A 69,397-nucleotide genomic window follows, 5' to 3' on the forward strand; every position below is an offset into this window, starting at 1 on the left:
TGTCAGACAGCTAATGACCCAGAAATGCCACTCAGCCATTACAAAGATGAAGAGTTTTTGGTGAGGGTGGGGGATATTCAGTCTATAACTTATAGCTATGATGCAAAAATGAAATTTAAGCGGCAGATGGCAGTTTTTGGAAATACATCAAGTTTAAAAAAACCAACCCACCATTGTCATGTTTTCCTTGTTATTTTATTCCCTGTAAAGAAGTGTGCATGGGAGTGTGCTATGGTTCAAACCTGTACAACACATGAGATTCCGACTACATTCCCACATCTGTTGCTGAGTAAGATTTGGTTTTGGGAATTGAGAATGTCAAGTCTGTTTGACAAAGTTTGGGCTTTACTTAAGAGGCGAGGCGGGTCCTGACATTCCCAAGAGTGTGCAAGTTTAAGGGAGAGAAACCCTTGTTTTGTTGGTGGTTCTACCTGCAAATTTGTGTTTGGCTTTCAAGCTTCACCAGCTGGTTGAAAGAGCTGTTCAGTAACATAACACCGGATCCATGTGTATTTAGACAAACTATAAATTTTGCATCCTGCTTTTCAAGGATATGGGCACAGAGGTTTGACAGTACAAAAAGATCTAATAAAGGCCTGTGTGTGCCTTGTTATAAGACAGTTACCTCTCCTGGTCAAGCAAATTAAACAGAAAGACAGGCCTTGGCCAACTGTAGCAATTATTTCTTATTAGGATGCCAGGATACGAATTTTAAGAGAAGCATAAACAATGGCAAACGAGTTATTTCACATATTAAATAAATGCTTGCCTTTTAGGGTTTATTCATTTATGTCTGAATACGTTCATGAGTTGCTTTCTTGGCCACTGCTGCCACCTACTGAGCATTTTTTCCACAATCAGAATCCACTTTATTACCATTTTGACAACTCTGTGTTGCAATAATAGACCCTGCAAAAAAATCTACATTCATTTTCTATACTGCCGTTATATATAACATACTCCTTCACATCTACAAACAATTTAGTCTTTAATTAAACTAATAAGCAGGTTTTTGGAATGTGATTGGAAGCTTGTGTACCTGGAGAAAACCCATGGTGCAGTCCATGCATAATCCACGCAGGAAGGCCAGAGCTCAGATTCGCACCCCCAACCGCTGCTCTTTCCATAGCTGGATGCCATGTTCTTAGACCGTCAAGGTTTGTTGCGTTGCTCTCAAGCTTGTCTGGGCTCGCCTTCTGATGGACGCAAACCACAACAAGAACATTGTAAGAACATTACAAATGCCAGCCGACATAGTTGACCTCGTTTTCATTTAGCCAAAATACATTGACAGTTTGTTTACCAGGCTGTCCATGGCCCTCTCGTTCCACTTGTGCCTCTTGATGCTCTCATCCTTCACGGCCTCCTTAAGCTTGTCAAAAATGTCATCCTGGTCTTTGCCTTTGTATTCAGCCATGAAGCGAGCAAATTCCTCCTGCAGCGTCTCCCAAGCAACCTGAAAACAAGACCAGCGTTGTCAATCAAAGCAGTAAACAGGAAGTTACTCGTGATTAGGTAGATTGCTTACAGACATGTGTCCAAGGGATGGTTTTGAACAAAGATGCTCTTAGAAGACGTGTTGGTCGGCTGGGGGGAAACGCTGCATTCCAGCTGGGAGGACGCACACTTCACATTGCTTCTTGTCCGGCGATGGTCATAAGGACTTTGTGCACGCACATAAAACACTGATTCTTGCCTGACCTAGGTAATGCGGACGTCATCAAGCATAACTGAGAAAACAAAAGTGAAACGCTTTTGGAGGACTCACTTTCAAGTGCATCTCCATCACCACAGATGATGGCACCTTTAATTGTCTGGGAGTTAATGTTACATCATACACATAAAACACAAAAGCCCCCCCCCCCCCCCCCCCCCCCCACACACACACACATTTACAGACCATATCCCCTTATGGCATTTTCACAATGGAACAATACCATACCATACCCCCAAGAGACTAAACCAGAGTTGCGACTCATTTATTCTTTTGTTCTGGATAACTCTCTTCCCTGTCAATAATCATAATTTCCATCCACTAGTGCAGGTTGGATAACCAGACCACCCCTGTTGTAAATGTCCTTGGACCATTCATCAAGAGTATTGATTGTAAAGAAATGTTGCCATGCAAACGGGGCACAACAAACCAGTATGCATGTCTATTGCTACAATCCCTCTTGACAATACTAAAAATATTTTCCTCCTCATTTACAAGCAGTTTATATGGAGTCTTTTTGCATTCACTTTGCCTTGATAGACTATTCCTTTACTCAATCCATGAGCCACTAACTATCCACAGCACAATTTGTGCCATGGGATTAACTACGTGTTGGTGACTCAAAATACAAGAACACTATAGACATGACCTGACCTTTTGTGTTTTATGTGTATGATGTAACATTAACTCCCAGACAATTAAAGGTGCCAGTTTGACTAAATTTAGGTGATGACTTACACTTAAACATGTTTAACTGCCCTCTAAGGAGAACAGAGGATGGGGAGTTGGGGACTTTTGCACACTCATGTTCAACATCAGTAATTAAGTTCTCATTTATGTGAATGCTTCTACAAGCGTACATAGCCCCACATGCACCCGATGCCAAGCCACTGTTCCCTATTCACAGCGGCGATTAGGCTAATTGCTGGGTTGAGGGGCCGCAGTGGCGCCAAACAAGGATGGTGGCTGGCTGAGTGTGATTTGATGAGCTGTGAATCGATATAGCACACAATGGACCAATGGGAACCTGCAGGAGCATGGCCATAAATCTCTGGTTTTCTTAGCCTGTGATTGTCTCGGCTAATTGCTGCAGGAGGGCAGAGCTAACATGGGAAAAGTGTCAGGATAGCAAAAGTAGCCAATCAAGTGAGGTGGGGAAAAGGGAGGAGAGGGGGTTTAAAGGAATAATATCACCTGTTTAGTTAAAAGATAGCCTGTAAAGAACAATTGACACATTTTGACTTCCGCTTAAACAGTAACTGTTATGTTAAAAATTAAGTGTAAATTTGAGTAATTTGTGCTTACATCTTGTGTCTGGGTGACAGGGTCTCCTCACTATTCTACATTATTTTCTTTTTTTCTTTCCAGCACTGCCAATTTCCCATGTTACAATAAGTCCTGCAAAATTTCTGGATCTAACATTAAAATTGCAATTTTCCAGTTTGCCATCAATCAAAAATTTCGGTGTTGGCCAAACTTCCCAGAAAGTCTGATAAACTTTCCTTTGAACAAATGCTGATTGAGAAGTCATGGGGAAAAAATGTCATTTGTCAATTTTATTTTTTCCGTTAACACAAATGAAATAAATAAAGAACAAATGACGGATCACACCTTGCAAACATGACTTTTAACAAACTATTATTCAAGCAACCATTTCACTGATTTTGTTTCAGACAAGTGCACTTTGTCCTCGTGAGTGGTGCTGTGCCGTAAAGCGTTGCTAATTCAACATCACTATACCTGTTTGAAAAAGCCCATTATATCTTTGTAGCCATATACACAATACATACGTACGTACATACATACATACATACAATCCACGAGTACTGTGGTACACACACCCTTTAAGTTGAATTCTCAGAGTAGGAAAAATGAATGTTTATATGGACGACAGTCAGGAGTGTTCCAAGTCAAGATGGGGCATGATCTGGTCTCTAAGAGAAAAATAATTTATCATGGTTGATCATCTATCCTCTACTATCATGGTTGCCAAAGTGCAAAATATTAGAAACAGCTCTGAGTACAACTCAGTGCAGTCCGACATCACTGCCGACTACAACTAGATCAAGAGATATGTGAATAGAACAAACATTGACAAAACTGAACAGTTAACTTTGGAAGGGCATATTGTGACTTATGTGTCAATGCAGTGTTCAAAGACGAGAAAGAAATGCAGGACTTTTCTCCTTTATCTATTAGTTTTATTATTTTTAATTTACTATTAGTCCAAATTACACACAGACATGCTAACCTTTTATTTTTTTCCACCAATTGTATTTACACGTTTAAATAAAGTGGATTCTTTTTGTAAAACCTTTTGGAACATGGGAATGTGTACTCATCTGTGTAAAGTGAAAATGAAGTACACACTGATAAACAAAATATGGAACATGAGGGTAAGTTGTATGGACTTTGTGGACAGAATTAACCAATAAGTGCTTTCTTAATTTCCAGTCCAGCACTGACTCTTTAAATAATAATGTGTCCAGGTCCACAGTTGGTTATTTTCAAATGGTGCCTGGGGATCCAACGAGACGCAAAAGCTCAATGAGACAGGGTAAATGTTCAAATAGCCACAAACATGCAGCCTTCTTCTCCATTGTCATGGTTTGTCGTCTTCTTCCAGATTTAACTATGGGAGGTCCTGTCCCACTCTTGGCCAGGACAGCTCCCCCCAAAACAGAAAGATATACTCCAAGAGAGGCTTCTGATAAATCTTCCTTCCTTTAAGGTCCATCTTTCCATGAATGTCAAGGAGGTAAGATCTTAAAGGTGTGAGTATTAAATTCAGATGAGGGGGTTGTGGGTGACGTGTGTGGCATCCAGCAGTCCATCATGATCAAATTCTACCAATCAGTGCATTTTTTTTCTTCTGTGAGCGAAACATTACCTTAATTCTCAACAGTTCTGTGAAGCAGAGTGGCGGATAAACAGACATGAGACATTCTACTTATAATTAAACCTATAGTTTTACATTTCCCAAAGTACTCTACCTGTCTTATTTCTCTTTGTGTAGAGCTTCTATGAAGGCTTCAAGCTTCTCCTGGATCTCACGAACCTTCTCTGTAAAGTATCACAAATGTCAGGTTTCGCTTAGACACACAGTCAATAGTCACAAATGGAAAAAAAATTACATTTTACAGGGTGGGTAATGAATTTATACCATCAGGAATGGGTGCGTAGTAGACGCAAGCAAGAGGGTGTGTTTTGAAAAAATTATGACAAAAATATTTGACAATGGTGTCATAGGAACACAACTCCATCATGAACTGAAAACCTCCTGTACTCATTTTAAAAGCAGGATGAATATAGATGCTCCATACACTACAGTTGTGTTCCTCCATTATAATTTTGGCTGTGATGTTAATGCTCAAACTGAACACCATTACTGAAGACAGTATTTGCAATTGTGAGCAAAACCCATTTGTAAAGTGAAAATATTCTATAGAGCATTCTGGAAAGATTGCATTTGAAGACCCAAGAATAGACACTTAAAAACAAGGTCAAAAAAAAAAAAAAATCCATTCAACCATTGCCTTTGTTGATGTTGGCAAAGGCTAAAGTGTTTTTCACTAAATGGTCTTGCACGCTTGAACGGTTTTAAAATACCCACTTTCTTAAACATTGCTGCCACCTATTGAGCACTCGCGGAACACCTGCAAGTGTTGCAATGTTTCATCCCGCAAAAAATATACAAATGCATTCAGTCTTACTGAGATCCTCGGCAAGTTGGACTCGGCGGCCAGTGATGAGCTGAGATTTCTTCTCCATATCCTCTCCAAAGTCCTCCAGCACCTCTTTGACATTTTTCTCCAGTCGGCGCACTGAGAAGAATAGAATTGAGCAACAAGTACAAGACTGTATATAAATATTATCACCTATAATAGCAATGTATTGCTATGTAAAACTTTGAATATTTGAGAATGGCGCCCAATATCTTAAGTGTCTGCACTGGTCTTTACCTTCAGTGTTGGTGAGCTGCTGTCGTAGTGTGTTGGCAGTGATGACCAGCATCCTCTGAATTCTCCAGAAAAGGACGACATCATTGCACTCCAACTGTGGAAACCGCGCAACAGCCACTTTGAATAACTGAAGGTGAGAGTGACAAACTTAGAGCATTTATTTTCTTTTACCTCAGAGTCAACAAAGTGCCTCTGGTAATAGTAGAAGCCCCTTTTGCAGAGGTTACAGTGGGCCAGAGCTTTTTGCAAAAAGTGACGTCGATAGAGCTGATGCCATGTGTCTTTGATCTGGAGTGAAAAATCAAGGCGTTATTCATCGGACCACATTCTAGAACAATTATTTGAGAACAACAAATATCCTGGGCTCACAAGTACTGGGTCCACTTCCACCCCTCGTCCCTCCAGGTTCTTCCTGACTGTGGTGACCTCATCGTTGGCCAGGTAAGCCGTATGCTCATCGTGCAGCTTCAGCAAGCGCTCAAGCTCTGTTCTTGTTTCATTGCGAATATGCTGTTAAGTGTGGGGGATACGCGTTAAGCACTTAAATCATGTATTCCTAAGAATATTTACTGCAGGCATTGAAATCCATCCATCCATTATCTGGACTGCTTATGAATAAAATTAATAAAATCTCTTAGACTGATTAAATAAAATGTTGTAAAGTGTACAAAATATTAACATTAATATTAACATATCATAAGAGAGTAAGTGTGTGTGTTGAGGGAAAGAAGCAGCGCAACAATGTTGATAACATGTAAACAAACACATGTAAATGACTATCAAGTCTGCAAAAAACTAGCATGCACATTTTATTTATCGAATGAAAAGTCGATACAGTAATCTGGCTGACGCTGCAGTTTAGCGGGAACAGGCTTAGGAAAAGAAGAAAAGTCAATATAGTAATTATTTAGAAAAACTACCTGATCTGGTGTTCGGTTCTTCCAGTTCATCCACCTCTCCTTCCAGTCTGGACCCACCATGTCTTTGATTACAGCTTCAGCTGAAAAAAAAATTTGGTGACATTATTTAAGACATTTGAAAAGCCTTAGAGAATTAATCGATTTGTTCTCAAGCTAGCTCAACACTTTGAAATGGCTAATAAAAATTGCAATTAGTGGTAATGCATTTATGTGATTTTGGCAATTGGGGGAAAAAAAATAATTATGTCCTCAACCCTTCAATTTCTTTTGCTGTGTTGGGAAACCTTTCTCCGATTGACGCCTCAGTAAAAAAAAAAAAAATCGGCAATAAGCTCATAATCGTAGAAATTCTGAAGGGTTATTGATGTTGATGCATCAAACCACAACATTTCAAACGGCGTCACTGCCCTTAAAGCATGGATGAAATATAGGTCATCTACTTCTGTAGTCAGTTGCTTTTTCTGAAGTTTCTTTCTTATGGGGGAGTTTGAAATGCTCATTGCACACTTTTTTGGGGGGGGAGGGAATCCAAAGGTGGTCACTTGTCACGTTGCTAATGGAAGAAACACACAGCACAGCACAGCACATACTGTCTTTGAGGCGTGACTGCAAAGTTTGTTCCATGAATTGAATTGCTGCATCCCACTGAGGCTTGTCCGTAATGGAACGGTCTTCCAGGGCATTGTGCTGGATCACCCTCTGATGACACACACCACAAGAACATTGTAAGAACATTACAAATGACAGCTGACATAGATGACCTTGTATTCAGTCTGCCAGAATTTGTTGACAGTCTATTTACCAGGCTGTCCATGGCCCTCTCGTTCCACTTGTGCCTCTTGATGCTCTCGTCTTTCACAGCCTCCTTCAGCTTGTCAAAAATGTCATCCTGGTCTTTGCCTTTGTACTCAGCCATGAAGCGAGCAAATTCCTCCTGCAGTGTCTCCCAGGCAACCTAAAAACAAGATCAGTGTTTTTTTTTTTCCCAAGGCATTTTTCAACAGATTTCCTCTTATCACATTACAATAAAAATTGCATTATACTGTATACAGGCATACAAGCAATGAATAGACGGACATCTTCAAAGCTTTTACCTCGAGGGCTTTGTGTGGAAGCTGCTTGTCAGTCCACTGCTTCAGCTTAATGTCTACGGTGGTGTTAAAGGTCCCCGAGTCCATTGTTTGTGCAGCAGGTAAGTAAATGTTCTCTATCACATGTGTGGAAACACGCTCCCACAGCTTCTTCTGCAGGATGGCTTCCCTGTTAAGATAACAAAAATGAAAGATGCTAACATCAGCTGTGATTGCACTTGGCTGTAGATTCCAATATGGTTTCACTGTGACCCTGTTAACAATTAAGTCTTGCCACTGGATCCCCTCGTGGCATGCCGACAATGGAGCAATACCGCCCTGGCCTGTGCACCACGTCACCATGAGACCAAACCAGGATTATGACTCATTTATCACAAACGAATGTTCATATTTCAATATGCTTCCTTCCCTTTGTTCCGGATAACCATCTGCACTGTCAATAAGCATGATCTCCAATAGAGCAGGGTGGATAATCGGGCCACCCCGTTCATGTCCATGGACGATTCATCAAGAATATTGATTGCAACGAAGTGACGGCAAGCACACAAATTATCTTACCAGTGCTGTGGAGTCACTTGACTCAAGTTGATGACTTCATCCAAGATTTCATTCTTGGCCTTTTCGTACAGTTCGTTCTGCAAAAAGACACCTGCATAATTAGTCTACTATCAGATTAAAAAAAACGTTATTTACATTTATCTATTCACGTTTATCCAAAGCGTGATTTGTATTATGAGAAAGTTCATACCAGAGCTACTGGATGACGTGTTTTTTTTTTTGTCTTACCCGATCCAGTTCTCTCAAACGAGGATAATTGTTTTTCCACTCTGTCTCCAGGTTGAAGCGGGATGCTAGAAACAAGCAAAAAAAAAAAAAGTATAGTACTTCAAATATCAACATATAACTAACAGAAATAATACTTTTCTGTAGTATGACATGCAAGCAAATTTATCAAGCGGTTATTTCACAGATGCTTGTGATTGGATGATCATCAAGGTTAAAATTTCAAGGTAATAAGTGTATAAATCAACAAGCAAGGCCAGCACAGACAAGACATGACTTTGTGTTTTTTTACACATATGACTTTATGGCAACTCTGAGACTGTCTGCCACTAATGGTGCCAGTTTGACCAATATCAGGTGATGACTTCCACACTTAACTACGCCTTAAGGACAGGAAGAATTGGGACTATCACAGAGGCACACTTTTGTCAAATGTCCACAGTTTGGTTCTAATACACGTGAACACAACATGTACACATCTCTCTACGCACCAAACATTAAAATACTGCTCTCTATTCCAATGGGAGATTTGGCCAATTGCTCGGTTATGGTGCCACAGTGGTTCTGAACAGGGATGGGAGACTGGCTGAGTGTGATTTGATGAGCAGTGGATCAATATGGCACACAATAGGCCTATGGGAACTGCACGAGTAGGGCCATAAATCTCTGGTTCTCTTAGCCTGTGATTCTCTCAACTAATTGCTGTGGGAGGGCAGAGCTAACGTGAGAAAAGTGGCAGCTTAGGAAAAGTATGGCCAATCAAGTGGGCTGGGGAAAAAGGGAGTGTGTGGGATAGAATATGCACAGTATATTTTTGTTCTCAAAAGAATGCTGCTTCTCGGTGAGGTGGAGGTAGATAGCTGGGTCTTGGCCTGAAGCGTTAACTCATTTGTGAAGGAAAGAAGCACAGTGAGAGACGACCTACCTTTAAAGACGTCAGCTTGCTGCTCCACAGACTCTCTGACCATTTTCCAGAAGCAGTCTGAAACGGCCAGACTCAAGTTCTTTGTGGTGACCTGGTGGGCCTTCAACATGCCGTCCCTAGGGACAAAAGACACACGTGACTGTCAGCAAAACACAACGACCACCATAAAACATTGCATTTAACTTTCAAACTAATGTAAAAAATGCAAGGAGGATCTGCACTGTTTGCACTTACCGCAATAATCTGGAGTTCTGGAAGAAGTCCTCCTCATAGTCTTTAATTGAGTCAATGCTCTCGCCACTGCTTCCTGTACATGAGTCGGCGGAATGACAAATCCAGTTGTACGAAGTTAAATTACAAAAAAACATTTACTCCAGACAAATCAAGGCAAAAGAGAACATCTGGTTGACAAAATTAGTTGATTGATGTTGAAGTAATACACACATGCTCTAATGGGAATTACCTTTTCCTGTCACGACAGCAAAGTATCCCAGAGCCTTCATGGGAAACAGTTTGCCCTCAACTATTTGTTGGATCTGAAATAATTAATAGATTTGTTTATTTTCAATGCCTGCAACAGCAATCTGTGAGTATCTGATTAAAAAAGGGATGTGCACCCTTTAGGAGAAGAGCAGTTTATTGCTTCTAATAAATGAGCAAATACATTTCTGTTCCTCAGCCTGCAAATACATTTGAAATGACTTGAAAGCAGTCTTACTCTGCTCGGGCTGGCCAGGTTCTTCTCAGCCAAGTCCACTTTGGTCAACACAAAGATTGTCCTTTTCCCATGGGGGTCCATTTGGCTAACCAGATCAGTTACAATGCTTCGCTCTGCATCCACGCTGCCGTCTAGATGGAGGCAGATTAGCAACTTTCTGTTACCTTGCTGGCTTCAATATAGTCATTTCAAATGGAAATGCAAGATCACAACTCACCTTGAATGCAAAGGATGATTGCATTGGGGTTTTGCATGTAGGCCTTACTAATACTGAAGATGGTCTCCTTAGTGTCTGATGCCATGCCTGACGTCACAGTCTGATAAGGGAAAAAAAATAAAATACTTCAAGGGCTTCTTTTAAACTTCATGAGTTATTTTTTACAATAAATTATGAAAATGAAAGACCCCATTGATCTGTAATTGGACAAAAAAGTCATACTAAAAAAATTATGACTGCATAAGAATGGCTCTCTAAGTGGCTTGTGATTGGCTGCTGACCGGTCCAGGGTTTGCCCTGCATCTCGCCAAAAGTCAGCTGGAAGAGGCTTCGGCTCACCTGTGAGCCTAATGAGGATAACTGGTGCAGAAAATGGACGGATGGAAAATAAAAGACTGCAGCGAGCTTTACTCACACTGATGACACCCGGTAAATCAACAAGAACCATTCTCTGGATTCCTGGGCCTTTGACACTTAAGGATATTGTCTGTTGATTAAAAATACAATCAAATTCACAGTTAGACAACACATTCACAGAACAAAAAAATAAATTCATGCTTTCAATTCACATGAAAAACTAATGTACAAACCTCACAGCTGACAGTTTGTCCTTCTTTCACACTCTTTCTCATCCGCAGCTCAATCTCATGCCTCAGAGCAGCCAGCTGCACAGCACAAAAAAAGAAAGGTTAGTTTCTGTATGTATATTTGTGCTAGATGGACAGAAATAGTCTTACATCTTCCTCCTTGGTCAAGTCAAACTCACGACCACTGTCTTTGAACAAAGCCACATGGTGGGGGCCTTCACTGAGTGTCACCTGCAGAAAGAAAACATACTGTGAAATCAAACAAAATTGTTCTTGCACATCATCCTTACAAAAGAAAAGAAAAAATCACAACGAACTATATTCACTCTGGTCCCATATAGTACCTTAACAGGAGAACGGGTCATCATCTCTCCAGAGCCCCTGGGAAAAATCCTGGCCTGTGCAATCATCTCCAGGACACTTGTCTTGCCAGCACTCTGATCGCCCACCACAACCACCTTTAGGGACAGTAGGAAAGAAAAGAGGGAATGAAAAATTATGCATGAGTGGTTAGGATAATACAAAAGCTTCATTTTGGAAAATGAAATATGTTTATCACAAATTCCAAAATAATTGTGTTAAAATAAATTACAAATGCAAGTGACATAAGTGTGATTTATCTTCCATGTTTTTGGAATTGCACACACATATTTTTTCATGAAGTGTACTCAATGCATGCTTCGTACCCTGGGTAAATGGTCCTGTGTGTTGTAGTTGGCATCATAGTCAGACAGGATGTCCAAAACTTCAGAATACAAATCAATAAGGGATTTCTACAAAAACAAGGAGACAAATATTATGACGTACCTTGTTTACTTTGGTGCAATAAAAACTGTTCATTAAACCAATTGTTGGGTTTCAAACAGAGTGCAACCAACCTTTACTTTTCTTTGGTGGATCCCTTTGTCGTCCTTTTGCAGAACCACTTTCCTCAACTCCTTGTTCTCTTTCTCCAGTCTCTCCAGCATGCGTTGATACTTAAGCTATGAACAGAGGACAGGAAACAATCAGTCCCTTGACATTCACTCAGAGGACATATATCACAGAGTAGATAACGTCTAGATTTAATGCATTGTTTTTTCATAAAGACCAATAGGAATAAACAAACAAAAGCAAATTAGCGATTCAAATCACTATTCAGATAATTCAGGACTGCACAATAATATAAATGTATCAAATTCTATATCAAAACTAAAGAGTAGTCGCTGTGAGTCTACCTGGGTACGAAGAAGGTCTTCTTGGAGCTGATCTATCTTTTCTTTATCTGAGGACTAGTAATCAAAGGAGAGGAAGAAAAAATAACAAGGAACAATAACAAATTGAGTTAATTCTTCTTTTTTGCATGACCTTCGGGTCACCTTTAAGTCACACAACAATCACTTGGTAGTTGCACATTGTAACAAGACAAATTTAAATAAATGTATGACGAAGAATAAAAAGACTGGGGGAAAACAAAGTCAGGCACACAGTCCATATTCTGCCAAGGTTCTGTTCTTTTCACCTGTGGTGATGTAAAAGAAAGGTTCACATGACATGAGCTCTCCGACATTGATACAGAGATCACAAAATCGTTCACAGGCAATTAAATTGTGATTGTATATTCAAACCCCAATCAGGTACATATTTTGTACATGTGCAGCAGATTTGTTTCAATTATGAACAACAATACACGGGAGACACCTCAAAGGAAGAAATGGGATTTGGTAGGAAGACAGTAAAGACATAAAACTGCAGAATGGTCAAAAGTCCGTTAAGTCTTGATGGAATGCACAAACAGTGTTAAGATTGTTTGGAATGTTAATAAGAAAGAAATAATTGTATTTAGAAGTGACAATCCTGCACACGCCTTGAGTACACCACAAACATTTCAAAAAGTACACCTCACACCATGCAGATGTTTTCCAATCTTTACCACATGCTCCATTACAGAAAAAGGAGTCCAATTGTGCACGGTAAGTGGCATCTTGGACTAGACAATGAAGGTCCACGTGTGGCCTGCCAACAAGCTACCTGCACAGCATCTTGTAGCCTGACAATATATACTGTAGGTGAAGGTGATGGGAGAAGGGGCTTTCATCATGGGGGATTAACTCAGTCTAGATTTGAGCATACTTAGAGGACTTTCTAAAATATAAGCAGTATAATATTGTGGTCGGACTATGTATCTGTAGCATAAAATGTTTTTCTAGGGTGTGGCAGTATAATGCAATGTTGGGTGTGGTGGTTACTACAATACTGGTTTACTTAACATCTCGGCTGGATTTGAACTTCTGCTCCAAGTCTCTAATTCAGATTGAGCTTTCGTATTACTTTTTTTATTTGCACATACATTTCAAGTGACACACATCCAATGTTGAATAAAACCCACATTCGCAGATGCCGAAACAAGGATCTATACTTTTTTCAGTGAAGTAGTACACTGGGTTCCAAATTATTATACACATTATATATATATTTTTATTTTCCTATATGGTCAATGCAAATGGTTGATGATGAAGTCATTAGCCGTTGAGTTGAAAAAAGAAATTGTGTCACTTCAACCATGCAGTTTAAAACTCGCCCATGCCAGTTAATTTTAGTGTGTTCCATCGACGAATGCCGCCAGCCTTAGGGTATAAGATTAAACTAGTTGTGAACCTTTTAAGTGTTTTTTTTTTTTTTGTGGATAGGGTGGCTCTAAGCACGGTGGGACCTTCACCTTGCGTGTGTGATGAGGGGGGCTGGGGTTCGGAGGCGGAGTGGGAGCAGGCTCTGGCGGTGGGGGACGCGCATAATTGGCAGCAGCTGCCCGTCGGACCTCTTCCTCGTGCTGTTGGATCTGCTGCTGAATAAGAATGAGTTCGCCGAGCAGACCCTGCTGGGGGTATGTCATAATGAGAGTCAGGCAGGAGCAGCAACACAAACAGCAATCAGCCCACAAGGCCATTGCGATTCCCCAACATGGGGCTGACACATAGCGGACCATTCACTGGTAGTGTTGCTGTTCTAGCTTGGGTCAAAGATTCAACTAGGGGAATCTTGCCACCATCATCAGTGCAATGCAACACAACAAAGGCTGAGGTCAAACTGATGGCAGGAGAGGCGACTAATACCACAATTAGCACCTCTCAGCAAGTGGCATCATTCTTTTTTTTTTTTTTTTTATCCTTTATCACCCTCATCACGATCGAAGACTTTAAGGTTACTTACACTTGGAAATTAAACCCATATTTTCACAGCAAAAAAAAAAATCAATAGTTGACGGCTGTCAACACTGTAGGCTGGTGATGCTGCTGAAGATGACAACGATAAGCAAGTGCAGGTATGTTACTCTATCAAAGGTGAAACACATGGGAGCGTGCAACGCCAGAAATTTAGTTCACTCCATCCCGTCATGACAAAATTTTTGTGCAACACGGAGAATTGTAAATCTATCTGATAACTTATCAATCATCACAGTATAGACAAAAGTCTTGGGGTACGGCGCCTCAATGACGTCATTTGGACAAGGATATGCTTCCAGCTTTGTGAGGCTGTGCCCCTGTGCACAAAGCAAGGACCCTTTGTGTATTCTTGGCTGAGATTGACAAAAGAATCCAACCAACATAATCGAGCCACGCCCTCTCATCGAATATCAGTGACCTCAGAATCTTGTTTAAAGTCTTTCAAAAAAGGAGTAGACCCTATTAAAGCAACATAACTTGAAGCACCCCAACTTTACCCTAGTATTATATGTTGAGTTGTCTTGTATGCTATTTGATGCGTTATGTTGGAGATGATTATAGATGAGGGAGGAAAGGACATCATGGGGGGGGGGGGGGGGGGGGGGGCAACATTTTACAATTGCTCACCAACCAATACATAAAACATACATTGTGGTGGGGGAAAGGAACAAAGAAGAAGGACAAAATAGTATAAGTGGGATGAAGCAAGATGACCAGACACATAAAAGAACACCTCATCAGTGTGTATAAACAAATTCTGCCGCACAGTGAATACATTGTAATAGGGTCCCCAGATGTTTTTTTTTTTTCAGTAGTGATGTGACCCGAATGTACCACCTTAAACACAAAACCTTTGTTGAGATTCTTGGACCACGCATCTTGCAATTTTGGTGAATAAGAAGAGCCAAGCAGCAGGAAGAAGATGTTGGGGTGAAGGGTGAACTTACTTTTTTGTACTGCTTGTCATCTTGAGAGGCTGCGGTAGAAGCATCAGTGGCTTTTAATGGCGGCTCACCTGAAGTTTCTAAAAGAGAAACAGCAGCATTAGATATGTCTTACAGGTATTTTCTGCATAATACATACATTCCACAGCTGACAATGTCCGTTGCTAAATGTCAGATGTGTGGAAAATCTAGCAATGCCTGTAAATTTGCATCAAATGAGCCAATAAAAAGTATTCCGTACAAAGATTCTGCACACTGGCTACGAGGTAATTATTTCACAATGCCGAAATGTGTCATTTTCTTTTATAGTCTTTATTTGAACCACTGTAAGGAAACATATAAACAACTCAGTGAAAGAGATTTAATATTCCACTCTGTGTTTGGGGGGGAAATTGGCTGATGCAATGTTAATAATAAATGAATGCTGTTATTGCCATTTTCCAAGCATCTGAGCAAGATTGTGCCATTTAGAATAAAACGTATGGACCAGAAGACAGAGAGGGTGGAAGTCAAAGGAGGCTTAAATATACTAGTTAGTAATAATAATCATGAGAGGAATTGGCATGAGGAAATTTCTAACTGAAAAAAAAGAGACGCTACATTCTAAGAGATTTTCATTTAAAACGCAATCAAGTAATAACTGGTTCCAAATAAACTCAAGAGTGTTTGAGACAACAGTTACACTATGCCCAGTGAGAAAACTACTGCACACTAATTTCAGAACCAGCAATGACTGTTAATGGCAGCAAATTGAAAGCCAACATCTCAGCATGGCAAGGATTCCCCAAGTGAACAAAACCACATGAAGATGCCGGTTAAAAAAAAAAAAGCAGAAAGATGAGAGGTAGGTGGGTAGCACTAGTGAGTTTTGGTGTACACACCTAACAAGAGAAGCAGACCAGAAGCTCCTTTGACTTCACTACCCAAACTGACACCTGCGAATAATGGAGGAGAAAGGAGGAACGACACAAAAAAAACAAAATAAACATGAAAGACAGAAGCAGTGGGATGATGGTCAATGCAGGGCCACATGAAAATGGCGTGCAAAACAAAACATGCTTCAGCAATTGTTAAGGTGTGTCATTTCATTTAAATAGCCAATGCATTCATTCCGAGAAATGTTATTATGATTACATTTGTTTTACTATATGTGAAAACTGCCTCATGTATATAAGAACTAATTTGCAAATGGGCGAATATGGCAGTAAGCACACAGCAATTATTTTCCCCTCGTCATATGGTGGACTCACATTTTAAAGAGAACTAGGATTGTAAGGACTATGTGCAAAATATTAGTTTTTTAAATTCCTCTACTCTTAAAAAGGCTGTTCGATGGTGACAATTTGGTCCAGGAATAGATTCACTTCATCACTTCCATTGGGGGAAACTGGTTTTGAATTTGGAACAAACAAAAGGTCAATCAGTGTTGTGACTGACACTTACCGGTAAGCTTCTAATGGACATTGTACTATTAGAGTCAAGTCATTCAATAGTGTTTGGCACCGCACCCATCATCAGATAAATCTCGCACAAAGCAAAGGAGCAGACAGCGGGTTACACCCTGACTGTGTTTTTAGTTCATTTTAATGACTGTAAGATTAGTCACACCATATTGCAACATCTAAGGTCGGTTACATGTTGGTCATAAGCATCTGCCCTGTGACACTGGTTCACTTCCAAGTTGTTCTCATTTCAAATTGTTCATTTCAAATGAGGTGCAAAATCTCTTGCATTTTTTTTCACATGATGTCATACTTTATGGCTGTCCAACCCCCAAGCTTTGTTTGACTTTTTAGGAAGATGAGGCACGTTGACTGACTCACCAGAGGACAGGAGACTTTTGATGAAAGTGAAGTTCTCCCCGATTTTGTCAAAGTCAGGCAGGAGCTTAGCTATTTCCTCCATCTCTGGTAGAGCTTTGGCAAATTTATCTGAGGACAACAATACTGACAATGAAAGTAATTCAATGAAATGCAAACATAATCTAGTCATCAATATTTTCAACTGTAATACGGTATGACCAAGTTTGTTTTTTGACTTTTACTTAAGAGCATAACAATGACAACACTTACCAAGATCTATTTGTTCGCTGAGTTCCCACACAAAGTCAGGAATGACCCAGTTGTATTCGCTCAAATCAGGCAGCATATCCTTCCACTCATCATAGGTCTAAAAGTAAATTGATATAAGTGAGCAAGCTGCGCACTAAAACATAATGCTATCTTTTATGATGAATCTCTTTTTTAGTTGGGGGAGGTATAGGATTTCTGTGATCAGCAAGTAGCACTGACTCCTAACTGTGGACTGAGACCTGGGTAAAAAAGTGCCCATGAGAAGTATTGAAGGAGTAAAAATGGGTTAGGTAACTTCAAATATGTAAGTGGAAAACACTTGATGGCTTGATGACATTGTTGATACAGCAGCGGTGCAGGAGGAAGCGTTGTTTGTTAATGCCCTTTTTTTTCCCTGACGGCAAATAGTTGCTGGCCCAAAAAAAACCAAAAAAAAACATGAACTCGTTTGAACCATTCCATGGAACAAAAATGGTTGTACATCACTGCTCAATTACAACCTTGCCCTGGATGATAAGGGGGGGACACAGACACATAGATGGAATGCATACCTTCTTAGCCGTGTATCCTCCTCCCACTGCGCTGCCAAGCAGAATGTATCGTAGCTTCAGCAGCCTCGCAGCCAGTCGGGCCACCCAGAAGTTGCGCTTCTGCTGGTAGCCCCGGCCCCCCGATCCCAGCTTAGGTGGCCGCATGGGCAACCGTGACATGGAAGTGAAATAACGGGCCGCTGTGCGATGAGGTGGACGCTGAGTGTTGGTGTTTCCATAATAACGGTGGTGGATGGCGCGGTACAGAGGGTGCAGCTTCTGAAGTGGTATGCGAAATTTTACCCCTGTCCTGGTGGGGACCACATTCCTGCATGCCCTGCTAACAGAACAAAACAGTTGGAGGTTATCCAAAGACACCACCAATATGCGGTAAAAAAAAAAAAAAAAGAAATTGGTGCTTAAACAGCTACAACCTATACAATGGTATAACTGGAATGAAATGGATAAGATCATGGAATGAATTCAAATCAAATCTGGCATCATGCTCGCTATTGCACTACAATACACCACTTGGCTCTACTGAGTTCATAAACATGAGCAATTATGAACTGTCCATACATTTAGTCAGGGGGAAAAAGAAGATATGCGTGCTGGTTTCTGCACTTTTCACACTGTAAATGTAAATTTTCTGTGACACCCCCTACAACCTAAACTTAGTTTTAAACAACAAAGTTACAAAGAAGATGAACTTTCATGTTCATCATCCATCAAGCTCTTTTTCTATACAGGTATAGTATTGAAGTGACAATTTTGGTATTGTGACAATCCAAGACATCGAGTAGAAATGTATGAGCGTAAACAACCAGAAATCATAAAACTATGTATTTGTGATGAAGGTAATGCATTAAAACATTACTTGTGAAAAATGTACATTGACTTAGAGACATCATCCGTTATCTTCATCATGCTAGTTGGTCGTCTGACGAAGCTAACGACAACATAGATCCAGGTAAGGCCCACTCACGGACTGTATAATGACATTCTACATATTGCTTGGAATGTGTTAGCATATTTGAGCAACTTTATATGCACAGGTATTTACTGAGAAATCAAATGAGAAACAATTAACATGGCTTTCCTAAGAGAGCCAGGTAGGCTAGTGCTGCACGTTCCTCTTCGTAGACGACTAGTAAATGATGAGCCCGTTTTTGTATAAAATGCAAACTTACCATGTAACTTTACCTCCAACGCGCAACATGTTGCCAGCAAGATGACACAGAAAAGTCATACATAAAACATATCCCGATGCATCTTTCCACAGGGTACACACCTAGCCTGTTTGTTAGCTAAAGGACACAGGGCTAGAATGACAGCCCACTTCCGGTATTGTAGTCCTGCAAAGAAATCAGTCCTGACGCAACCCACCAGCGCAAAGGTTCCGAACTTGATTAAAAGTCAGAATAGTTTCTTCACTGGCCCTAATCCTCTTCCGTACCTTCACGTGTCCCAAAATAAAATATTAAATATTTACAAATTCATCAATTTAAAATGACATCAAATAATTATAGTATAAAGTGCAAGTATAAAAAACTCCAATAAACATAATTAAAAAGCGCCTAGATTTTACTATTGTACTCCTAAATTGATGCCCGTCAAAACCGACTGAATGTGGTTTCACATTCTAGTAAAGACAAGGTGATCTGTGGAAAAACTTACCACAATCTTATGTTCTGCATCACAGAGATTGTAAAGTTCTACTCCATGATTTATCTGTAATCAATGTCTCATATTCTATACTGTATTACTGAATGGCAAAAACATACCAGTACCATGTAAATAATTGTTTGAAAACATTTATTGAAACAAAAAAAAATAGTCTAAAATACAATTGCCAGGGGGAGGGAGGAAAAACATAAATATACAATAAATTATTAAGTAGAAATATTTCAACACAATGTACATCTCTGCTGATAGAAAAATATATTCAATATGAGTCAATCACTGATGTGCAGAAGCAGTCAATAAAAGCAGATCCAATTAGCAGTGCTGATAGTTGGTCAGCAATAAAGATGCGTCTTTGCATTTGAGTATCAATTTTGATCATATTCTTTTGTTCGCTATACACATATACCCCTGAGGAAACATCCACCTGAGCCTACACACTCAGTGGCTGACTCAAATGCCATTCAATCGTTTGTCAACAAAACATGAGAATAGGAAGCTAATCCTACTGTCAGCATATTATTGTACCTGTGTTAAAGCAACATCTCAACATAGATTCAGCAATTCAATATAGCAGTCACCTCAAAATAAGGCAAATTTGTAGCCTAGATGAAATGTTAATATTTACACTCAGCAAGGTATTAAAATGACATTCGGTATAAGAATTAAAATGTTCATTATGAAGGTGCACAGTCTTGAAACAAATCGTTGCAAAGCAGTGGCGAGGGAGTCAATTCTTTACATCATCATCATTATCGTTTCCCAGTTTCTTATACTTGTACAGTAGAAATTTGCTTTATCGTGTACTTCACAGAACTAACCCAGATAAATATTGATCCAAGCAATAGCAGCAATCTAGTTCCAATTTTCAAATGACTAAACCCAACACTGATAGAAAATGCCCATGATTCATTCCCAAGTGAGGAAAAGTACAAATGAATCCAACTTGATATGAAAGTGAAGATACAAATAAATATGAAAGAATGTATAAATTAATCACTTGATTGTATAAAAAAAAGTACCACAACACTAGCCCTTAATAGTCCAAAAACCTATATCTTTTTCGATCACCATATATTCCGATTTTTATGCACACAGAAAATGTACATCCCAAATTTTAATAGACATAATCCAACTTTTTGTATAATTGTCAATTCAAATGAAGTTACCATATAGAGAATGTCTATGCATCTTATTCCATTTCTCAAATAACCAATCAAGGTTAAAAAAAAAAAAAAAAGTTTGAAAACAATAACAGTTTTGTATCGGTAGCATGTTGCTGTCTTCATAACAATACATTTGTGCCATAAGTGGCAAATACTAAAAAGATTGGGCACATCAAGTCCCCCCCAGCAAAACGTTTGGCCTGGTTACTAAATCATTTTGCAAGCAGGCAAAATAATCACAACTACTGTGACATTGCATACATAAAAAAAAGAATTAACTTATCAAAACAGAATTGGGCAAAATGGCTTTCATTAGCATCGTCAGCACTTTCCATAACTTTGCCATGCTGCTTGTACTGGACAAAAATTGAGTAGGTACATCCGCTACACGTAATGTATGGTAGCAGCGACATTTTCACAACCCTTTTGCATGAGTATATTGACTTTCTTTGGGTCGGTCACTGAAACAAAATGAATAAAGGTAGACGTCTGTGAACCTCAGAAAGAATTATTTCTTACATTCTACAGCTTTGTGTCCTTGTTTTTGAGCCTGGAAAGTAGAGTCTTAGTATTCCGTAAATAATTAGCGCCTTGAATTTGATGCAGTGCAACCCGGTTTGGTATGCAACAATCTACATATAACCACAAATAGCTATATAGCCAGCTAATTTAACCACACTGATGGCAGATAAAAAAGTACTGCCTCCAAAATGGTACATTTATTCAGAGATAAAGTTCTTGGAAGGAGCATTGATTTAAAAATAAAAGTACATTGAAAATATTACATTAACCTTATAAAAGCCTCTTTTTGTGGTGGACAAATGGATTCAGTGTTGCTTTCAACGCAGCAAAGCAGTGAGCTGATGAAATGCAGAATGCATATGCATTACACACCTTTAATCATTCTTCCATGGGAAGAGTTTTTTGCATGGTTGAGCAAAGCTTTTTCTCTTTGTAAAGTAAAAAAACAAACATTAAAAAAAAAAATGTCTATCTTCGGAGTAACATTCCCAATGCACAATTGAACAGTTTTATTGTTGTTTGTAGTAATGGCGCAAAGGCATTTTAGCATCTCGCAAACATGCAGCGTAACCATCTTCACATGGCCACATTTTGCCATTGAGAGGCCGACATATTTTGAGCTTGAGACTATATTTATGATCACACTTGTCAGCAGCAAAATGCTTTGGCTGGTGAGAAGCAGCACAGCAAAAGTCATGTTAAAAAATTAGGGATAACACTTCAGTCTCAGAGGCTGGTTGTTGGTGGCATGACATTGAATTGTCAATCGTTTGCACAACTACCACCGCTTGCTGGTTTCAATAAAAGATTGTCAGTCTCTTACTGTCTAGAAAGTCATTTATCAGTGTTCACTGTGCTTTATGACAAAATCTGTTGTGAAAGTGCCATATAAATAGATGTATGTATTCAATATTTAATTGGCTTTTAAAGGCCCTCACACTGACTTAATTATTAGCAAGGATGAATAAAGAGCGGGACTGGGAATAACAAATACATAGGGTCACAAATGATTTTTGTATTTAGTTCCAGGTATCATTCAGAGAGATGTGACGCCATCAGTATTTAATGTCTTGGGTTTTGTAGATTTTCTACTAGCATTCCTTTGTCCAGTGATACACGGCAAATTTATTTTTACTCCCCGCCTGCAGTTCTGTGCTTCTCAGAAAAGTTTAATGGCCATTAATACCCCTCCAGCACTTAGTATAACTAAATCCAGAAAATGTTTTTCAAAACAGAATTTGTTCTCGACAAACCACACAGTCTAAGGTCTTCTGCTACGACCATCACTGATGAAAATACCAAACTCCTAGAGCTGGCATTTGCGCAAAGGCAGAGAAAGCATCCGGGCAAGTGTACATTGGAGTGAACTGCAGCCGGTTCCAGGCAAACTTGCCAGGCGGCAATTTCAATGTCAGTGAGCATGACACGGGGAAAATGATACGATCCGTTTACAGAAATTGTGAAGTCTAAGATGACAAAAGCAGATAGCCATCTATCCAAATGATACCCGAGAAAAGCAAAATGGAAGTGTATAGAAACTGTGGATACCCTTTTTAAAATGTAACATTGACTGCACAGGCTTGTTAGTGACTACGACACAGTAGCGAGCAGGACATGCAGCAGACCACCAACAGCCAGTCATGCAACCCACTTAATAAATAAATGCCCCTAAAAGAAAAACGGAGTGACAAATCTATGACAAAAGTGAACTCTACAGTTCAAAGCAGGTGATAGAATGGGTGGAAAAAGGCTCTCCAGTAGTCTACGCTTATTTACTTTTTGTCATTAAATATAATTCCACGATTCCAATATGTCACCGGGCGCTTTCATAGTCTGAAACTTAATACAGCAATTGCCTGCAATCGTTAAAAATACAATTAGGTTTCCAATATATGCATATGAATCTCAAAATATTAACTGGAAATAAAATCTAACCCTTTTACCAAGCTTCACTTCGAATTTGAGGGTAAAATTATTTCATTTCATTTCATTGACTGAAGACCCCAGCCTACAAGTGGCTCAAGCAGACGTCACGTCATAATTTAAATGTGTTTGAGTGGTTGATTTGTTTTTTTAACTAGATTATTATACAATCCTCAAGACCAGTGACAAGCAGAGATCAAGTGAGTGCTTCAATAAGTTAATGTGCAAACATACTTTTTGCTGATAGTTCCTGTATGAAATGTGTTAATCGATGCTAGGAAATGCTCTTCATTTGATAAGAGGAACCATTTTCAGGGCAGGCTTTGGCTTCAGTAGTCGTGGTTGGTTTTGGGGGCCAGTCAGGGTCCACGCTGAGCTCCTGGGCAAGATGCATGTAGCGAGCCTTGCGGGTCACCTTGTTTGGGCAGCACAGACACTTGTCTGCTGCCAACAGCTCAAAGCCTTTCTGAAATGTCCACAAGCCCACACAGACAAAATATTAATTTCAGAAAATGAAATCAAATGGGAGAATTTCATCCTGTTATACATTGTGGAGTTTTTCTAAAATATTTCCAATCATAGGAGACACAGACATACTCATTTGCATGCATCAACTCTCTAAGGAATGCTTTAGTCTTGTGAGAAAATATTGCCCAAAACGATCAAAATGTACCTCTTAAAGTACACCTCTTAAGATCAGGTGTATGGGAAGGAAAAAAAAAAAAAAAAGAACTTAATCTGTTTCAGCATTTCAATTCAAAAGGTGAAACTCAATATACAGATGCGCTACAAAAAATTACTTTTTTTTTTTTATATTTCTGGTGAGAACAGCTTGCAGCTAACATCAGAAAGTTATCCCAATCCATTTAATGGGGCAGTCTCTTAAATGTTTCGAGCTTTATGTGGTTATAATGAAACAGTTGCAAGTATAATTAATTCTTCTGCCTTCTTTCATTGTGTGGACCAACCTGAAATGCATTCCACATAAGTTAGAGAGCGATAATTTCTGTAATTTGTATCTTCAGTCGATAATGGAAGCAATATTGGATATTGTTTCCCTTCTAATACATTTGTAACGCTTTAGGCAATAAGCATCATACTATTTGACTAAAACAGGTTTGCATGCACTTAAAAACAAAATTGAGCATGGCAGTTTAAAGGAGTTTGCTATGAGTTTTTGTTCAACGCAATCCTTAAAACTTAAAAAAACAAAGCGAATGGAATAACAGATAAAATGAGATTTTCACAGCAAATCTTTACATATTCAGCAAAGGAGTCAAATATGAACATATTGGTGAAGACATTGATTAGCCTTCTTCAAACCCATTTCACTGAGGTCGGTAACTTACTAATTAGAATTAGATAAGCACTTGTACTACGGAGTGAAGAGACAAATGCAGCAAGTAGAGCTTTGAGGCTAGCAAGGTGCAACGAGAGGGTAGCAGACTGAGAGAGCAGGCGGGTATGAATTTATAAGTCCAAGGGGAGGAAAAAAAGTCTTGGTAAGTTGACCACTGCCAAGTTATCCCTATTGATCATGATGTGCCAAACCAAAATGGGGGAGGGAACACCACACAGACGGAAAATGAAAGGGGCTAGGAAAGGAGATGCCAGTTTTTTCCAACCTGTGGTGGTGGGGCAGCAGGAGCGATGCCCTGCTTGTCTCTGCTGAACACAAACTTCCATAAGATGATGTCAATGATGAAGGTCTGTGGCGCAGTGGGCAGGGGACAGAATTACAGAGAGGCTAATTTGATTTCATGTAGTGTTGAATATTTTTCTTTTGCAGGGCCTTATCTTTTAATTTTTGCAATTAAGTCATCATTTTGGACAAAAACAACAACAAAAGGAAATTGCGCAGGCGTATTAGCTCACAAACATTGACAATTAGTGCATTTCTTGATTATGTCAAATTATTTTTTTTGATTGTAGTCAGCAAAACAGTACGATCTCGGGTGTATGCTAAGCACGGCGTGTATGCGAAGGCAGCCAAGTGTTAGGAAGCTCAGTAAAAACTGCTCCACTGAGCAAAAGCAACAATTCATAGACTATCCATTAATTGTCATGCACTTCAAGAGCAATGAATAATTCCATTCTACTGAAACGCAATCTTCCTGATAAATACGAGCAGGAGTCTAAAAAAAAGAACAAGTTACATTTTATAACATATTGAACGATCCTGTTGTCAAGGGAATGAGACAACAATGAGGACACTGCATGAAGGGGGAAAAAAAACTCTACATGAGAAAACAACCAGTAGTTACCATATTGGTTCACGCGTCTTACCTCTACCACAACTGACACGACAGCGTTGGCCACGATGACAAGCACGAGTTTTAGTCTCCAATCACGAGGAACACAAACAATCTGTGAAGACCCAAAAAAAAATAAAAATAGTTTAGACAAGCAACTCCTTTTATTTGTGCAGTCTGATAATTCTTACACTATTACCTGTAGAAATTCATCTATGGCTTCAGCAGGGTAGAACATGTTGGTGAGGAGGAAAGTGTACAAAATCAAAGCAGTCACGACAAAAGGCCCTGGAAGAAGCATATCAAGGAAAGATACTGTTAGGCAAATATGCAACTATTTGCAATTTGTGATTGTTTAGAAGTGACAATCGTACAATTCTTGTAGCTTGGTTGCCTAAAAGGTTTCCCCTTTGAGAAGACAATGGCAACCAAAAGGTACTGGAAGCAGGAAACATAGAAAAGGCTGGTGTTCTCATAATTTTGGATGTTGTGGTCATCGACTTCAGTTTCATTGAGGTTGGACATATTTGTGTGTGAAGACACGTTGCAGGCACTGAAAGAACAAAGAGATGGCTACTGAGCCTTAAAATATGAAAATGTGTACATTTGTAATTGTTTTATACATTCAACAATTAACACAATGTCATTTACCAATTCAAATTTCAAGCTCTTTCAACATATTTTTAGTTTTTTTCAGCACATTAAAGCGGTGGTTATTATATTATTTAAAAAATTGCCAAATACACCCTGATCATGAGTGTTATGTTCTCACTCTGAAAGCGGTGTCCAGGTGGTGTACCAAGGCTGGATTTGGACCCAAAAAAAAGCAAGCATCTGGAAGCCAAAGCAGATGAGTATCTGGCTTAGCACAGATAAGAGCAGAGGCGCTGAGATCAGGCCCGATGGAGGAGGATGTGCAACTAGTTCTTTCCATGCCGGGTTCAAACTCACTGAAAAGGAAGAAATCAGCCACCAATAAACACCACTCTTTACTTTCTTAAACCCATTTTCTCCAAAACTTACTGGTGAAGACAACAACAAGGATGATGGCTATATCGATGAAAAGGAACTGGAAATCTCCAAGGTTACTGAGAATCTGAGTGGAAAGGAGAACATTTGTGTTTTAGGAAACAATTCACAGCTTTTCCCAAGACTCCCACAGGCAGGGGTACCCTAAGCGAGAGAAGAGGATTCTACAGGGCTGCATGGTTAACCTAATATACTATTTTTAATTTGCAGTGTTGAAATTGTAGGACCACAGTGTTATGTTCTTAAACATGGCTGTAGTCCCTGGCAGTACCCCTGCCTATGGGCAGGTGATTGTGAGAAGAACAGCGTTACATACGGAGTACAGGAGAGTGACACTAATGTATTGGATGATGCTGTAAAGGGCCATGAACTTGAATACACAAAAGGAGGTGATGAGAGCAGCACGGCCTTCCCTGTAAAAAGCCAGAGAGCACTTGTTAGTTTGCTATCCGAGACATTAAAGAAACGTCAAGCATCTGTAAAAATTAATTTGAAATATGGAAAGCAACCTGATGAGGCTTGGGACACATGAGATATTAGGCGTTCTGGAGGTGAATGGAGAGGCCACAGAAGCTTCGAGCTCTGACAAAGAGATGCCACCATGGGCCCTTTTCAACGCCTGAGGAGGAAAAAAAGCATAATGGCAAATATTTAGGTTTAATAAAATGTATGTTTATTATTGTTAACTCAAAATGCATGCAACTTACTCCACAGTCGTTTGCTCCATCTCCACACATTCCCACAAAGTATCTGAGAAAATGACAGAAGAATGAAAAGTTTATTTTACACTATCATCAGAGTTTAATGCAAATATTTTTATACTCACTCCACATCCTGTAATGCCTCAATGAGTTGGGTTTTCTGATCCGGGGCCATTCTGGCAAACACTGTTCCATGTAGCACCAACTTTAAAATTATTATACAAAGGTTATTAGAAGTTAATCGTCTTCAAATACACAGTAGTCCCTCTGGCAAGAAGTCACACCTTTGGAAGCATGTCTGGGAAATGCTCCGAGATGATTGCAAATGACTTTCCGTTCATGGCAAAATGGTAACGCTCTTGTTGTTTGGGCTCATCCAGGCTGATGCTCACGTCCTAAAACAGTAGTTAAACATGGATGAACATTTCACAGCTTTTTTTTTTTTTTTAGATCAAAACATTTTTTTTTTTTAACATTTTTATGGTCCTTAAGCAATAACATTTGAACAGAAGCTTCAAATCTGACAGCAAAAAAAAAAAAAAAATTGCATTTGACTAAACAGGTCATTTGTGCATGTTTTTACAGTAGTCTCACCTCAAGATGTGCTGCCATACTTGGCTTGTCTGCACACCTCCATGTGATCCTGGCAGTCTGTCCATCATGTGGAGGGATGGCGTCTGAAATGATGACCGTGTCCTGTGGAAGGATCATTCCACAGTCCCGAGCCACAGAGATGGCTGTCAGCATGTTATCGCCTAAAAATGTAAACATTTTAAGATTAATGGAGTGGTCGTAGTGGCATCTGATTTTCATGTCACCTTTCTGATATATACATATATATGTATTACAAAAATGTATGAAACCATATTGTTGCCTTTTTTTTGCTATTGTGATCCGCATAGGTCTTCATTCTTACCCGTAACCATGACAGTACGAATGTTGGCTCTGTGGAGATCTTGTAGAACTGCCGGCGTTTCGGTTTTCAACTTATTCTGCATGATTATTAAACCCAGGAACTCCATGTTTGTCTCGATGTGATCTCTAGTTTATAAAGAGATATACATATTTTGTCTCAGTCGCAAAAATGTTTTCCTTCAATAAATAAAATATCACGCGCTATGTGTCTAAATACAATATATAAAGATTATTGATTACCGTACTTGTTTTTCAGCAGTGCAATACAAATCCGGCTATATTACACGTTTGTATTCGCCACTTGTTAAAATTACCAAGGCACTATACCTGTTTACATTCTGGACCTTGTGCCACGTGAGTTTAGATTCAAGACGACGATGAGCCAAAGCTATTACTCGGAAGCCTTGCTTGGTGTAACCCTCCAAGACCTCTGCAAAATTATCTGGCACTATAAAGATACAGTGAGAAAATGAAGAGGATTGGTGTTTCTATTTATGCGAAAGCAATCAGGTAAAAAAATATTTTTAATTGGAAAAGTAAAATCTAGTGACAACCTATAGTAAAGTAAATAGAGCTCACCTGTTTCGGTCTTGCAGTGGCGAGCCACCACCTCTGGTGCTCCCTTCATGTAGGAATCCATACGTTTCTCCCCTAACAGGCGAGCAACCACACTCATCCTCTGGAGTGCAGAGGAAAATGGAAACTGCCGCACAATACCTATCTCATATTGAGACTACACAAAAAACAAATCTGATTAGCATTCTTTTTTTTTAAGTTGATTAAAACAAATTTTACTCCTGTCATAGAACATTTTTATAGGTTAATAATTCCCAGGAAAACTAGAAATAAGACAAAAAGAAGGAATTTGATATCTCTTAAAAAAAAAAACACTACTTACAGGCAGGTCATAAAGTTCCTAGAATGTGAAAAGGACAGAAGAACAGTCATTAGAATGAAAATAATTTCCTTTTTTTTTTTTTTTTAATGAATGTTCAGGAGAAAAATTTAATCAGATCTACCAAGCCTAAATGTAGTGTTGTATTTCCTACACTTTGTGAGTTCACAACCATCCCTCAAGGAATTGCATTATTTACCATGTCCTGCTCTGTTGATGGTGGCTGTGAGGGCAACAGCTGCTTTGTGGGTCTAACCACAGTCGGCATGATGCGATTGTGGAGAGCCGTTTCTTCCTCAGTGGCTTCCTCCAGGATCTAAAGGGACAGATTGGAATTTATTATCTAGATTAGACAATGTTTCTCTTGATTTCGCAATTATAGACGTTTCAAGCCATGATTGCGGCAGGCTATCCAGTATTAACTAATTGAGAGAAAATGACAAATGGATGTTTGTTTTTTACAGTCTTAATTGTTTCTGCATATCGTATCATACAATAATAAACTATGCTTCTAATTCAAACAACGATCACCACATCATGTTACACTTAGGCATCATCATGTCATTTTGGGGACAATGTGCGAGCCCAAGTGTCCAGTATTAAATGTCTGGACGGCTGGCATTCTGTAGACCATTTTGCAAGTACTGAACTTACCCAACCAGTAGCCTCAAACATTTTGAGGTCCAGTGGATCTCCAGACAACTGGCCCTCTATTTTGGTAAGAGAATGGCACGTGGCCATGCAAGCAACAAACTGGGACTTTACTAGATTTTCCTTGGAGGCTTTTTCATCTGATTGCAGGAAACTGAAAAGGTAAAAAATAAAGGAGGATCAAATTAATAAATGAATATATGCTGTATTGTTATCATGAATCATAAGCAAGAGCAATAATCTCCTCCATCACTAATGTAATATGTATTGCAGATAAACAGAAGGGCACCATACAATATTTAAATAAGTTTATGCAGGATAGTACGACCTTACCTGCCATTCTCTACTCTTTGGACTCCCCATAAGTCTAAACCGTCTTCCGTAAGAGTTCCTGTCTGGCACAAGATTGAGGTACATAATCATTTACCTTTAGCATTTTAATAACCCACAAGAGATAATGGCACATGATTGGGGTAAATAATCATCTACCTTTAGGATTTTAATAACCCGCAGCAAGAGATAAGTAAATCCAATAAAATAATTATTTAGATGAGAATTCCTGGCTGCCAAATGACTGTTATGCAAAATGTCCACGTTTAATATTTTAATAACCCATTACCTAAAGAAAAAAAAACATGAGAAAAAAAATAAGCCTGGTAACTCACCTTGTCAAAGCAGACCAGATTGATCTGCCCACAAATATTAATCCTTTGAGGGCTGATGCAAAAAATGCCAATGTTTTTAAGGCGTCGTTGGGCATACACAATACCAGCTGTCATGGCTGCGGGCAGCGCCGGGGGAACTGTGATGGTAATAATGTCCAGGGATTCGATGATGATGGTCTTGGCTGGCACCTGGGAAGCCAAAATGTGTCATTTTTAACTCCACTAGTACTTGGCACATAACGTATCTGGTCTTTTTTTTAGAGGGGTCATTGAATCTCAAGTGTTAACATATCCACACTAGTCTAGTAAACTAAACCGTTTTGTAGACAAATGAATTTTGTGGCAAGCATTGTTGCCATATTATATAAATCTGTAGTCATATGAATGTTTAGAACTACAGTTGTCTTTGTTTGATAAAAGTTCCAGAGCTCTCCACCTTTATTTTGGCAAAGATTACCTTGTTCACGATACTAAGGGCGATGGAGTAGACAAAGCCAATCCCAGCCACGCCCACCAGACACAACAGAAAAAGGTAGGCATCACGGTACAGCTTGAAGTCTGTGGGTTTGGGGTATAGGATGGAGCGTACCAACTGGCCTTTGGCTGTGCTGAAGCCTAAGTGAGACAAGGTGAAATTTATACTTTCAAATATGTTAATGGACACTATCTTCTGAGTTATCAAATTAGACTTCAAAATACTAAAAACATGTCAAAGGCAGTGTGGGTTCATCAAACTACTATTTAAGGGTGGCACACGCCTACCTGTGCGGACTACTACAGCTTTGACCAGTTCACCAGTGTAAAAACGTGTCTGGATGACATTAGTTCCACAGAAGAGTGTGTGTCGCTTATGCTCCTCTATGCTATAGGCACTCAAAGCCTCATCGCCACTCTCCCCTGGCAACTGGTTTGGAAGGTTGGTCTTTGTCACTGGAACACTTTCACCTGTGGAAGGGTAGACCGGTATCAGCACATGGCATTAGATTTGACCAGTGTTTTTTTTTAAATGCCAAATTCTGTTTCTGACCTGTAAGCATGCTTTCATTGACAATGCAAGTGCCGCTGACCAGCACGGCATCACATGGCATAATGGTCCCATTGCTGGGGATGACTATTACATCCCCAGGCACCAAATCAGTAGACATAATTTCTTCAATATCTGCCATAAAAGAAAAAAATGTCCATTTAATCAAATGTGAAAATAATCCCTAGTCACAGCCATAGGCTGAATAACCTGTAATTGACAGGTAGCTGAACCTGAAGTTCAAACAAGTAGAACTTTGCATTTTAGTATAACATAACTCGCTATAATGTGATATTGCTGAGCTGTTATTTAATTTTGTCTCTACAGCACATATAGTACAACTTTTACCAATAATGCCAAAAGTTATCGGCAGATATTGGGGGGGAAAAAAATAAAATACAAACCATTATTGGCTCGGCATACAGATACACGTACAATACTGTGAGCTGCCACCATATCATGAAGCATGACGTATTGCTAGAGAATGGAGAGAGAAAAACTTTGCTTGAAATTGCCTTTTCATTAAAAAAATCTAAACCACAAAAGTACAGAACCCCTAAATATTCAGCGCAATGGTGAAAAGTATCACGGCAACCACCCCACCAGTAGTGGAACTTATGGCAACATTGAAAAGAGATAAATCCCAAGCTCATTATGAATCAGAGACTCACTTTTTGTACCGGACCAACTAGTTTTAGAATCACTGTGCTAGAGGTTGCACTAAGAGTTCGTCTTATTTCTTTTCTGCCGATTACCTCGCCTTTGATAAGCTAGTTGACAAAGTCCAATATTTCATAACCTGAATCAAGCACACTTTGTTCTTGGATTGAGTTTGATACAATGTTTCTTTGTGTTATAAAATTTCCACAAGCTTACCTTTTTGATGGTATATAGAGAGGTAGCTATGGATATTAAGGACATGAAAACAATGGCAATAGCATAATAGTAATATTCGTCGGCACTCCACAATATCACACTGAAGAGTTGGAAGATATAGAAAGGATTTAGGACCTATAGAAAAAGAGAACGTGACAAGACGTTAGATAGACTTGTGCTGCAATGATAAAAAATATAAGAACTGAAATTCTGAATTTGGACATTTTCACAGCTGAAATAATATTAAAACATCCTCATAGGTCTTACCTCTTTGATAAGCAGCTTGAAAACAGAAGGCACTTTCACTTCAATTTCATTCAGTCCAAAAAACAGTCTCCTACGATATATAAACAAATGAAAAGACATTTTGGCACTTGCTATCAACTGAAAACGACATCAGTTGCTCAGGGGGCTCAAGTAACGACCAATCACAACTCAGCTTGCAAAAGTCCCATGGCCAAACTCAGAAAATACAAGTGCTATTTGGTGTGTTTAGAAAATATACGATTTTGTTAATTTTGTTTTTTTTTCCATTTGGCATCCCACTGTCGGTCTTAAAATAACCAGCAAAGGTATATTTGTGATTCAGATATTACCTGTACTCTTGCTGGTTCCTGGTTAGGCCTTTGCTGTGCTCTGAGTGGAGAATGGCAGCAGTAACATTGAGATCATCCAGGCCTCTGTCGGTCAAAGTCACAGCAGTATACAAAACTGACTACATAAGTCATGTCAAAAAGAAGTCTATTTAACAAAAAATGCAGATGAAAAATACTCACGTTAAAACTTCAAAGTTCTGCACTCTATCGTTCCAATAATATTTTGTGCTGTGTAGGGTAAAATAACGTATCTGAAAGACAGAAATGGGTAGAGAGTATGACATTTACAGCAAATGTAACATATGTGTATGAATGGAATGCAAAGATAAGACAAGGCTTTGTCCTACCTTGGTGGGTGGGTATTCCGCATATCTTCTGATGAGCTCCTGAGCGGGGATCCCATGAGCAGAGTGGTGAGTGTCTCCATTGGCTAAAGATGAAGAGGAAGAGGAGAAGGAAAAAGGAGGGGGGGACGGGGAAGGGGAGGTGGTCTGGGTCTCCAGGTTGTGGAAGGGGTTGCTTCCTGGGGCTAGAATCACTCGAACCTTAGCCAGGAACCAGCGCCGGAATTCATCCTAGTTAAAAGTACAACTTTTATCGATATGCAGCTAATTACAGCGTGTGCAAGTTTGTAAAGTTTTGCTCAATTTTCTATCCAGATAATCAACAATAAATTGTTCATGTTCTCTAGCCCTATCGCTGTCTGATCCAAAGTAAGTTTTCACTTACTTACACAACACTGGACATGAATTAAAGTACAATCGCCCTTTTCTCTGATCATTTTAGGATTTTTTTCCCACCGATGTGACATTAACAATGCTCCTTTGTACGCCTCCATCTTTTGCAAAAAAAATTACAAACCGTAGAACGCAGCAACACCACTTCGGCATCACAGGCTGTGGTAGGGATGCAGGTGGCCTTGACGCACCACTCTGGCATCCAGTAGAGCAGCAGGAGTAGGAAGCCCCCCGTACAGAGTACCCCAAGACCCACCAGTGCCAATCGCCAGCGGCACAATCGGTAGCCTCGCAACTCCTTCAAAGTGGAAGTAGAAAGAAGGGCACGATATAAAAACTTGAAACAATTTGCACGTTTAGGCTTGACATATCAATGAAGGATACTCACCATTTCTTCATCTTCCCCCTTGTTGAGGACCTTTAGGTCTTCCTTCTCCATGATTCAAAGCTGAATGCAAAGCACCCTCCTTTGTCACTGCAGAGACAAAAATATTTGTCTAATCAGTTTAAGTTATTGTGGTTACTCATTATATATATGATATATTATAAGGGCAGTTATTGTTTCTAGACTGAGGTTCCTCATTAACTATAGAAGGAGAAGTAAACGGCACAGTAAGAAATACACCAGTTCCACCAAATAGGCCTGACCTGAAGTACGTAAAGGGCCACTGTTGCCTCACCCACCCATAGCTGATCTTATCAACTCAACTTTACATGGGTGGGCGGTGTGGCAGCCAGCGGAATATTTTGCTTTGGGCCAAACCCTTCCGAGTATTGGACAACAGAAGCCCGCTAGCACTAGGAAAGCACATACTTTAAACCCTTGAATCATCTAATGATATCTATGATTCAGATACAACTTTTTTTATCCGACAAGGGACAACTCTTTTGTAACTTACCCATATGCATTTTTATTTGCATGCATTTCAGATTTTGATTATGTAAAGATCATTGAAAACAACACTAACTGATGAAGAAATTAGGAGCACTGTAAAGGCCAAAATAAATAACTGTAGTGTTAGCAGCCAAGAGATCAGGAGCAAAGATTAGCACAATTTGTTGGTTGCTGTCAAAAACAAAGACAACAAATGCTACACCAGAAGCCGCAACCTCTCATGAGAAAGAAGAATAGCAAGGGTGTGCGTTTTAGGACAAAGAAGTTCATTTGTGTCTTTCTGAATTATTAAAACATTAAGTAAGTGCTACTGTAAACCTTAATGTTTGTGTCAGTTTAAGAGAAGGTCTAGAGACAAATGTACCACCTTCCTGTTTCTACCTTGAGAGCCTAGGACAAACTGCCCCAGGTGGTCTCCTGCAATGAGCTTGCTCTTCCCACACCAACCTGGAACCCTACAGGAACAAATAAAGTCACAAAAATCACCCTGAGGAAAATGACAATTAAGGTATATTGAAATGTTTTTAAATGGGGACCCATTACAAACACAAACAAATAAGAACTGATAAGAAATATGAGTGTGCAGTGCAAAATAATACACGTTGCGCTGTACACAAAGAATATGAATAATAATATGATGATAATAATAATAATATGAAGAATATGCCTGATGCTCACGAGTTGCAATATTTGAACCTACACCGTAAAAGTGTGTGGGGGGAGCAACAAACTAGTTTTCTTCTCAGTGCATCCACATCAGAGATTAAAAATCTTTTTCATGCAAGTACGAAAATATTTCTTTCAGCAGTGCTAAGCATTACTTTGTATATATTTGACACAAAGACCTCTACCTTTCTGTACTGTTTTTAAGCAGAGCCACGAAAAGGAAAGGGGAAACAATGAGCCATGACATAATGACAAAGTCCATAATTCATGGAAGCATTTGGAGGAAAATGCATTTTGTTATCATCATGCTGCTCAGTCCATGTGCTTTCTTTATCACTTCCCCTCCTATTCTTGGGCCATAATAGCAAAGCTTTGCTCCCGTCAAGGGCCAATCATGTCATTTATCATGACAGGCCTTAGCAAAAGAAAAGAAAAAAGAAAAAAATCCATGACCACCTACCTTTCTGCCTGACAGACTAAACCACCTTTGCCATCTAAACATGGACACACTGTTTTGGCTTGCTCAAAGTTGTGGCTCCCCTGCTTTAAGTTTGGATTTGCTTTTTTTTTTCCCATGCCATGCATCAACTAGTCCCTTTGTTTTTGAATGAATAAATGTTATCTTATCCTCAGACGTATTTTAAATGTCTTTCTTCCTCCATGCCTAACTGGATTAATAAAGTAATACATTTAGTGGTGGAATCAAATACAGTTTGACATTTAACTTAGACTGGGGGTAGTGATTCATTAAACATATCAAACTGGGTGTGATTCATGAATGGAAGAAGTCTAAGATGAAGTCAGAGGGAAAGCAACTTTTAAAAAAGAAAAAAAGTTAACTGAAGTTATGGGGGAATTGGTTAGGGTGCGACTATCTGATTAATCGATGTAATAATCAATTCCAAAGCAATTTGTGAGTGACAGCACTCTCCATAAGCCTGTTTGTAATATCAAGAACATCCTCTTCTGCATTCAAGGTTCTCCAACAGGTTGTTCCATAAATGGGGACTGTAAAACTGAAAAGTTGTCTCATTGTATTGTCCTGACTTCTGACTAAAAGGTTTCTCCTGTATTTGTTGAGACAAACGCAGGTGAGGTAGATAATGTTTTACCAATTGACAGGTTCAACAAAAAAAGCGCTAGTGTGACTTACTTAATGATATGGCTAAACCAAATGTGTCTGTTACACAGTTTTATGAGAGTACGTCAAGAATTTTACACATTGTAATGTTCTAGCAGATATATAGGTCAAATAGATAACCGCAAAGGATGATAACAAAACTATTTTTTTAGTAGGCATCTTTCCTTTGCAGAGTCAATGATTAGAGTAACGCACAAATGCTTTTGTTTACACAAGAATTCTAAAATGCCTAAAGATATTGAATTTGTCTTTTTAATTTTGGAAAATACTACAAATTGGATATCTGGGTATCATGACCACCAGATTGCAACGTCAAAGTCGACGAGCAGGTCTTCTAAACATTAGCGAAACACATCAGCAGCTGCAGTTTAAATGAAACATTAACTATGCTACATTCCCTTGGTAATAATACTCAAATGTTGCAACATGCGTAGAGTGCATGTTGCCATAAAGGAGACGTGAGCAATTACTTTTGCAAAAAGGTCACATTAGGAACCTGTCGAGGGCAAAGCCGACATAACCTCTCTGTTCTGTATTATTTTTAATTTAAAATTTAAATTTATAATTTTGCCTTTTCAATAAACTACAGACACAGACGCAACAGATTTCTGCTATCACATCGTAGAGAAAAATAAAAAACAAAAAAAGAAGCCAACCAAATATGCTGCAGTCATTTTGTGCGCGTGAACTCTGATTGGTATTTAATTTGAGCTAGTAATGTTGCTAGTTTTTTTTGCACTAGTAGACTACAGATTTGTGCACAGTCATGTTTCGCACTGCTGATCTGGTGCTCTGGTTGCACTACAAGGAAACAGATAGCAGAGATAGATTGTGTTTGTGAGATTACGTATTAAAAAAGCCAGTCATGTGAACCAAAGGTATGCGTCGTACTAGTTCTGTTACACTTATGGCATGCCTCCACTTTGACCTTGCACAGCCTGCATGATTTGCTCAGCTGTTGCACGACTTTACAACTCAATTGAACGATCTTTTCCCCAGTGCAAAAAAACAACACATGTATATTGTATTGCGCAGTATTTTTCTTGGATTGTTACGCCTCTGCTTTTTTTTTGTTGCTTTGTATAATTTATCTTTTAAACCCTGATGGCATCTATGTGAACATAAACATAAATAGAACTGGGGAAACGCTTCCCTTAATATTATTGGCAATGTGACAAGTAGCTGCTGTCTTTGTGAAATTTTATCTTAAAAAATTGGGATGATGACTTCAAACGCCTATAAAAATCCCATGTCACAAATTTTAAAAAATGTTCAAATTTTGGAGTGTTGTCAGGATGGATTGACCAGTCCTGCCACACTCAGTGATTTAAACGGACTGTTATTATTACTACTTGTACAAAAATAATTGTCTAATTCATATTTAGCATTTCCAAAAGAATCCAGTTGCTACAATTCAAACTTTGCGGCTCAGAAAAACGTAAAAAAGTACATTTATTTTAAAATCAAATATATTTGAATATGTTTTATAGTTATTGTGACATTAAGTTCAAAATGATTTAGGTAATTATGCTTGCAGGTTAATGATATCTTGATTTAGCTTTATTGACAAGTATCTACTTCATTCATCCCGTGACGTAAACTGTAAAGATTAATAAACCACTAAAACTTAAATTATCTTTGGTGATAGTCGAAGCCTTTGAATCTTGCCGTTGCGTTTTCTTAACCATCAAGTGATTTCACGTTGAGGACATTCCAAACAACAAGAAGAAATAAGCCAAATACAAGCATTGACAGAATTTAGCACAAGCCTGAGACGAGCAGAAAGGGCTTTTAAAAGGGGGCAAAAGACTGCGCTATGTTAGCGAGCTAGCTGGCTAACGTTGGCCAAGACAGACTGTTGATCCACCACCCAAAACAGGTTGTATTCTACAACACCGATCATGTCACGATCTTAAATATTACCCATAGGCTTGATCTCGTGGTTTATCATCCTCGTGTCGCTGTCACGATAAGCTCTAACTTGCGGTAGCGAGCTTTTAGCGTTTAGCAGAAGCTAAACGCCGACTGGCACACATGTGTCAAAATGACAGCGGTATCGCTGCCACTTACCCAGAACCACCGGGACTCGCTGAAGATCACCTTCGAGTCATCGTGAGGTAAGAGCAGCTGTTATCTTGGGGGGAACGTAGTTGAACAAGAGATGTAGCTATGTGAGAGGAAATTGTTGCGTGGACACAATGTCCGTGGAGAGGCAGGCGGTGCTGTGTTGACAGCTCGGATCGGCTCGGCCAGACACTCCACTTTTGCGCCGTGTGAACTGGCCTGAACCGGCTGTGCGTCTAACAACCGGACGTGACGTGTATGACGTCACAGTAGAGCGTTTAGAAACACGCAGACAACCTGGCAATGAATTATTATTATTATTATTATTATTATTATTATTATTATTATTATTATTATTATTATTATTGAGTGAATTATGAATTCCATTTACATAATTGCGTCTTGACTGATTAACATCAAAATATTGTCCACGTTTACATGCAATTTCTACATCCTGTTCTTCCTATTCATTATTTTATTTCACATTCTGAAAGCATTTTCCCATTATTATTTGATAACCCATCCATCCATTTTCTATAATGCTTGTTCCCATGAGGGTCGCGGGCATCCACACCTAGGGGCAATTTGGAGTGCTCAATCAGCCTACCAAACATGTTTTTCGGAAGTGGGAGGAAACTGGAGTGCCTGGAGTAAACCCACGCAGGCACAGGGAGAACATGCAAACTCCACACAGGGAGGGCCGGAGGTGGAATTGAACCCGCACCCCCCTTAACTGTGAGGTGGACGTGCTAACCAGTGCGCCACCACGCCACACTTTTATATGATAACCATATATCATTTGATATGGTTTCGGGATGAAAACAATTCGTTTTGATCCTCTTGTTTGAAGATGAAATATCTTGTCTTTGTACTGTATTCAGATGAATATGAATTTGCAAATCATTGTATTCTGTTTTTTATTTTACACACCGCTTTATTGGAATGGGGGCTTGTATAATATTTTTAACTTTTTAACTCAATAAAGTTTCCAAACAATGCAAGATGATTGAATTCAATACACTCTTCACATTTAAACTGTTTACAGCTAGTTAATAAAGTACTTTACCTCTTATTGTCTTCTAATGTTTGGCAACTATGCAGCATTTTTTGCATTTCTTGCTTCTAAAGCGGTTGAAAAATGTGCAGAATAGACAAAATAAGGGCTCAGACAAAATGGCGTTGGCCATGCCTTCGGCAAGTAAGGTGATTGCTGACGTACGGGCCAAGAACAACACAAAGGGCCTTTGCAAACTGCTGCTTGAGGTCCTAATCCATGTCCGCCATCCCCTCTGTAAACTAGATTCCATCTTTTTATTTGGGACACGGTTTGTTTTCTTTTGGCACCTGATCTTGACAGGGGCCAGAGGAGGCCCAGAGATAGATATGCCAACTCAGCTTTATGATGACATCAGTATGCGTCAACTGAATACAAACACATACAAAACTGGATCAAGCACATGAAGCACTGGAATAAATGGAGTAGTTTGCTAACCAGATACTGGTATGGTAGTATCATGTTTAAAATACAAATAAAAAGTATTGATGCAAAACTAAATCTTTACATACAATAAATATTCTTAAAAGAAATTCAAAACAATTCCCTCTTTTGTGTTCATCAGGCAAAAAATGTTAATGAATATAAAGTCAACCATGGAAGCCTTCTTTAGGAGAAATTTATTTTTAACAACATAATTTTAAATGGATTAAATTAAAAATAAATAATTTAACCGAAATAATCTGTTATACTTGCAGGGTTTATTAATTCATTTGGACTTTGCATCCACCCACACATAAATTTGCAAAAACAATGCTTCAGGGCAACATTTGTCTTTGATAGTCATTCAAGGACACATACAAATGTGCACTATAAAGTTTATCTAATCATTGTATTGTTCTATAATCAAATAATCAAAAGTGCACGGTTGATGTACTAAAGGGTGTGGAGGATGCAGATGATGGAAAGGATCGTGGAACACTGCCTGCCTCTTATCAAGTCACACATTCCCATACCTGACAGTCTTGATAGCCCAGACAAGTCACAACACGAAATGAAACTAATAGGCAATATGAAAGGATTATTACATAAAATGCATGCAAATGGTTCCTTTGATAGTTGTTTGTGCAAATTAACTAATTTCCCCTCGAGCGAGCAAAATTTAGATTTGTTGGTACTTCAGTTTCCCAAGAACCTATAGTTGTTTGTCTGGGTGTGACTGTGAACCTGCTTGTCAAACCACCCATTCTTTATTTTAATAGATCAACATTGAAACAAGCAAATTGGATTGCATAGTCAATGACATTTAGAGACTTTATTGTTTAACTCCAGCTAACTAGAGTCAATTGAAATGCTGCAAATCCATTAGAACTCTGTTCTGAACGAAATGTTGACGTCCTTCATTTTGGTCTCGTAGACCTTGTCAAACTCGGCTGACTGCTGAGGGGTAAAATGGTTTTTCCAATCACCAACCTCTCCTGTTGAGGATAAAACAGACACAATAGTTCGTTAAATTATGCTGACAAATGTGAAGTAAATTGAACAGCTTTGAGAAAATAGATGGTTATTGTTTGAATGCAAATATAAAATTTGGTTTAGTTGAGTGGTGAATGACCCTTTCTCATGTAGCAGGAGATAGAAGTATCAAAAATCTCCTTAGGAACGAAGGTGTAGTTTGCCATTGGATTCTCCTTCATGTTGTTGAAGGTGGTCAGCTCCACAATGCGGTTGATTACATCATCAGAGAGGGACAAGTCCAGGTACCTCATGATTCGTGTCACTTCACGGCAGAGATTCTGGGAGGGTGAATAAAGTGGAAAAGGGACAAAATTGAAAACTGAATTTGAGGGAAAAAAAGAAACAAAAGAGTCACAAGGAACTATAATAAAAAAATCCCAAACTATTGTAATCCTGTTTTGCATACAAAATTACTCCATTGTTTATGTCAAGACTTGTAAGACGCTCATGAATCTCCTTCCATCAAGAAAGTGGAAAGTCCAGAAAGGCATAATACCTGACTTAGCTCTTAACGCAGTAGTAGTAATCAATAGAGGCTCGAGATACAAGCCCATGCTTCCTGGAAAATAAAACCCACCAAACAATTGGACCTGCAACCTTACCAACTCATCTAGCGCCCAAAAATCCTACAGGCCATTCCTGTCGGAGTGGACCAACATGACTGACCCCACTATAGCACTCTTGTGTGGAAACACTGTATGATGAGTAACATTAGCTGTTTATTAACAACTCGCACCACAGAAAATATTCATGATAAACGCATTGGGAGACCTTAATAAATCAGTACCTCTTTCATGTCTTCATAGAAGAGGTAAAGGATGTTCCTCTTTTTTCGCTCCTCCCAGTATCCTTTCACATGATCGTACCAGGGGCCATATAGCCCTGCAGCGATAATATTCAGTGACCCATTACAATCATCAAATAGTCCTTATAAAATATTCGTACTTACATCCTCCATGCATAAATCTTTGTAAATAGCCCTCCCACGATCCAGGATCAGGGCTGCTTAAATTCATTCGTTGAAATTGGTAGTAGCTTACCACGGTGTCCTTAGCATTGCGTGTAACGTAGATTGTCTTTAAGAAAGATCACATTAATTTAATTTTCTCCCTGGGGATCAAAAAGTGTCTGTGTCTGTCTGTCTGTCCGTCCGTCTGTCCGTCCGTCTACGGGTCTGCGTTGTCATCTGTGCAGGTGCACCAACTTACTTTGCACTTGTTTTCCCAAAACCCTGATGGAATCAGCTGAAATGGCAGATGTGTCTTAATGATTCTTGGGGGATTCATTTCTTTCAGCATATCAAGACCTGATGGGTTACAGAAAACATCTTCATGTCAGTGTACAGTATAGATTAGTTGTTCTACTTGAAACTGTGTCCTACATTCACTTCAATTTTCTGCAAAATCTAAAGAGATCTAAATGGTCTCTACATACCTGGCTGGCTTCCAAGTCGATCGGACATCTCAAGGAAAGGCGCTCGCATTGACAATGATGCTCGTCTGCAGATTTCAGCATCTCCGTTATGAAGAAGCAGATCAACTATTTCCAGGATCCAACTCGTCCCTTATCAGTCAAATTTATAAAAACACATTACTGAAAATCCCTGTAAAGTGAAACTAAATATCATCTACGTTTGAAGAGAGTTAAACAATCCTACTACATGTCATCATTTACAGTAGCTTTACTTAATTCCATCAGAAATTGAACATAAGCCAAAAATATTTTATCAGTACCACACCAAGAAAGATGAAAGTTATATAACCTGATTTAGGATAGGATGCGATAAGGAGGTCCGAGGGATCAGGACGGAAAGCACAGATGGCGTCAATGTTTGAGGCGATGTTGTCTGAAAGTAGAATTCCTTTTGCCATGACAGCAGTAGCGCGGTGGACGACCTTCCTGTTTTCCGACATGACTGAGGTTGCAACGTTTTATGGAACAACGAACAAAAACTTGATTGACTTCTTAAGGCGTAGTTCTGTATTATGTTCTTTCGTCTCACCAACTGTATGCCTCAGATCATTTTTCTTTGTTTTAATAATGACCATTTTGCCTTGCAGCTCTTGCTGATTTTGAATATAAGGTAACAAGATCTCGTGCTCTGTGCCAACAACACACACCCAAAGCAGGATGTAGTGAAGCCTAAGGTTTGTTTTTTTCCCTGTTGATCCTAACCGTAAATTAACTTACCAACTCCTTCCGAGAAAGGGGTCTTAGTACCCTAAAATTAGACATGCTTCTTTCATCAGAAATGCATTCTAGAATTTGTTCTTTATTAACAGCAGAACACAGGATGTTTTCAGCAACATCACAAGAAGATTAATGTCAAGAACAGCAATTGAGCTTCAGCAATTCCAGATACAGCTACCTTAATTATTGAAAGGTGTCAGTATCGCAATTTCAGAACATACCAAAAGATCATCATGATCTCTCAGCACAATGTGCTGTGGAAGAGTGGTTGAGATTTACTGGCCTGGAGTGACTTGCAAAATACAGGATGTAACCCAACAACCTCAAAGTGCAAGTGCAATAATGGAGCAATTTTGTTGCACAGCACCAGGCATTTTCATTAAAAATAAATAAATAAATAAATAAATAAATAAATAAATAAATAAATAAATAAATAAAAAATGGAAGATTCAAGAGCAGATTTTCTGGATTTTTTTTTAATTGAATCACAAATGTATATACAAATTATGCAACATAATTATCTTCACTGTAATATTTTTGTTTTTTATCATTTTGACTGGCTGACAACCTCATGACAGGACACATCATTCTGTGGAAGTATGCATGAGGCATAAGTGAGTATGTTAAATGGTTTGGGGTTGCTTGGCCACTCCTGCAAGGGGAAGGCCTCTCCATTCTGTGGGTTTGTGTTTGGTTCACTCCACTGTACATTTCCCTCTTCAAAATCCCACTAGAAAACAAGAAGAGGTCCAGATCTAAATCATGGAGAATCAACACAATCACACATGACCTCATGGCATTGAGCACAAAAGTTTCATTGTGTCCATTCATTAGCTCTGGATACAACAATCACGTTTATGCAAGGCTTTATTAAAATGCGCTGTGTAGTATGGGATGCCAGTTCGACCACTAAAATATGGTATTCGTTTTATTATGTCGGACAACAAACTCCATTGACTCCTGAGCAGGGGAAAAAACATCTTCCAAAATTGAGCTTGCTGGTCCCCTACAGCAAAAGGCAACTGTTTTCCTATGCAGACGTGCCCTGCCCAGCATTGGGCTTTAATCAAACAATCTGTCACAGGAGAACAATTGGGCAGCACATAAAACGTCAAACATTTCCCGGCCTCTTGCCAATTCTCCATTTCTTCACGACAGAGAAGCAGCACTCCGCACAATACTGTCCACCCAATATACTGGCAGAGGTGAGTCAGTCAAATATTGTGACCTGCCCTGACATTTCATTTTAGTAGGCTACAGCTAGATCGCATATGAAGGATTCCTCGTAAAAATCTAATCTGCATGTCATTCATTGGACCAGAGAGTCACACCACAGAATCAGGAGACACACCCAGCAACAGAACACAATCAATACTGGTTAGGGAGCAGAGGTTTGTTGTGGCTAAAGGTCTGTAAAGATACATCACCATTTACTTTATATGGTCTGCTAAGTTGTTAGATACAACTTATCACACTTGTTTTTCCAGTAAAGTGGCACACTCTGATCAAACAAAATACATTCCCTGAAGCTGTTTGACTTTGTCAATAGGAAAGTAAATAAAACCATTGCATAATAAAAAAAAAACTTTGTAAATATTAAGTGTAAAAATAAATGACCACTGTGACAATTAAACTGTAAAAATTCAACAACTCAATTTTATCTTTTTTAATCAAAACAAATCTGAATTGTTTTTCTGATAATAAACCAGCACCAAGAAGTGCCATTAAAAACAACAACAAAGAAAACAAAACAAAGGTTGTAAATCGTCTGATACTCGAACGGACATTTTGGCATTTTGCATGCAAGGGGGGGTCTAAAGTGTTTGCCCCTCAAAGAGTATTGATTGGATTGCCAAAGTTGCAACATTTATAACTATTGTGGTTTCACTTAATCGGGTGTGGAAAGCCTGACTCATGCTCATCAAAACCATCATCGCTAGATAAATGAAGCCACAGAATGTATCCTAGATTCTTATCATATCAAAAGTGCTAACTGCTTGTCTCGTGGAACGGACTTAAATAACTGGATGACCCACTTCCAACAGTCATGTGAAAGTCTGAATATCACTTTCTTACCCATTGCAAAGCACTTCCAACAATCCACATTACACCAGGTATCTGATACAAGAGCTTAGAATGACACAGTAATACGTTAATTCAACAATGTTTATTACTATTAGTTTGCAACTGTGTTTTAATCATACTAGAACCAGATTCATATTATTTACACATACCTTTTAAACTTCACTCAGAAATGCATTCACATCTGTTGGGTGTAAAGTTTTATAGTCAGGCACCATCTAGTGGTATTTCCGAGGTGGTACTGCTTGAGAATATACAGTTATATTGTATCGTGCTATTCTAGTGCCAATTATGACAAACGTCATATTAGTGATTATCCTAAGTACCGGTAATATTATGTAATCAGTCCTACCCACCTCTAGATCAGAATTGACAATTGAAGAGTCACATGACGTATCACAACCATCAACTCGTACCATTGGGGCCGTGCTGCTCAGAGGCGCGTTGTCCACTAATGTCACCTCTCTGGGGTACATCTGTCAACAATATATTATGATATACAGGAATGTCCATTACACACTGAAATATGAGGTTGTGTCTTTTAGTGTTTGGTGTGCGCAACAACTTTGCTTACTTGTTTTGTGGTGTCAATACTGACGTCCATGTAGTGGCCCATCTCGGTCAAATTGACATGTTTGCCCTTTAAACAAAGAGGTTCCAATAGCATAAAGGTCTGACTAAAAACAGCACTTAAATAGAGAAAGGTTGATTTGGAAAATACTCAAAAGGATCTACAATGACTGGCATACGTGAAGGAAAAAGGATTTACCTGTTTTCCATGATGCTTGACAGGAACTTTGTCCTTGGATGAGTCACCCAGGAGGCTCTCCATTTCCAGAGAAAAGCGTTTAAGCTTCTGCCTGGCTCCCATGTGAGACCAGTGGAGTACTATAATCTGACACACGTCAAAGATGAAAACTGCTGCAAGATCGTGAGCTTGGACAAATAGTATTGCATGCTTTGCATTATTAATATTATTTTTGTATTAAAGGGATACAAGAAGATCCAGCAAGGCCCCACAGACAGCAGTCAGCAGCCAAGGCATGACCCTGAGGAGGAAGCTGAGCCTCGTGTCGTAGTGAAGTATGGCAGCAGCATAAAGGGCAGCAGCAAGCGAGCATAGAGCTCCAGAAAAAAGGTGCGATCTTGAAAGTGTTTTCCCTCTGTACTGCACGCAAGGGACAAAAAGCCATTTTTCTGACTGGTAACAAGGACTCATTGAATATGATCACTTACAATTCTGTAAAGTGTGGGGAACTTGGAGGTCGAGGAGATGACAAAAGAGAGCAAGCCAAGGGTGTAACCTAGGATTTCGGTGTTGTCCTAGTAGTAGCAAGTGTTGGAAACAGGATTTAAATTACAGTTAATCCGTTAAAACAAAATGCTGCTGATCTTGCACAATTTGAAATTCAAACACTAAATTGTGTCTAAAAGCCCAGAAAATTTGGACATCCAGAGGATGTCACGGAGGTTTCTAAAAATCTTTCAAGACCTCTAACTTAAGTAACTAAGTCACACACGGCAAAAACATCTGTATCAAATTTCTTCCCTATTAAAATAAATGGAAATGCCATTAATACGTTTCAGCACCCTGTCTGTTTGTCTCACTTATAAATCACATACCGGTAGTAGTAGTCACAGTCTTACTTGCAGGGCAACATAAAGCAACCTCCTCCCATGGAGCCTCCAGCCCACTGCTGGACTACGGAGGACGCCTGATTTAAGAAAACCTCCTGTGAGTGCCCCCAGCAGAGAGACCACGAGAAGGTGAGCTCTCCTGCGCCTCTTGATCATTCTTTGCCTTCTCTCTGAAACACAATGCAACATAAAATCCATCTATCAGTCTCCTGAGCATTTTGATGATTACATTCTAGCTACTGTTCTTAACATAAATCCATCATAATAATTAATTGCCATGTATTTTTAGCTTACCTGCTTGCAAGTTCCTGCAAAAACACAGAGGAATGCCAAAGGAGACAAAATTGACCAAATCCAAAGCAGCACAAATAAGTCCCATTAAAACCTGCAAAGAAATGAGAATTAATATCTAAAATGAGCTTTGGCGATTAAATACCCTGACTATCAGGTTTACTTGAATTTGCAGCTGTCTTGAAAAAACGGCTCCGGTGAATCCACACACGTTACCAAGGAAACAGTAGAAAGAAGTCACAATATGTCCAGGATGTCCTCCATGATGTTTGCACCTCCGAAGCGCAAGACTTGAAAGGTTAAAGCAGGAAAAAACAAGTTAGAAGTGACACTTGGATATGTGAGTTTCCCAAAACTGTTTCCCAAATATGTTTTGTGTTTATGAATGAGTGGCATTGATTCTGCACGTTGTAGAGTGTCGCTTTATAAGGTTCAGTGCATTGATTGTCCCAGTAGTGCTTGGATAATTGACACACCCAATATGGCGGACGCACTGACGTGTAGCAGCCGCTGGGCAATTTACTTATTTGAATTTGAAAACATCTGTTCAATTATCATGCTCTTTAGTCAGAATGTATTTAATATTGTTGCTCATTTTAGTAATTCCACAACGATCTAAACAAATCGATCAACCACATTGCTCATTATAGACTAACTTGCAGGTAGCAAATATTTGAAGGCACTTACTGAAGAAATGAGATCAGTAGCAGCAGAGACGATACACAGATTAGACGGATGGAAAAACAACTTTGTCCTGGGTCAGTCCTCGTAAAACAAGGGGGGAAAGAAGTGGTGCAAAATGCGAGGAGACTCGATGCAAACGAGTTAAGGTCTTCCTTGGTCCAGTCATTCTCCTGGCTTGGTACGGCCATGCCGATACCTGCAGTCCGACGCCCATCAGCGGAAAGAAACTGGCCAATAAAATCTCACAAATATTTAGGGGTTGGACTTTTAAAAAAAAGTCTATTAAGCTTCATCAATTAGAATCTAATTGATGAAGCTTAATAGACTTTCTAATTATTAGATGTATTATCCCCGTATCAAGATTTCATGTCCATCAATAGATCAATTTTCCAAAATCCTTATCCCCCACTATATGGACAGCAAATCCAATTAAACTTTTGCGATTTGAAGATTTTAGAACTTTAATCTTCAAGGGTCACCTTCTACATAAATACATACCTGGGATTCAATGACTGGATTCTCAAGATAAATATGTAATTGGCCATGAATGAGTTAAAAATTAAATCTAATCTCCAAATAGTTAATAATAACTGATTTGCTTTCTGAATTTTTCTGTGGATTCTACAATTGCGCCAACGTAATATTTGTGTTAATGTAGCTGGCGGAGTATCCTCATAGGTGCGTCCATTCCCATAATTTCTGCAGATACAGCCTAAAGCAGTTTAAATGAATTATGTTTGCAAATGTGCGATAAGATGATTTGTGTATGTGTAAAATATGTAAGACACGGAAAACATAGTCTCAGAATTTTATCCCAAAAATGTATTTGGTACATAATTCGTATCTGTTTAGTTCTGTACAATAGAAACAGAGTGATCTATTTGTTGAATGGAGTTTTTGCCCACTATAAATTATTGTGAAAGTACAAAAATCTAGACTTTATGATTTTTACTCATGATCTTAGTGCTCTGATTTATAACTGATGGTTGATTCCGTATGTTGACCAACAAACCATAGCAGTCCAATATAGCTGATGTCGGCCATTAGCTAACGTCAAAGCATCTGCATTCAGCATTAAAAGGCCTTATGACCTCCAGATTCTCTCAACTACTGACTCGTTAATGGAACAATTTTGAGTGTTTTGCCATCCTGTTGAGATTAATCTCTATTTGTGTTTCATTTCTTTTGAATGATCAGGCATCGAGATGCTTGGTAAGCCGACGCACTTTCTCCTTCTTGTTCCTGTTGCCGTGTTTCTTCCAAGGTTTGCCCTCTGTCATCTCTGTTACGGGTTTTTCAGGGGCCACGATGCCGCAGCCTGGTTTGTAGCCCATGAAACCCTGGACTCCTTTAGACAGCGCTCGTACATTCTCCTAAAATAGGATATGAAAAATCCCATGAAAAAATGTGTATTGTCTTTAAACTGGCTAACCAACATGGTGTTACTGTTCAAAGTATTTTACCACATGAAAGAAGTTCTTATCCACCGGATTTTCAATTCTCTTGATTTTTCCTTTGTAATCGCTCGAAGAAAGGTCACAGTTGTTAAGATCGTTTCTTTGGAATTTGCTGTGCTGTGGCTGGAAGTCCTCAGGCTCTATGTGAGGAGGTGGATGGCAGTAGAGAAGTTTTCCCTGTAAAAGAGGCAAATGTCTTAAGCAAATCGGTTTCTATGACAGTTTAGAAGCTTTGAAGAGAAACTTAAATTCTGGTTAACTGCCGTTGCCATTTAAACTTAACTCACATTGACGTAATCCTTCAGGATGTAGCGAGCAGATCGGGGCTGATCAGGTTGGCCGTGCGATGTCATAAAGCCTCTCATGTCTGAAAGCAACACAATTCAAAAATCACTGTGTTTGCCTTGATTTACGAGAGACTTCTATTTATCTATCTCTCTCCAGATTTGATTCCTGGACTCTTCAAATTTGACTCCTGGCCAGGTAAACATCTGCAATGTAACTAGTCTTACATCCATATGCCATAAGCAGCTCCTCCGAGGTGGGGTGTCTGTCAGGGTCTTCATCCTCTCGTGGCCTGATTACGTTGATACCATACGTGCCCTCCAGGACATGCCGAGGAATCGTTTGGCAGACTTAGGTCACTCGTTAAGTTCATAACGCTGCTTTGAGAAGATGATACTGATTGATGGAAGTATGTTACTCAAGTACGATGGCGGTGTAAAGGATATGAGGGAGACTGCCGGTACATGGTCTCTCATCTGGTCGATGGGCAGGATCCCACAGCAGATCATCTCAGCTTTGGTGGAGACAAAGGAGGGCATAACCAGACCAGGGCAGTCACATAGGCACAGCCCAGGCTCCACAAACAAAGTCTGTGAAACATAAAGCCACACTCACATGAATCCCAATTGAGCCTACAGTAATGAATGTCGCAGTAGAGCCTTGTACCTGAAAGTGCTTCGTGTGTCCAGGTGTTGCAGAGACGGACACTTTTTTATTTCTTAGAATGGTGTTGATAGTTGAACTCTTCCCTACATTAGGATATCCAACCTGTTGAATGCATCAAGGTGAAAAGCAATTCATCTTGAGATAAACTCTGATGTCTTGTTCCCATCCCCGGCACACTGCACTATAATGAAAAAAAAAGCAACAAATAAGATGGAAAAAAAAATGTACCCACCAAGCCGACGGTAAGTTGTCCCTCTTTATATTTGGGCCCGTCGTGAACCATCTTGAACACCTCCAACAACTCGTCCTTGTGCAACAGACGAGCGGAATTACGGAAAGCGGCCTCGTTGGATTTCCCAACAATATCCTCCTCTTCCTGCCACTCATCTTCTGAGGCAGTAAACCACTCCTCATCGTCGACGGTTATCCTCTCCCGCGGCTCCTCCCAGTCATCGCTCTCCTCCCCCTCATCCTCCTTGTCATCTGCGCCCTTCAAGCTCAAGTCATTGTCTGGCTTTGCTCCATCATCTTGGTCACTCTCTCCAGATTCTGGCTGCTCCACCTCCACACCCTGTGGAACACAGACAGGCACCCCTTAGTATAAATTAAAATGGTGGAGAAGAGTTATTTTATTGGTTAGATTACAGGACAGAAGATTCATTAAAAATGTTTTAAGTCAGCAGTACGTTATAATGATGAAAATTATATTTAAAAAAATATTTCATTGTTCCTCATGACAGAGTTGCGTTCCTACAGCGATGAACTTGTCGGTTTGCACCGTTGTGACCTGCGTGTATTTGATCTACAGTTAATTTCCGTGAGTTCTCACCTTTTCTTCTGCATCCAACCTGTTGCTTTCAGCGAGGGCGGACCAAAAAACTGCCCTCAGGCCTTCTTTCTCAAAATGTCTGGCCCAGGCTCGCCTCTGCTGCCTCGTCAGCAGGTCTGCCTTATTCACCAGCACCATGTTGACCTTGTTCTCTGACACCTCTTTTACATATAACTCCTGGAAGCAAACCGCCATAACAATGTCATTAAAACCATATCATGGTGACAAAAAGAATATTAAAAAAAAATATCTTACCAGGTCAGGACATCTGAACAATAACGGATTTCTTGCATCCACGATCTGTACCACAACGTCACTGCAGGAAGGCACCAAATGTCACCTCAATTTCCTAACACTGGATTCTAATTGGGAGGTAAGAATTTAGCTTTTTTTTTTTTACCTTCTCTCAATAACTCTCCACAGCTGCCTCCAGAACTCCAAATTCCTCTCAAATGGAGTAAGAAACAACTTCTGTTCCTCTTCCAGCCTTAGGAAACAACGACAGTTACATTCTTGACACATTGATGAATGACAAATGTTTAAAAGTACATCAACAGTATCATGACTCACTGTGCAAGCTGTCTTCTCCACTCCAGGAAGCTGTCCTTTTCTGTCTGTTGCAATGCCTCGGGGCTGGTGCTTTCATCCCAATGGGGGCTGGAGGAAAAAAAAGACAGGAATAGAAATATAAAATTCAAATCATAATGATGTTTTGGGGCTAGGGCGGGGAGTTTAAAGTTACCGTCGAGGGATTCTGAGAAAATGCTTGTTGTCTTCATGAAGACTCTTCAGCCTTTTTTTCTCCTCAGCTGTCAATAAACCTGCTCTAGCTTCTGCCGGTACAAACTTGATGTTGAGTTTTTCTACAATAAATACAAGAAAAATACTAAGTGATGAATCACAGTAAAATATGAATAAAATGATTTACACATTTGATCATGTTTTTCATTCAATAACACGTGATCACTAACCAGCTACAAACTCTGTTCCTGCCAGTTCTGCAGTAGCCAAAAAGTCATCCATGGAAGTTTGTTCAGTCACTGATTGCAGGTTCAACCGTCCCCAGTCATAGCCATCATTCAGCTCACTGGTATGCAGCTAGGAAAACAAAACGTAGACTAGTAAGAATTAAGTGACTTTCCAGGAAACACATTACACATACCACCCACAAAATTCTTTACATCTGCCGACAATAATACATTTTTTACGACAATAATATTGTGCTTGGCATACTGTCATGTTGTAGGTTGCAGTGTTTCAAGGGTAATGCACCTATATTTTGGTCACCTCGTTTAAATACCTCAAAATTTAGATATTAGATGTATACATTGATGCTACCTCCTTGAGGTACAGGAATACAGTATTATATACTGCAGTAAGTAAGATAGTGCAGTTCTATGCTGCAAACGACAACATAATAAATATAGTAACTTTATCACATTGCTTTATTACCGTGACCTATGCAGCTGTTCAATGCATTAATGAACTGACATTCTTCTGACCATACAATTATCATTCTATGTGGAACGATGCGTTCATTTCCCACCGTTTAAATGTCATGAGACACAACAATAAGAAAACCAACTCAAGGCATTCTGATACAGAAATCATTACCCATGTGTCGCCCTTCTTGTTGCCTCGGGTTGATTGAAATTTTTCTTTTATCAGAGCTCTGCCAAGTGCTCCTCCAGCCTTCTTCTTACCCATAGCTCCTCTTTCAGAATCACTTCACCCACTAATTATTTATTTGACTGTAAAAGCACGGAAAGTCGCAACAAACGGAGATACATGTGCACCGGGTTGTTGTCGGAAGAACCGGAAATGGAACATACCAAATTGGTGAAGGGCTGATAATGACAATTTTAAGGATGTATCGGATTGTATTCCGAATAACAATGTATGCCTACATGATAAATCCACAGAAATGATTTTAAATGCAAACTAATCCGTAAAATTCGCCTTACAGCCAACCTAAGTTACTCAGTTGTGGTACGTTCCAAACGTGTCCAACTATTAAAAATGTCCTGAAAGCAAACAAGACGATAGCAGATTTTAGTTCCATATGACTGAGAGAGGGGGGGAAAGTGGGGGTAGCGATAGGCTCTGTTATTTTAAACAAAACTAAAGAATAGTTATTAAATTTGAGAAAAATACTCAATCCACGAAAGTAGTTTGTTTTGTTAGGTTACGTAGTTCAAGTGTCATAAATTTGTGTCCAAGTATTAACAGTTTTGCACAATTTATCAAATGGTTTATTCAAAATAAAATTAGATCTATTTATTATTTTTGTATTATAATTAATTTATCTAATGAAATATTTAATAAATTCCAAATGCAGAAGTTGCAGTTGTCGTATTTACCAGAGGGTGGCGGCCTAAACACACTTTGAGTATTACTATTGCCTTATGAGAAGCGTGTCTCACTCACTCAGTAAGTTCATCCCCCCGCCCTACAATATGGAAATGGTTTGTGCCAGTGCATACGCCTCAGAGCGGAGTCGGCTCCTCTTCATTTGGAACTTGACGCACATCAGACTGCAATGGACCACTCCAGAGGATGGACACATGAAGTACGGCGTCTCGTAGAGTAGCTCACACATGATTTGACTAGGAGTAGAAAGCACTGGACATTTACTAGACTTTACAAGTGCTTTTAAAAAAGTTAAATTTTCCTTCTCTCCCAGTCGAGGTGCTCGCTGCGAACGGCTCTAAAATGCTGCCCTGGAAGAAGAATAAGTTCGACCTGATCGAGGAAGACAAACAGTCCAAACCGAAGGGCTATGCGGTGAGTCTCAACTACTCGGCGCTCACCTCATTCGCCAAGTCCTGCCCGGAGAGCGCGCTCAACCGGGTGGGCAATATGTTCAAGTCCAAGCGGAAAAAGTTCAAGATCACCAGCGACGATCCCACCTATACGGTGCTCTACCTGGGCAACGCCACCACAATACAGTCCAAGGGAGACGGCTGCACCGACGTGGCGGTGAGCAAGATCTGGGGCAAGAGTGACATGGGCAAGAACGGCACCAAGATGCGGCTCACCATCAGCTCGCAGGGCATCCGCATGGTGCACGTGGACGACAAGGCAAGACGACCGGGACACTTGTACCTGCTGCACCGGATAACTTACTGCGTGGCAGACCCGAGGCTGCCCAAGGTGTTCGCGTGGATTTACCGGCATGAGATGAAGCACAAGGCGGTGATGCTGCGCTGCCACGCCGTGCTCGTGTCCAAGCCGGAGAAGGCGAAAGCAATGGCCCTGCTGCTCTACCAGACTTCGGCTACGGCTCTGGCGGAGTTCAAGCGCCTGAAGCGGAGGGACGACGCTCGGCACCAGCAGCAGCAACTCATCGGGGAGCAAACAATCCCCCTGGCGCCCCTTAGGAAGCTGCTGAACGGCCAATGCTGCTACAAGCCGCCGGTGGAGCGCAGCCGGAGCGCACCTAAGCTGAGCTCCATCACGGAGGACTTGCACGGGGAGGAAGAGGAAGAAAGAGCCATGCACTTTGAATGCGAGGACATTCTGGACACAGAAGAATGTGTGGCCAATGGCAAACAGGAGCTCACTCAGATTATTAATGATTTGGGGGAGATGAGCATAGGCAACGACGTGCAGACACTGAAAGCTGACCTCAAAGTTACCAGACTACTGTCGGGGGAGAGCACGGGGAGTGAATCGTCCATAGAAAGCAGCCATGAGCTCCACGCACTCTCCAATGGCTTTGAGCAAATAAAAGTACAGTGAAGAATATGAAACTAAGCCATTGTTGTGTGTTGAGCCAATGTGTCTCCTCCAAGGCACAAACCAACTTGTTGACAGCATATGGAGACTTTCTTAAACGTGTGCCTCGACAACCATGTCAGGAGGGGTGGAAAAAAGCACTGACATGATTTGGGAGCTATCAGGACATTTAGGAGTGTGTTCAGATGTCTATTTGGGGATGTGTGCTTTTTTAACCTGGCAAATTCAACACACGCAGGACTAATCACCCTCTCTTTTATTTAAGAGGATTTGCCCCAACACTTGTTTACCCAAGTAGTGAAAATAACATCATCTGTTGAAAACGTGTCCACTAGGATCCCCAAATATTTTGTTTAGTTTTTTTCTTCTGTAGTGGTGGGGCCCGATATGGCTTGCCAAGTGTGTTTGTTCCCACCTGCCATGCAACATTTAACCTACACATGCTCATAAAATATGATATTTGGTCTTATTTTTCAGGTTCCCCACCCCTGCCTTAGTGGATCCAAACCAATGTTTGAGTTGACGACCCCTTCTTTTCTGTAATTTTGCACAGTTGTGGACTTTACTCGTGTCACATTGACGACAATGTGCAAAACGTCTGTTGTTGTTATGTTGTCTTAAACATAAATGTCATATCTTTGCTGTGCAAAAGAAAAAAATAACACCAAGATGTAAGGTCAAATGTTTTAAAGTATGAATTAAAAATGTATTTTTTTCTAAATAATATAAAATGTGGCTTGTTCTGTGAACTTCATTAATAATAATAATAAAAAAAAACAGAAGTGATCAAATGTGTCAATTCATGAGTTTTGTTTGAGCCACCTCTGCTCTTGTGTCACGTTTGCATCCAATGAAAAGCACATTTTAGGTGAATTCTGTTATCCAAAACCAATTTAACAAAATATATTAGATTGGAAATACACACTTTTCACTTTAAAGAACTGAAGGCTTTATCCGTGTGGAAACAATATGGGTTATAGAACTGACAATCTGTCAACACATATTCAATTAAATTCCTTTCAATATATTCTCGAGTGTTTTCCCCAATGGGAGCACGAGCGGGTTGTTGAGAGGTTACTCTGTAAGGCCACTGAGGTCTCATTCATTGTCACCAGCCTTAGGGCATGGACAGAGCATGTCAGGCAGTTCTAACATCACATGGCTCTTAATGACTGGGCAACAGAAGCACTGGGGTTAATAGGGTGTTTTATGATTTTTTTTTTTAATTGTGTTTTTTGCACAAACCCATACGTCACATTGTGTGCTTTGTACAAAACAAGAACTGCCTCTCGTGAGTGAAAGCACAACTCCGCAATGACCATCCCCCCAAAAAGTCGCTTGGGACCTGTTTTTGACCTAACACTGAATTCTAAGTAGGAAAAACTTCAATATCTTTAAGTTGGGGTTCCATAAAAGCTGTTCTAAGCAGGAAATCCGATTTTCACAACAGCAAAAGGTGACTTGCACAATTTAAAATGTGATCCATGTTTGTTACTTTCAAATTTCAAGTTCACCCAAATTTTTATTTTTTTTTAAACAGTGCAGCAATTGTTGACAAGAAGTTTTAAAAATCTTTTGCACTTCCAGTTGGCGAGCTTCACAAATGCGAGCGTCACAGTTGCCCCTCATTAGGCTCAGTGATATAACAGCTCGGCCAAAGCACACATCTCTATTGATGTATTGATACATGTGAAGTGGCTTGCAGTGCAGCTATGAAGCAGGGCACAGCACAGTGGCAGCAGGAACAGGCACAAGAAGGAAAGCAATAAAGCCAAAAGAGGGAACTTAGCAAAGATATGCATGGCGACTCTTATCTTGGAAGGACAGCTGATACAATCCCATTGGCCACGCTAAGGCTAACGTTGAAAACAATATACATTCTCTCTACGGATTCAAAGCAAAACCAACAAAAAGACATTTTGTATTTCACCCACTGGCTTAGTATAGTGGCTTGTAACTCAGTTGCCCGATACAACCCCAAAGTGAGTGATTCATTCTTTTGTCTGTGTTGTGCTTTTTCTTTTAAATACGATCTGTGGCCGTGGCCTCGCGCACGCAAACAAAACCCTTGTCAGCCGCTCCTGCGTTAACAGCGGCTCGGCACAGTTCGAGGTGAAAGCATTTTCATCTGACCTACATTTTCACAGCAGCGTCTGTTACACCTCAGCGAAAATCAGCAGTGTTTTCACACAGGCTTTGCTCAACCACTGCCATCTACGCACATTGTGCCTATTTAAAAATATGATAGTTTGAAATGATGAGTGGTTTTCAGACATCCAAAGGTGGCAATGTATGCACACTAAGGAGACTCCAGTGATGCCTACTTACTAAACAAACACCTTGGTGTTTGCCCGACTAAGTATTTTGCATGACGGCAGAAAAAAGACTTTCCTATCTACAAGACAGTGATAATAACAAATGAGTCATTGGCTGGATCGACTTCTGTTGGCCATGTTTAATGTTTTGTGTCTTAGTGGAATCTCCAAAATGACAATCATGTGATAGGAGTGGCCCTTCCAGTTAGAATTACAAATTTAGTGTCATGGTTACAATACACAATGTATTTTACTTTGTAGTTAAGAGTTGTTCTAAAAGCAAACCATTACGTTAAATTGAATATGAGCTGAATAAATAAGGGCAGTATGAATTGGAAAAATAATTGGGTTGAGTGCAAAACCAACAACATATGAATTTTACACACAAAAAAGCAAAAACGACCAAATCGATGAAAATTTACAATAAGTGAATGTAACTTTTTCTGTTGCCGATAAATTTTCACTGTATTTATTCTATTATTTATTATGTATTTATTTATTTATTTACTTATTTTAAAATTCAAAATACATTGTAATTTCAAAATAAAAAATGCGAACAAATATGTCTTGTTAATTTCAATTGCTAAATAATTGTTAACTGAGCAAATAAATAAATAAATAAATAAATAAATAAATAAATAAATAAATAAGTACGTACGTGCATACATACATACATGAATACATACATAATCATTTAATTATACAGTTTGAGCCAGACGTAAGGGAGTAAAAGAACAGAGTTTCTTAGAAAAGGGTAGAGCCAATCATCTGGGTCAAAATCTGATTACATCTATAGGATTGCTACAAAATCTCCCTCTTTATAATTGATGAATTTCACGGTTGGATCTGATATCACTGGCGATGTCGCAGTGGCCTGACTCAGAGGTGCCAAGCAAACGTGCAGAAACAGTGCTCGTGACAAGTTCATGCACACCCAGAGAGCATAATTAGCCGTTTCCTAGTGGGTGCTCTGAAGACCTTCTGGCAGGTGCTGAGCTTGACACTGCTATTTGTGATGACAGAGCGTGTAATTAAAACACAGACTTTAATTAAAGGCAACCCTGCTAGAGGTGATTTCAATGAGTCACAAGGTAGAACCAAAGGAGGAATTGCCTCTAATGGGCTGACGATAGACAGATTGAGACAATGAAATCCAAAAGAGACGTCGAATGCTTCGCCTAATTTATACTCCTCTGACAGTGTGTGTCATATCACTCACATTTCTAATGAATATTTAGTGTTCTGTTCTCAACAAAGCCCAACTGAATTCCTGAGAAGTGACAACCACAGAATAATGATGCCTCCATGTACACCTTAAAAAGTGGAGATTGCCTACGCAATCATTACATTGCCTTATAGTGGGTGTGTGATCCGTCTAAGAACAAAAACATGAGGGCATAAGCCACACTATATACGACATTTGTTATAGCTGCAGCTGTTGTAAAATGTGCTATATAAATAAAGTTATATTGTATACAAACAAGACTATTGGCAGTGGTAGAAATCTCTGCTCTAGTTAATCCAAAATGTGTTTGTTAGGGTTGAGGTCAGGGTTTTGACATTAAACTTCTTCATATGTGCCTTTATGGGCTGTTGGAAAAGAAAAAATGGCACAAACTGTTCCCATCAAGTCTGAATGTCTAAAATGTCACCAACCTTGACTCACTGTGGGAAATATGTGCAGGTGCGAAGGGGCTTCCGCTTCCTTTTCCGGTCAAGCATACATGTTTGCATTCAGTACACAGTGTATTTCTGCTCTCCACATCTGAGAGGCTCTGACCCTGTCATGATTTGACAACAGGTTAATTGCAGAGATCATTATCATATCATTCCAGTGACAATGTCAACGTGCTTATCTTGAACAGTTACACTGAAACTGTAGAAATATGTCATAGCAGGAATAAAAAGTTCTCAGTTGTCGTTGGCTCTTTACTTCCATTCTTGCATACATGTAAAATTACAAGTAAAAGCATTGGTTATATTCTAAAAATAAGCTTTAAAAATCCCATATTATATCTTTAAAAATATAACTTTAATTTTAACATTGGTATTTATATCAATTGCCATCATCTCCTTAAGTATGACAACTTTATCCTTGCACTTATATGAATTTATTCACCTAATTTTAGGATTTTATCATTGTAGTATATATGCCTTTTTAATATAGTCATATATATTCTTGTTATACTAATATATTTTAGCTCTGCAAATTAAAACTGTATTCTCGACTATTACAACTGTGGTTAGGTAATTCTACAATATTATTCCTGTATTTTTGGGTTGCCACTGGCCCTTATACCCTTTAATATTTACATTGCAGGGTATAGATCAAAACAATTTAGTGCCCTCTGTCGCCATTGAGTTTTAGACAACATGGTGCCTTTGAGACAGAAGCAAGTGTCACACTCATTACTGGCTCTCCTTACAGAGTGCCTGGTGAAATAAATGGTGTCTGTGTCCATAAACTCACCCCCACGAGGCCGTGTAACCTTATATCTCGCAGTGTCCCATTCAGCGAGTGGCGCACTTGTTTTCCACTTGCTGCAACACAAAAGCCTTGCCTCTGGAGAGCCATAGATTTCAGCAGGGTTATTTTGGTCTTTCCGCTCACAGGGAGGAAATGGAATAATAACCTAGAAAAAGAAAAGAAAAATGACTAGCTGACTTCTCGGACTGTCTGGGGGCGATGCGGATTGGGGGGATCTGCTCATGAGTCCATTAAGATACCCATCAGTATATTTTGAGCTTTTGTTGTTCAGTAATGACTACCTTAGTTACCAGCAAGTCTGGCCTACTTTTCTCATGTCAAAATCCCCATGTGCAATTTTGCTGTTTGAAATGCAGTCAGGAAACAGATGAAATGTCCAATCAGAGGCTTGTCAGTGTTGTCCCATTGGATACACTGTCAAAGTCTTTGTGTTTCTGCTGAGGAGTAACAGCAGATCAGGGGCAACATTCCTACTATGGATCAAAAAGTTGTCCTAAATGGAGTACGGCGCTCTGCATTATAAGGCACACTGTGGTTTTTTGAGTAAATTTTAAGTTTTGAAGTGCGCCTAATAGTGCAGAAAATACGGTAAACTGATAATCTGGCCCAGTTTGAGGACTTTTTAAAGTCAGCAAAGGTATGATTGTCAAGTCTATAACACTAGATCGTCCTGAGTAATTACTCTGTGGCAGCAATTTTCCTTTCACTTCAGCTCTGAAAATAGTTTGGGCCAACATTCATAAATCTGAATATTTACAAATGTGTGTGTGGTCGATACTGAGTTAGGCCAATACGCAAACTCCGCGATTGTGACATGAAACAGGATAGAAGCCAATTGGAAAGTGACCTCAAATAGTTTAAGTAAGAATTAGCAAATCCTCTCCTACGATTTCTCTTTTTTCTTCTTTGTATTTTCCAGTAGTGCCCAGTGGCAATACGCTACCTAAATGCAGGGAGCAGAAAACAAATATTTCCTTTTCATTGCCACAAGTGTCCTCATGTTTTAAAACCCAGTTAAGATGTGAAGCAGTTTAGCACAGAGACATAAAAGTACACACTGCAATAAAACCTTTATCTACGTTGTGCTGGGATGGTTACATAAATGATTATCAATGCAACACACCCCTGAAGTACTTAGTGCTTGTTGTTTACAGTCTTCTGAACAGTTAAGTTATTCGCCACTTCATTATTTGTCCCTTGAAAGTGTCTGAGCTCACTGACACAATTAACTAGACTCTACTGGCAGTGATTACATTTTCATGGGTCATCAATTATGATTTTCTTTTTTTCCATGCCTGACTGAGCTGTACATCAGAGACAAGCTGTCCCTGATGGATGGGTGCTATTGATGACAGTGCATACAGATTTACTCCTGTCAACCCGCAGTAGCTGTGAGAAGGGATCAGCCTCTTTGTTTCTGCACAGTGGATTCACAGCATTTGGCTCATTCTGCATCCCATTAAGAGTCTGGTTCAAAACCCTTTGATACAGAACCGGGCCGACTCAGTAATTGTACAAAAAAACACTTTTTGTTTACAGCCCATTTACTACACGTGCAACACAATGTAGACACAAAATGCTCAAGCAAGTCTGAAACTCACTTTTTGTATAAATATAAAAATTAGTTGGTTTTTTTTCTGATAAAAAGAAAAAAATACATCTAAAACAACCAGATTGACAAAAACATACGTACGTGCATAAAAATTTACAGCTGAAAAAACAAATTGGAAATGCAACAAAGTTTATAAAATTGTTTTGTCTTGTTTTGCTTTGGCGTGGTAGTGCTTAGCACATTTGACAGGTTTGGGGTGCAAATCTCAGCTCACGTGGGCAGTTTGCATGTTCTCTCCGTGCTTGAGTACGATTTCTCTGGGTACAACGGCTAACCTCCACTTTTCAGAAATATGTTAGTACGGTTCAGTGTAAGTGTAACTGAAAGTGTGATCATTTTTCTCCACCAGTCCAGGCTGTACTGCGACTTTTGTCCAAATTTAGCCCATCTCTGACCCTAATGAGAACAATAAACTATTGCAGAATAAAAGTCCCAATCATTTTTATTGGCAGGATTTTCTGTTGCATCACAATGAGAGGGGACAGCAGCATCATGTGAGAGCGCTACGATATTCATGAGGTTATGATTATATGCGCAAAAATTTGCAGTTGAATCATTTTGTCTTTTTAATTGTCGTTTCAATTGGATCTTCTTCAAAGATTTCATTTCAGTGTGGTACGTCAGAAAAAGTTCTAGGGCTAGTGTCACAAAAAATTTATGAAAAACTCAAACCACTTCTAACACAATTGAACCCTTGGTGGGTCTTTGTGACGCCTTGATGGATTGCTGGAATTTTACAGGCCATCTTGATGACATTTTGTTGACTTTTTCAAGAAAAATTCTCTTGATGACTGCCTTGAGCTTGAGAAAGAAAAATCATTCAGAGCCAGGCCTGCTGAGTACGGAAATTGTTCCAGCTCTGCGATGTTCTCAGCCAGGAATCAGCTGCTCAGGGCATTGTGAGCAGGCATGTTGTCATGGTGAAGCAGCCATAACTTATCCTGCCAAAACTCTCACACACTAAACGAGACGTGCTGTTTGATCATCTGACCAAAAAATGAAAGGGAAAACGCATAGTTTGGCTTTGACACATTTTTTGTGACACCAATTCCGACACCTGGTATGTGCTCTCAAAGGAAAAAGCCCATGCTAGTTGTTTTGCGGTTATGTAACATCAGGAGCTGGAGGGTCTTGATAGCATCTTCATTCTCCAAACCACAAAAGCAATGGGATAAAACTTCTGGAGTAGTCACATGAAGGGAGCCAATAAACATATTTGTTTGAAGTAGGCAGTGCCAAAAAATGTATCCCCCTCCAAGGGGGAATCCAATAAAAAGTCCTTTGATTGCAAAGATCCTTACGAGGTTGCAACTCCATAAAAGACTAAAAGTATGAGCATGGAAAGTTGCCTCAGGTAAATGCAAGTCTGTCGGTGGTGTTTACACATGACTGTGCAAGAACAACCTGTTCAGATTTTTCAAAAATACCATGTAATGTAATTGGGCCACTCACTCAGACCGCATAGTAAATGTGCCAAGGCACAAAGAAAGTATTTACACATGACTGGGCTTGAACATCCCTGTTAGAACTTTAAAAAAAAAAAAAAAAAAAAAAAGCATATCATGTAATTGGGGCACTCACTCACTTCACATAAATGTGCCATGTCACACTGTTCTAGAATAAAGAACCACAATGTCAAATTTAACAAAACAATATTGTTAAAAAAGTAACAACAGTCATAGCTTATTTAGTATATTAAAGATTATATGTAGGTCACAAACGACTTTTTGAATTGTGCAACCTTCAATTTGTGTAGTAAAAAACAACTAAATAAAAACTACATTTTGAATTTATTACCTGCTTGAAATAAAGTAAATAAATAAATGTGCAATTGTTATAAAAAATAAATAAATAAATAAATAAATTCATTAATTCCATGTTTTTTTCTGGCAATCATCTCTTGCCATCCACCCAATTTTACAACTAAACTAAAGTAAACTGGTCAAACTGGTCGGCTGCTTTTGGCTCATTTAGAGACTAAAAGGTGGCATACCAGTTAAAGGCCCGGGTCAAGTCGGTGTTCCGTGCTTCTTTTCAAACTCCTAACTGACATCATCTGCATTGAAAGCATGTGTGACTGGCTGCAAAGGGTTTAGCCAGATGGCCGATCATCTCAGTGGAGCCTTTGAAAGCCTCTTAAGACGTAGGCCACGAACGCCAGGAGACAACGGAGCAACCGTGCCGCCTGAATTTAATCTCTCTGCAATACGCCACAACCGGCGAATTAGCATGTCATTGGCTCTCAGGAGCCAAACACCATCAGCGACCGTGCCTGTTGCTATGCCAGCCGCCCTCTCACCTGGAGGTGAGCCAACTTGTACTCATACAATGTGGGGCCATGTGTTGCTTTTGATCACAAAGGAGATGTCTCCAACTTTATAAAAGTGTTGTTTGTTTAAAGATATTAGAGCTGCGAGTCACCCAGATGGATATACACAGATTATTTCACTGTGTCAATAAGTGTGATTATTTAATAAAATCATCCCGATCATGCATAAAGTCACATGAGACTTATTTCGTCTACAGCGGCCCCTGACTTTTAAAAAATAATCAAATTGCAATTTATTTCCTCTCAGAAATTTGCTTCTAATTTAAGGCTGGTAAGCACTCCACAAATATAGTTATGACTTATAAACATTAATGTTTTTCTTCCCTGACCCTTCCAAGTATGTGAACGCATCGGCACACTTGTGTGATAACTGTGTCGATGACATTCTTGTCGTGGCCCTTTGCCCTTCCTTTGACATTCCTTACTTGTTTTTGTGTCTCATCTGTCCAGCTAAATCATAGCAAGGACGACAAGCGAATGTTGAATTTGAGGCATTATTATTATTATCGTAACATGTTTACAATTATTTTCGATTGATAACTGTTTCCCCCCCTCATTTCTTTTCTCTCAGCTGTTATGTCTGTGTACCAACCTTTTCATCCTAGTCACAACAATAACAAACACGTGCATGCTCATGTGTGTTTGTGTGACTCCAAGTTTCCACACAGGATGGAGGAAAGAAGGAAAGCCTTCGTCATTTCCTTCCCGTTTCCTTCATTTTATTCTCCGGTCTCTGGCTGCAACCTGCCCCCTCTTTCCTCCACCTGGAGACACAAAATAAAGTGGACAAACAATGCATGAAACTAAGAATGTCATAAATAATTAGCCATTAGCACCCACCAATGTAAATTCATCTTGTCTATTGGAGTAACGTTTCATACCTGGAGCAAGTTTGTGACACTAATAATCTTCCAGGTACACTCATGGGTTGTGAATAAGAAAACAATGCAGCCTTTCAGGTGAAGGAAGCTCTGATAAAGTCTTGTATTTTACACCCAATATGCTTTACAGAATTAAAAACCCAAAATTTATAAGCGTTTAAAAATAAAGGATGTAAAGACACTTAAAAGCAAATTAAAGGAATACAAATCAACATTAGAGGTGATTGTTCAGTGTCTGTCGCTAGAGTGTCACCAGCAGGTTGCAAAAGAGAGACTGGAAGAGTCACAGAAAGGCATAGAAGTGGACGTCCTTGTAAAATTTTCATAAACCACATATATGAAATTTTGCCAGGCCAGGTATTTAATTAAACTTTGATGGATAAGTTGATATTTAATTCATTATATTAATTACATTTTCCAGATATTTTCCCTGGCACAGTAACTACTGTGAACACTCATTCCCTCTTTGCTGTCACTAATATGCTATGTTATAGTATTATAAAAAAAAAAAAAAGAAACAAAACTTGTAAATGTTTTACGACATTAGAGACATATTTCTGACATAGGGCGGTAAATTTTGACCAGGACATGTGAATTACACAACTTTACGTCAGGTCAATAAAAAGATTGTGCGTTCCCATGTGACAAAAGTAGTTGCCAGTCACGTTGTGTCCAAGGTGGTGCCTAGTGGACGTGGGAACGCAGACGAATTGCAATGCACTGGCCTGAACACAAAAGAGCACACGAGGCTCTATAATCCTTTGATTTATGAAAATGAAATTGACAGATACAATTGTTTGCTCCAATAAGCAAAATACACTGAATTAAAGTGACAGGAATGTTCTCAGTCAAGGTACATTAGATTAAATGGGATCGTACTTTGTGCCCATGTGTGTGAGCGTAAGCATGTTTTGAATGCTGGGTGTGAACATTGACAATGTTTACAAGTTTCTAGACATCAATAAAACACATGCAGTGTCAGTGCACGGCAAACTACAGAACTTTTATATGATGCGATAGTGGCTGCACTTCATAAGAAATATAAGAGGCTTTAAAATGAAACCAATTACTCTAAAGTGCTTGTTTAATCTGACTCATATTTAATCCAAGTGGTGCGGCGCTAATAGGATTCACACTGTCATTTCATTTTAGCTAAATTGGGCAAAATACTGTATAGGAAGGTACAATCACACAGACTACACTACATTAGAGTTACAGTCGTCTATGCATTTGGGGCCCACAATCCATCCATCCGTGTCCCATACCACTAATCCGGGTCAGGGTCGTGGGAAATCGGAGCCTATCACATCTGAATTTGGACAAAAGACAGACTGGACTAGTTGCCAGCCAATCGCTGGGCACATATAGACTAACAACCACTCACACTCAAATTCAAGCCATTATCAAGTCAGGTGACTGAACCACCAAACCATGAATTTCTTTTTTTCTTTCTTAATTCATCAACCTTTTTTTAATTTTCTGAATTCACACTGTATACAGCAACAAGTTGTATTTTCTTATCCAAAAGCAAAGCTTTTTTTTTTGGGTGTGTCAAAGAAACAAACAAGAGTGCTAATGCATGCAAACTGTGCCGTTACGATGTCAATAAATAAAAGCATCCACAAATGCTCTGCACACAATCACAAGCGCTATAAGCACAACCCTTGCTGCAATAGATAAACCAGATAAAACAGCATGATAATCAAGATAGAAACTGCACAAAAGTAGGCAGGAAAACACTCACTATGTCAATCACTGTCTTTTTTAAGCGCAATTAACCACGCTGTGTCAATAGGGTTGCCAACAACAACAAAATTCTAGCAGGGTGGATCCAGTTTCTGTTGAACTGCAAGAACTGTCTGATCAGTTTCTTGAAACCAATTCACACCCTCAATCGACTCATGAAAGGTATGCACGGCATGACGGTCTGATGACAACTACTCTTCTGTACGTGTGAATGTCACACAACTATTTCTTTTCAAGGGTGTGTAGTAGCAGTACAGCACAGTGGGAGCGGCATTAAATAGTTTAAAGCTTCCTTTTCGAAAAAATGTTCGGTATGTGTCAAACTGCTTGTTGCGTAATCACGTGAGTTATGTTCATTGCGCATACAGCACGCACATCTTTAATTGTTGCTGACAAGTCAAAGCGAAAACTGATGACTCATCGCAAAAAAATTTTGTCCACTTGCATCTCAAGGCAACACTGCTTAAATCGATAATGGTTTCTGTCAAATGTGTGAACAGTCTCGAATGTGTCTCACTTCTTGCTCTAAAGTCATTTTTGGATTGCCGCCACCTTACCAAGCATGCCTAATGAGAAAAAAACACTCAAGAAAATATATGGAGGGATTTTGAGTTCATGTTTTTATTTTGGATCGTTATCAGGGCGATACAAAAACTACTTGAGGCAATTGCGAGAAAACACGGTGAGGTTTTTCTTTGATCCTCACTGAATAATGTATGAAATTTAGGTGGCTTTACATTCCAGGTTTGAGTGCCAAATTCCAATTTAGTGCCTACACTGTACTGTATACACAAAAGGAGCTTAGTGAATGCTTGTCTGCCTGTGCGAGTCAACGCAGTGATTGACAGGTACAGAGCGTAACATGCCTCCAACTTCTTCATGACCTTGAACAAAACATGCAGCAAAGAAAATGACTGGAATTTTACCGTGCACTTTTTTTTTTTTGGTAAAAAACGTTTCAGAACAATGAATAAATACACAAAGAATATTCTCTATTTAAAGACCGTCAGTGTATTTCCAAAGCCGCTGCTGTTTAGTATGCATTTGCGCATACATACATAAATGTGTTTCAGGAGCTTGTGAGCTTGAAAGAATGTAAGCGGGAATGTGCATGTTTGTTCAGCGCGTGTATCTTCGGCGAGGCTCATTGTTGTTGTGCAAAGGCTTCCTGTCAACCAGAATAGCAGAAAATCTCTTATCTCCTCCACTGGATGGGAAATACGGCTTTACGGCGTTTGTGTTAGCAGAGCCGGAGCTCAACGCCATTGCACACACAACGCTGACTCTGTCCAATATACAAGCGCCATTTTATAAATAGATACAAACCTATCTGTCGCCCTTCTTTATCGTCGGCTGTGTGGACGTGAGGGTGAATCCCTTTGTGGGTTTCTTTCTTTTGTCTCTCTCTCAACAGTCCTCCTGCCCACAAAAATGAGATACAGTGCTACCATTAAAATGAACATACTACCTTTTGTGATTGATTGATTTTTGTGTGAGAATCAAAATAATCACCACATCATACTACAAATCAAATCTCGAGCCACAAATAAATGTCATGGAGGACCGGAGCAGGCCTATGGGCCTTGGGTTGGACACTGGTGCTTTAAAAAAATACACAACATGCAGAAGTCTCATGAGATTTTTGCATTTGAATGATGGTGTCGGGTTGACTTTTGGGGCATTCCTGTTAAGAAAGATTCCTGCTTGTTTTTCTACTCGTTCTTTCTTCTACTCATTAGAAGTAATAGAATCCTCCTGGGATTGAACTGACACAATGACAAAGTATTTCATCTTTGGGTCTGTGTGTGTGTGTGTGTGACTCTGTTTGTGTTTGGCTGAGAAATAGATGTTAAAAATAGATGCATAACAAAGTAGACAAATAAAACACCAAATTTTTAAATAAAAAGGCACACGCACACACATACACACACACAGGATGTGTGATGCATAAACAAGCGTCAGGCTAGAACAAACTGCTCCACTGACTGAAATGTTTTTCTCGATGAAGTGACCTGCACTTGGTAACCTCCCACATCACCTATGACACATCTCCAAAAATAACTTCTTAATGCTGTAACTGTTATCTTTTATTGGATAATAAATGGAGGCAATAATTGTGATTTTAGACCATGGGTCAAATTGGACCCAAGTGAAAACAGAATAGAGTTGCAAATCATTTTCATTGGAGTTCAATCATTTGCAACTACACTTCACAATTGAAGTTCTTTTTCATTGTGACCTTGATACCCACTGTCCAGTCACAATGACATTTTAGGAAGCGGCACTTTCTGCAGCATGCGTGCTTCCAAGAATGAGGAAGTAAGGAATTTCACTATTAGAGAGAAAGCGCACAAAAATTCACAAGTCAAACCCCCCTTTCTCGCTAGCGCCTGAACCATCTCGGTGAAATGGAACAGATGATTCGCAAACAGGAAATGGACGTGTTTTCAGGCTCCTTATCACTTAGACGATTGTTCCACTTGGGCCTCATACATACGTGTGGACAATAGCACCTCGCTGTAAACAGGAAACAGGACAGAGGTTTGGAGAATGTGTTTGGAAGGGGTGTTTGAAAGCTGGGTGACCTGCAATTGGTCACCTCTCCTCCTTGCCTTTGTCAGCCCGCCTCTAAATAGTCATCATCTGTGTTAGCCACTAGATAACAAAGTGTATAAGTATGTATCTTACGGCATTTATGGCTCACTCTTGCAAAAGGATCAGCTGACTGTACACACACTGCAAAAACTGAGCTGTCAGTTTGGTAGTGGAAAGTATCTATTCTAATCTTCACCCAAGCACATGTCTGCTGTTGACAAGATCAAATTTAGCACAGCCCAAATTTTCACAGATTTTCACAGTATGATGTGACTGAAAGACGGATTGTCCTTATTGTAACTCATCAAATTGATTATACTTACAGTGCTACTCATTTGCATTTATTTCAAAGGCACAGCTTATGAATTATGTCTCGAATTTTGTTCTTAATTCCTGTGGAATGAAAATTTGATTTACCCAGTTATGTAAATGCTTTTTTTTTTTTATAACTCCCATCCATAACTGTGCCACACTCAGGGGTGTGATTTTTATAATTTGTTGCGATAATAATTTGTTCAATTTACCGATTTCTAGAATGATTCCGACAGATTGATGGACATTGTTAGCATATTTATGAGTGTAATATGATGACACATGTCAATCACAAATCCAACTGGGCTACAAATTACACCCGCTTTTATCTGGTGTAATGTCTCCTCTATTTTCTGTCATCAAATTGTCAGATGCACCAGCGGTGTCCAGTAGAAAATGCACTTTCCGTGATTTTAGAGCCCATTGAAAATGGAGCCCAATTATATCAATTGGCTTCTTTTTTTGAATTAGATAACAGAATGTTTTTAAAGTTACCTAAGGTATTGCTTATTGTACAGGTAAAAAGGTCTTAGATCATCATCGTGGGTGCAGTTGCCTGGTTTGCCATTTTATGGCGCCAGTGGTTTTGACAATTACCATTTTTAAATAACCTTTATGTCTGCATAGGTCACGTGGAGTCACAACTCTCTGACACCACAGCCTCTCCTCTCACTAATTTA

General features: G+C 39.5%; 6 protein-coding genes across 18 annotated transcripts; 1 reads left to right on the forward strand and 5 right to left on the reverse strand.

Moving 5' to 3' along the window:
* Positions 1-3,255: 3,255 nt before the first annotated feature.
* opa1 (OPA1 mitochondrial dynamin like GTPase) lies at positions 3,256-19,031 on the reverse strand. Of its 7 annotated transcripts, none has more exons than XM_088394509.1 (31): positions 18,857-19,031; positions 17,688-18,003; positions 17,137-17,233; positions 16,888-16,995; positions 15,946-15,999; positions 15,068-15,144; positions 13,616-13,774; positions 12,135-12,188; positions 11,796-11,900; positions 11,604-11,690; positions 11,262-11,375; positions 11,068-11,148; positions 10,921-10,995; positions 10,746-10,817; positions 10,331-10,430; positions 10,114-10,244; positions 9,859-9,931; positions 9,630-9,702; positions 9,396-9,511; positions 8,474-8,538; positions 8,246-8,322; positions 7,691-7,856; positions 7,399-7,551; positions 7,187-7,295; positions 6,597-6,676; positions 6,046-6,186; positions 5,848-5,964; positions 5,677-5,770; positions 5,428-5,538; positions 4,708-4,777; positions 3,256-4,621 (listed from the first exon to the last, which is right to left on the reverse strand). In XM_088394509.1, exons 1-30 carry the CDS (start codon positions 18,913-18,915, stop codon positions 4,713-4,715), a joined length of 3,129 nt encoding a protein of 1,042 aa, XP_088250635.1. In that variant the 5' UTR covers positions 18,916-19,031; the 3' UTR covers positions 3,256-4,621; positions 4,708-4,712. The 7 variants fall into 7 exon arrangements, with proteins under 7 accessions (XP_088250635.1, XP_088250634.1, XP_088250633.1 ...); XM_088394508.1 differs by having other exon boundaries at positions 13,616-13,771; positions 17,688-18,006; XM_088394507.1 differs by having other exon boundaries at positions 17,688-18,006.
* Positions 19,032-19,464: 433 nt separating this feature from the next.
* Positions 19,465-38,308, reverse strand: atp13a3 (ATPase 13A3). Of its 3 annotated transcripts, none has more exons than XM_088394249.1 (34): positions 38,074-38,308; positions 34,578-34,651; positions 33,690-33,776; positions 33,426-33,599; positions 32,912-33,139; positions 32,745-32,815; positions 32,565-32,648; positions 32,236-32,305; positions 31,969-32,103; positions 31,497-31,569; positions 31,096-31,227; positions 30,831-31,013; positions 30,526-30,683; positions 30,069-30,257; positions 29,737-29,798; positions 29,407-29,557; positions 28,952-29,068; positions 28,756-28,773; positions 28,437-28,590; positions 28,185-28,305; positions 27,859-27,983; positions 27,537-27,697; positions 27,227-27,337; positions 27,068-27,147; positions 26,949-26,991; positions 26,751-26,860; positions 26,558-26,654; positions 26,236-26,308; positions 25,985-26,162; positions 25,587-25,765; positions 25,412-25,500; positions 25,247-25,327; positions 24,586-24,669; positions 19,465-23,426 (listed from the first exon to the last, which is right to left on the reverse strand). In XM_088394249.1, exons 3-34 carry the CDS (start codon positions 33,738-33,740, stop codon positions 23,235-23,237), a joined length of 3,774 nt encoding a protein of 1,257 aa, XP_088250375.1. In that variant the 5' UTR covers positions 33,741-33,776; positions 34,578-34,651; positions 38,074-38,308; the 3' UTR covers positions 19,465-23,234. The 3 variants fall into 3 exon arrangements, with proteins under 3 accessions (XP_088250375.1, XP_088250376.1, XP_088250377.1); XM_088394250.1 differs by having other exon boundaries at positions 34,564-34,651; XM_088394251.1 differs by lacking the exon at positions 24,586-24,669.
* A 1,517-nt stretch (positions 38,309-39,825) lies between these two features.
* Positions 39,826-42,568, reverse strand: LOC148388347 (sulfotransferase 1 family member D1-like). Its single transcript, XM_088393977.1, has 7 exons — positions 42,342-42,568; positions 42,014-42,142; positions 41,788-41,885; positions 41,529-41,655; positions 41,367-41,461; positions 40,677-40,857; positions 39,826-40,539 (listed from the first exon to the last, which is right to left on the reverse strand). Exons 1-7 carry the CDS (start codon positions 42,490-42,492, stop codon positions 40,427-40,429), a joined length of 894 nt encoding a protein of 297 aa, XP_088250103.1. The 5' UTR covers positions 42,493-42,568; the 3' UTR covers positions 39,826-40,426.
* Positions 42,569-43,238: 670 nt separating this feature from the next.
* tmem44 (transmembrane protein 44) lies at positions 43,239-47,701 on the reverse strand. Of its 4 annotated transcripts, none has more exons than XM_088394141.1 (10): positions 47,468-47,701; positions 46,944-47,070; positions 46,784-46,874; positions 46,499-46,659; positions 46,088-46,174; positions 45,849-46,014; positions 45,621-45,739; positions 45,426-45,491; positions 45,208-45,327; positions 43,239-43,499 (listed from the first exon to the last, which is right to left on the reverse strand). In XM_088394141.1, the coding sequence occupies exons 1-10, from the start codon at positions 47,650-47,652 to the stop codon at positions 43,317-43,319; spliced, it is 1,305 nt and encodes a 434-aa protein (XP_088250267.1). In that variant the 5' UTR covers positions 47,653-47,701; the 3' UTR covers positions 43,239-43,316. The 4 variants fall into 4 exon arrangements, with proteins under 4 accessions (XP_088250267.1, XP_088250269.1, XP_088250266.1 ...); XM_088394140.1 differs by having other exon boundaries at positions 43,245-43,499; positions 45,621-45,746; positions 45,849-46,019; positions 47,468-47,699; XM_088394144.1 differs by having other exon boundaries at positions 43,360-43,499; positions 45,208-45,334; positions 45,621-45,746; positions 45,849-46,019; positions 47,468-47,700.
* A 558-nt stretch (positions 47,702-48,259) lies between these two features.
* lsg1 (large 60S subunit nuclear export GTPase 1) lies at positions 48,260-52,705 on the reverse strand. Of its 2 annotated transcripts, XM_088395094.1 has the most exons (15): positions 52,534-52,705; positions 52,316-52,452; positions 51,673-51,799; positions 51,444-51,564; positions 51,272-51,358; positions 51,102-51,188; positions 50,957-51,017; positions 50,702-50,878; positions 50,105-50,443; positions 49,873-49,974; positions 49,653-49,796; positions 49,434-49,557; positions 49,209-49,288; positions 48,928-49,098; positions 48,260-48,837 (listed from the first exon to the last, which is right to left on the reverse strand). In XM_088395094.1, the coding sequence occupies exons 2-15, from the start codon at positions 52,406-52,408 to the stop codon at positions 48,658-48,660; spliced, it is 1,893 nt and encodes a 630-aa protein (XP_088251220.1). In that variant the 5' UTR covers positions 52,409-52,452; positions 52,534-52,705; the 3' UTR covers positions 48,260-48,657. The 2 variants fall into 2 exon arrangements, with proteins under 2 accessions (XP_088251220.1, XP_088251219.1); XM_088395093.1 differs by lacking the exon at positions 52,534-52,705 and having other exon boundaries at positions 52,316-52,523.
* A 452-nt stretch (positions 52,706-53,157) lies between these two features.
* On the forward strand, positions 53,158-55,238 carry fam43a (family with sequence similarity 43 member A). Its single transcript, XM_088395078.1, has 2 exons — positions 53,158-53,270; positions 53,385-55,238. The coding sequence occupies exon 2, from the start codon at positions 53,414-53,416 to the stop codon at positions 54,440-54,442; it is 1,029 nt and encodes a 342-aa protein (XP_088251204.1). The 5' UTR covers positions 53,158-53,270; positions 53,385-53,413; the 3' UTR covers positions 54,443-55,238.
* Positions 55,239-69,397: the final 14,159 nt, after the last annotated feature.

The sequence above is a fragment of the Syngnathus floridae genome, chromosome 13 (genome assembly GCF_059516105.1).
Source record: "Syngnathus floridae isolate MCC-2025c chromosome 13, RoL_Sflo_1.0, whole genome shotgun sequence".
NCBI classification, from domain to species: Eukaryota; Metazoa; Chordata; class Actinopteri; order Syngnathiformes; family Syngnathidae; genus Syngnathus; species Syngnathus floridae.

Excerpts from the sequence above, each read along its gene's own strand:
- atp13a3 (XM_088394249.1), bottom strand. The coding sequence starts at position 33,740 with ATGGAGAAGGAAGACCTAAAGGTCCTCAACAAGGGGGAAGATGAAGAA. Across the intron at positions 32,104-32,235 it reads TCAAGCTGCTTATCAAAGAG|GTCCTAAATCCTTTCTATAT; the intron begins GTAAGACCTATG and ends CTTTTTCTATAG. Across the intron at positions 28,306-28,436 it reads CCACTGCAAGACCGAAACAG|TGCCAGATAATTTTGCAGAG; the intron begins GTGAGCTCTATT and ends GTATCTTTATAG.
- opa1 (XM_088394507.1), bottom strand. The coding sequence starts at position 18,915 with ATGACTTTTCTGTGTCATCTTGCTGGCAACATGTTGCGCGTTGGAGGT. Across the intron at positions 18,007-18,856 it reads GTTGGAGGTAAAGTTACATG|CAGGGCATGCAGGAATGTGG; the intron begins GTAAGTTTGCAT and ends TTGTTCTGTTAG. Across the intron at positions 11,149-11,261 it reads TGACCCGTTCTCCTGTTAAG|GTGACACTCAGTGAAGGCCC; the intron begins GTACTATATGGG and ends TTCTTTCTGCAG.
- fam43a (XM_088395078.1), top strand. The coding sequence starts at position 53,414 with ATGCTGCCCTGGAAGAAGAATAAGTTCGACCTGATCGAGGAAGACAAA.
- lsg1 (XM_088395094.1), bottom strand. The coding sequence starts at position 52,408 with ATGGGTAAGAAGAAGGCTGGAGGAGCACTTGGCAGAGCTCTGATAAAA. Across the intron at positions 51,359-51,443 it reads TTTCTCAGAATCCCTCGACG|CCCCCATTGGGATGAAAGCA; the intron begins GTAACTTTAAAC and ends TTTTTCCTCCAG. Across the intron at positions 51,018-51,101 it reads TGGAGAGTTATTGAGAGAAG|TGACGTTGTGGTACAGATCG; the intron begins GTAAAAAAAAAA and ends GCCTTCCTGCAG.
- LOC148388347 (XM_088393977.1), bottom strand. The coding sequence starts at position 42,492 with ATGTCGGAAAACAGGAAGGTCGTCCACCGCGCTACTGCTGTCATGGCA. Across the intron at positions 41,886-42,013 it reads TCGACTTGGAAGCCAGCCAG|GTCTTGATATGCTGAAAGAA; the intron begins GTATGTAGAGAC and ends GTAACCCATCAG. Across the intron at positions 40,540-40,676 it reads CTCCTGCTACATGAGAAAGG|GAGAGGTTGGTGATTGGAAA; the intron begins GTCATTCACCAC and ends TATCCTCAACAG.
- tmem44 (XM_088394140.1), bottom strand. The coding sequence starts at position 47,652 with ATGGCCGTACCAAGCCAGGAGAATGACTGGACCAAGGAAGACCTTAAC. Across the intron at positions 46,175-46,498 it reads TGCTTTATGTTGCCCTGCAA|GACAACACCGAAATCCTAGG; the intron begins GTAAGACTGTGA and ends TGCTACTACTAG. Across the intron at positions 45,492-45,620 it reads TCAAGCATCATGGAAAACAG|GGCAAACATGTCAATTTGAC; the intron begins GTAAATCCTTTT and ends CTTTGTTTAAAG.